This window comes from Patagioenas fasciata, chromosome 3 (assembly GCF_037038585.1).
Source record: "Patagioenas fasciata isolate bPatFas1 chromosome 3, bPatFas1.hap1, whole genome shotgun sequence".
Taxonomy (NCBI): Eukaryota; Metazoa; Chordata; class Aves; order Columbiformes; family Columbidae; genus Patagioenas; species Patagioenas fasciata.
This window is the reverse complement of record NC_092522.1, coordinates 50056495-50128049: the sequence shown is the minus strand read 5'-3', so window position 1 is coordinate 50128049 and position 71555 is coordinate 50056495. Positions and strand designations below refer to the sequence as shown.

Below are 71555 nucleotides of genomic sequence, written 5' to 3'. Positions count from 1 at the left end.
TCTGCCTTTGCACCACGCAAGAATGGCCACTGCATGAAGCACATGAAGGGGTAGGTCAGCAGACCACAACCACACTATTTTGTACCCTTGTCTACAAAAGTCATTGTACCCATAACATCTACAGCAGCACATCACTGAGCTTGTCTTTACAACATACACAACATGACAAACTCGTGCTGTTTGGATTTCAACAGGTACAAATGGCTGTGGCACCATGAAAATAGTGTAGCTGCCCTGGCGTGTGTTAGAGGAGGGTCACCCACTGAGACTTTTCTCTTCTGGTCCAACTGCCAGGCAGTATACTCACCTCAGTTGCTATGATGCACTCATCTTTCTCTTCTGATATGACATACACCGACTGGTACTTTGTGTCCTTTGAAGTGGAATATACTGAATCTGGTCGTTTTCTTTCAGAAGTATCACTGTCAAAGACAAAAAGAAACAACACAGGTCAGATGGATGTTGCTTAATGCTACTTATGGGACACCCCACCCTTCAGAGTCAAGCTACCCACTGCACTCAGATGTGAGAGATACCTCTTTAGTTGTACTGCACTTTTCTCCTCTGCCTCTGAATCATACGTTTCACACTTGGCTTCACATTTGCTGTGCTCCTCTTTAACAGAGTCCTCGTTCTTAAGTTCATGCACCAAATTGTAATCCACTGATGGGTATCTGACTTTGTAGCCATTTTTATCGGAGTTATCGCTGTGAAAGTCTACTTTCTTATTCGTGTTTTTAATCTGAGTGGCACCAATGACACTTATGGAAATGTCTTTCTCACGCTGGCAGTTTGCCAGGTTGTTCATGGTCTCAGTCTCGCTCCTGCAGGCATCAGGCTGGTGGTGCCTCTTCTGCACTCTGAGCCTGACACAGACAACCACAGCAGCACACCCCAGCAGCAGCATCAGGACCAGAATAATCCCGGCGCAGACAGCGATCCAGGGGAACTGGGAGTTCTGGCTTTCTGTGTATTTCTCAGTGAAGTCGACGATGACGGGTCCCTGAGGTGGCTCAGGGAGCAAAAACTGGCAGTTGAGCCCGCCGTACCCCCGGGCACACTCACAGACGTAGCGGTTGTTTCTCTCATGGCAGGTGGCCCCGTTGTGGCAGGGGTTGTGTTCGCATCTGCTCACCGGGGTGCTGCAGTTCTTCCCGTTGTATCCCGGCGGGCAGGTGCAGGAATAGTCATTGATGCCATCCTGGCAAGTCCCTCCATTGACGCAGGGAAAGGAGGCACAGTCGTCCACGTTGTCATCACAGTGTCTCCCAGTGAAGCCAGCCTGGCACTGGCATATGTAGGAGTTCCCCAGATCAACACACTGGGCCCCTGCAAGACATCAAGAGAGACAAGCACTGAGTGGTGGGCAGCCAGACCTGACAGCCTCCCACCTGCTGCTCGCGGGATAACCATCACCACTGGCAGCTGAGAAAAGCTTTCTTTTTGAGAGGTTAGCTCAACCTTTGCCAAGTCTGACACACCATAAAAAGTATGGGGTTTTTTTAAGGAAAATATTTGTTTATCAGATCTACTTTTCATTCCCCATCCTAGTCTCTTTTCGACATTTCACCCAGCTTGGACAACAAAGCTAGTCCAGATCAGGTTAACATCACAATCTTGCTTTCCAGAGTTTGAGTCACAATGAATGAGGAGGACTGAAGTAAAGAAAGTTTCTACTAGTTTAATCAAAACAAGAAGATTACTGTTATCAGATTACAAGTAATAACATTTAGCACTTGTATGGCATTTTGCATCCACGGACCTCAAAGAGTCTTTGCAGAACATTTGCAAGTATAATCCTCCACATTTTTATGCATGAAGCTTCAGGTCAAGTTACCTGGCTGCTGTCACCCCTTGGCAAAAAAAAAAAAAAAAAAAAATGCTATCTGTAGCAGTGTCCCAAGCTACATCACTACTTTTTAAGTACAGTTCTTCCACCAAGTCAACTATTCACATGACATGACATGGACCATGATTGATCCATGGGCCCGGTTATGAACTCTAGACCAGAAGCCATAGTAACTGGATGGTCTCCTTTTAGAAGGTCACCATAGCATGTTTGGCCTTACCATTAGCACAAGGGCTGGAACTGCAGTAATCAATTTTCTTTTCACAGTTGAACCCAGAATAACCCAGTGGGCAGCGGCAGCTGTATCCCCCATCAGGGTTGTCGGTGCATCGCCCACCGTTGAAGCATGGACCGTCAGCACAAGTCATTGCACTCAGCTCACAGTTTTTACCATAGAAGCCTGGGGGGCAGGTACAGGAATAGCTGTTCTCAAGATCCTGTGGGGAAAGAAATCCGAAATGTTCAAAATATTTATCTAAAGCTGCTTTGAAATCCAAAAAGGAATTTTGAAAATCAGTAAAACTGACATTAACTCCTCCCTCGGGGTTTCAGTTGGCACAAGCAACTCAAACTTACAGTGCAGCTTCCACCATTCTTGCAAGGGTTGGCATCACATTCATTGATTTCAGTCTCACAGTTGGAGCCTGTGTACCCAGGTCGGCAAGAACAAGTGTAGCTGCCCTGACCAGTGTTGGTGCATGTGGCACCATTCTTGCAGGGCTTGTGGTGGGTGCAGTAGTTCAGGTCTGTAAAAGATTTTTAAAAAAAAAGAGAGCAGTCAATATACTTGCTACTTTGCAAGGCTAGCACAGGGTGGGTGAGCTGGAAATAGCCACATGCTCTCTGTATTTTAAAACAGATACTCAGGCAAGGACTGAGGACTCACCCTGGTTGCAGAAAAGGCCACCCCAGCCTTCTTGGCAGTTGCACTGCCATGGCTGCTGACATGTACCATGAAGACAGCCTGGGTATCGGATGCACTCATCACAATATCGCCCCTGCCAACCCACTCTGCATCTGAAAATAAATGAATAAATAAATAAACAAAAAAACCCAACAACAAAGTCTTGTCAGATTTAGACTGCTTACAGTTGGAAACCCTATCGCAAACTCTGCAAACACATTGATGCCAGGGATCAAGTTTCCTAAAAGCCCTCAGTGATCCTTCATGTGAGAAAGTCACTGAGTCCAACTGTAGTATCAGCTTTCATCGGGCCCAGCTATTTCTTCCACTTCCTTAGATAGAGCCATGGTTCCAGGTAGTTAATTTGTTTACTCTAATAACAAACAGCTAAGTCGTACACACAGCACTGTAAACTCATTAGGTCAATATTAATAGCACTGATGTTTGACTTGTAGATTAACACTTTGATCTAGCATCACCTGGATTTCTCAAACTACTGTCTAATATGAAGAAAGGCACTTAAACTGACCCTTCAAATGACCAATGGCTTACTTAACACCAGACCATCAACGTTAAAGACAAAGATGAGAGCAGGAGGGAAGTAGAAAACTTACTTGCATTCCCCAGGTTTGTCACAAAAGCCGTGTTGCTCATCGCATCCAGGCAAACAAATCGCTATAAAGAAACCAAGCAGGGAGAGACATCAGCACTGGGGCCAAACACCCGCTTTCACAAAACCGATTCCAAGAGCACCTTGCAGGTGGGGAGTGAGCCCCTTTCACTGGGTCACGGCAGTTAAGCACAGCTGAGTTAATCTCTGGAGTCCACAGGAGTATTGATCTCACCCCGTAACTGGGCACTGCACTTATCGCCGGGGATGAGCATTCTTCTTAATACAGTTGCACACAGACAAAAGAGGGCTCACAATTGCTCCCGTCCCCACAGCCCCTCACCCCCCCTTCCCTTCCCAGTGAGGGTCAGAAGTCCTTTTTTCCAATTCTATGCACACAGCTCCACCTCTTAATATCCCCCAAAAGTGTGTGTGCAGATAAGAGTGGACAGCTGGTGTGCAGGGTGCCAGTGCAAGACAGCTGCTCTATTGTCTATTCTCTCCCAGCAGCTGCCCCACTGCAACAATACCCCGGCCCCGGAGCCAATGGGGCTGGCGGCCGGCGGCCGGGCAGCCTATCCCTGCCCACAGTTAATCTATGGCACGCGCGTGATTTCGCTGCAAAAAAACTTTTTTTTTCTTATTCAAATAAATAAGTCTAAAGTTCTTCCTCCCTCCTCCCCCACCTCCACTCCGCTCCAAAAAGGGGTGGGCGGGTGGGTGCAGCCCTGGTAAAAGAGGTAAGCAGGCCAGCGGGAGGGAGGATGAGGGAAGAGGAAAAAAGGACTTCTGCTCATTACTTTGCCTGGTTATGGAACTCATTAAGCAGGCACTGCAAAGTTTTAATACAACAAAGCCAGCCAGAGACAATGGCATGCAAGGGGAAGGGGGGGGTGAAGAAAAAGAAAGAATCTGCGCTGATAATCAGATTGCCTCCAAGTTGGAAAGAATGGAGCTGGGGGCAAGGCGACGGGAAGCAATCTGCAACTGGCAGCTCCACTTGCTAACAGCAAAACATTCTTTTTGCATGCACACATAAACACATCTCCCCTGCTTAGCAGGTTTGCATTGCTGTTATAATCTGGTTTTTTTCTGAGAGGGAAAACAGAGCAAAGAACGTACATAACAAATCAAGAAAGACAGACAGTCTTCTACTTTACTATGGGAAGAGCAGCAATGCACAGACATCCGAAAGTGCTGACAGCCCTGAAAGAGCTCATTATCAAAATGCTTCCTTTTTCCACACCCATTGACACAACTGCTCTAGGCACTTTTGGCCATGGGAAAGGTTGTAGTTCCTATTTAAAACACTATCAAAGGAAATGCAGGCTCCTCTGCCTGCTGTTTATCATGCAACATTGGACCATGAACTGATGAAAGCATCCTAGCAGTCACTAAGAGTGTGAATAATCAATATGGATAGCAGTTCTGCTGAGACCACAGTGTAGGTGGGCTTTAAGAAAAACAAAAACACAACAAGAAGAAAACCAAGAGGCTGCTTTGCAGCCTGTAACTGTTTTCTCCCTGCCTGGCTGGCCCTTTGATGGCTGGAGTAGAGTACTCACACAGTACATCATCTGCCAGTGTACTTTAGATCCATGTATACACACAAACAGAGAATGCCATCACATGCTGCAGCAGGAGCTCAGTCTGCGTGTTTGGGTGTACACCACTATATATCTACAAAAGGACCCCAATCTAATACAAAGCTGGAGGTATCTGACATCTCTGACTATCCTCTCTGTGATCTGCTTACTCTCCCAGGTTTCCTACTGTATCAACACACCACATTCCCCAACAACTTCAAGATCAGGTGTACTTTAAAATTCATGTCCCTCACTACTTAATTAGTAGTAATGATTGTGGCAATAGTACAGTCTTCTGTGCCATTTTGAGATGAGGAAGAAGTTGAATGTTCTTATGGAACAATCTCTGCTAATGGCAGTTTTTGAGTACCCCAAATGAGAAATGTAGGGTCTAGAGGATGCAGATAATATCTTGGACTTCCCAATACTTTTCTCAATACAAGGTGGCAAGATCAGGCCATAACAAGCCTATCAATAGGCCTGCTGCACAGATATTGCCAAAACCTAGCTCCCTCTCCTGAAGCCATGTACCCTGTAGATAATGGTATCAATGTACCATGTTTGAAGAGATGGCTAGATATAAAAAGTAGTCCTGATATCTTTTAATAAATCTTCAAACAACTGCTGAACATTTTGCTATCAGACTTGATGTCTATAGCAAATGAGCAAGAGTGTAACATTGACATTATATTAGCTTGAGAAGGGGCTGAGTTAACTTTCTGCGGTAATTCTGAGGACCTCCTGTCCCCTGCACCAGTAAAGCTTGTACACAGCACCAGACCTCCACATGTCATTGCTTGGTTCCCCCTCTCCCACGGGACCTGATGTCAGAGAAACACCCCCCGCCAAGAGCTCAGGGGACACAGCTGCAACTGACGCCCAGGGAGACAAGAAGGTGGACACTCACGCTCAGTGCAGTACTGGCCTTTCCAGCCCGGGTTGCAGACTTTCTCGCCACGCTCTCCGCAAGTGAAGTGACCAAAGGCATCATCCCGGGGGCGGCAGAAGACGGAGCAGCCTTCTCCGTAGTAGTGCTCATCACACACAAAGCGATAGGAGTACTTGAGGTCAGTGCGGCCGCTGCTGTGCAGGTCCTGGGACCACTCTTCACCCACCGCCAAGTGCCTCTGGGTGGCCAGGCGGCTGATGAGGCGCTCGGGGTTTTCTGTGTGAAAGTGGAGAGGTGTGATTAGGGAGCCCGAAGTGAGCAGAGGAAGACGCTCAACAGGGGGTATCTGGTGAGAGGGGAACTGCAAAAGCAGTATGATAGGGCTATGTGCCAGCAGGTTGGCCTCTCTTCCCATGGTCTCCCACAAAGGAGCAGGGATGGGGTGAGGGAATGTGCTACACATCACAGAGAGAGGGGCTGAATGGGGCCGCAGTGCTGGGATTGTTCCGATGAGAGGTCTATTTCAGGACAGTTACCTGTGGTGAGGTCGTCAGGCGAATCCGTATGCAGAGCCTCAATAATGAGCGAAAAGGTACCCTGAGGAAAGAAGGAGCAGAGACAACACGCCGGGAGAGCGTGAGAGAGGGCAGGGCCAGGAGGCAGCTACCCCAGCCTCCCAGGGTTTACTCAGGGGATCGGCGACACCTCGGGTGGCAGTTCACGTGCCTGGGGCGGCCGGGGTTGTGGGGTGGGATGGGACGGGACGGGACGGGATGTGGGCTGCCCCCTCCCGCGCCGCTCCCCACTTACGGGCCAGGTGAAGCCGAAGGGGAAGCGGATGGGGTTGCTGAAGGCGGGGTCGGCGCCGCCCGCACCGTCGGGGACGCTGAAGGAGTTGGCGCCGAGGACGGGGGTGATGGCGCTCCCGTAGGTGCAGGGCGGCTCGGGGGAGACGCTGGCCTGGTAGTGCTTGAGGCAGACGCGGAAGAAGGTCTTGCAGTCGCACTGCTGTAGCCCGCCAGCGCCGGGGCCGCCCCCGCGGCAGCAGTTGCGGTTGCTGAGCAGCCCCTTCTTATTGACAAACTCCTGCAGCTTCAGCTCGAAGACCCCGGAGCAGCCGACCTGCAGGGTGGGGACCGCGGCCGTCAGCCCGCCGAACAGCCCGCTATCCCGGCCCGACCTCAACCCCGCCGGGGATCAGCGGGACTGAGGCCCCACTCCCCGCCACCCCTCCCCGCTTCTCCCTGCTGCCACAGGCAGTGACTGTGCCCGACAGTCCCGCGGGACCCCCCGGCGCAGGGACCACCGCAGGCATTTGAGCTCCTCCCCAGGCACTTACCTGGCAGCGGCCGAGCAGCACCGAGAGAAGGGCAAGCGTCAGCAGGAACCGACCTCCCATTTTGGAGGGGCAGCTCTGGTGCCCTCGCTTTCCTCCCTCTCGTCTTCTCGTCAGAGGGGAAAGGGGAAAGTGTTTCTCGGAGAAAGGGAAATATAGAGCGGCCAAAGCCGCTCGCTCCAGCAGAGCTGGAAGAGTTAGTGTCACGGTCTCCTTCTTTCAGGAGTGTCTCTGACTTTTTTTTCCCCCTCTGTCGATACCTCTAGGTGTAGCCTGTCAGCGACTGACAGCTCTTACGGATGGCAAAAGAAAAAAAAAGGAGCGGGGGGGGGAATAATAAAAAAGAAAGGTTAAGATTAATCTGCTAAATACTTTTTCTTTCCCAATCCACGGTGCTCCTCCTTTTCTCCAGGAAAAAAAAAAAAAAAAAAAATAAAAGGCAACTTAATTCCCAACAGAGGCAGAGAAGAGGCTTCCCAAGGAAGATTAAAAATCGGCGATCTGGAAATCCCTGCAGAGGCAGCGGCGGACACGGCGGCAACGGCGATAATTCCCGGTGCAGTGAGATGCGGGAGCAGCTCTGCGCGGCTGCGCTCGCCCTGCGCACGTCAGGGCTGGTGGGTGTCAAACAGCAGCGGCGGCGGGCAGGTCACCTCGGAGCCTTGATCTCCCTCTTTCCTTTTCCTTTTTCCTTTTTTTTTTCTTTTTTTTTTTTTTTCCCTCTTCAAAAGAAGCGAAGCTCTCTTTCCTTGTTGTGGGCTTACTTTTGTTTTTAGAGGAATCCCAGCCAACAAAAATAAGCTCGTGTCAATAGCGGCGCACGGAGCGTGTCCGGGTGTGCTCCTACGAGGGATGGGGGGGGGGGGGGGGGGTGCCTGCTCCGCGCCGCGGCTCGGCGGCTCTCTCCGAGGGTGAAGCGCTAAGGATCTGCCTCTTCTTGGGCGCCTGCCTCCCTTATATCCCGCCGGCCGCCTGCATGCCTAATGAGATGCAAATGAGCAGCCCCCCAATCTGGCTAGAGCTGTCACAAAGGAGCCACTTTTCCAAACCCTCCTCTCAATGGATCGCCAAATGGTCAGTGAGCTGTAAAATGTGCAACCCTCCTCCCCCTCCCCTCCGTGCTCACAAAACGTGCTCATTTACATTCCTGCAAATTTGGTAACCGCAAGAATCCCCCTTCTGCTCCGGGGAGAGAGTAACACCCCCTCTGCACCGAAGAGAGGCAGCGCAATATACTCCGGCGAGAAAACAACTCCGCGGACGGCGGATTGTAATTACTTCTTGAAACGTGCAAAGCAGCCGCCGTGCCCCCAAAAAGTAATTCGGTGATCATGACCACTTCCAAGGGGCATCTTCGACTTTAAAGGGACGAGGGAGGTGGGACCCAGCGGTCCGCACCAAGGGGAAGCTGATCCCTTGAAATTCACACCGCATTTCCCATGGCATAACCAGGATAACTGGGGAGGGGGGCTATGATTTTGCGGGAACCGAGCTGGGGATCGTCTTCCTTCGGCTCCGCTCAGAGCGCTCATCCCGCCGGCGGAGGGAAGGGGGGTCTACGGGGGTCCCGGTGGCGGGGGAGGTCGCGGGCGGGTTCGTGGAGGGGACCCGCGGAGGAGCTCCGCAAGCCCGTCCCCGACGCGGCCGAAGAGAGCTTTCCGCCCGGGTCCTGCACCCCTGTATGATTATTATCATCATCACCAGCAACCTCTCCCTCTCTCTCTTTTTTCCTCCTTCAGCTTAGTAAAAAGTGAGTTTGGTGTGTGTCGTTCGCGTGGCTGTCATTAAGGCCGTTTGTTATTGTGTGAGGGCTGAATCAGTTAGCTCTTTGTGCTCTCAGCTGTATGGTAATGTAGGCAGCACCTGCTCCCCGCACAATGCGAGGGAGAGAAAGAGCTCCCCTCGGCGCACGCTACTGCCTCTACAACAATGTCCGCACATTTTTTAAAGAAATCCCTTGCAGCACTTACCCCCTCCGTAAAAAAACAAAAAAAAAAAAACCACACAACTTTACACCAACCGTCATCTTTTTTTTTTTTTTTAATATCCATCAGACACTAGAACTTTTGTTTTTATCTTAAAAACATGGAAAGGAATTTACTGGTGCGGTGAAAGGGGGATAGAGATGATTACCATTTGAGCACTTTCTTAATGATGGATGGATGGGTGGAAGCAGAGGATAAAAGTTGGAGGGCGACTCTGGCATGTCACTCGAAGCGGGGTTTTCCACTTTGTTTGGGCCCTCTGTTTAAACACCTTCGGTAGGCACAGGCAGATTCATTAGGATGCAAGGTGTAACTGTCTCTGTAAATGTCATTTTAATTGTAACAGATCATTTCAGCACAGATTAAGCTTGTGTGCAAAAGGAGAGGATTTGGCTACAATAACCTCACTGTAGGTATGCCGTGCTAAAAGCCTTATTATGGCGACTTTATTGGGTGAAACGTGCATTTGCATGGCAAAATGTGACTTTCATTGAAGCAGATGTCTTGATCACAAATTATCTTACAATGCGCTAGAAAAAAAAAATCTCAAAGACTTCTTAAAGTAAAAGCATTGGGTAATACCAATTAAAAGAAAATCACTAATGAGTTCATTCATCCCAGCTCTTCTTGACTGTTCTAGGACTGTAGCTGCCCTCGTTCATTTACCCGCCGTTTGTGGCACCTATCCCAAACCCAGGCAGGTACTCGCAGTACATAAACACGCATCCAGACACTTGCAACGTTTCGCCACTCAACGTGTGTGTCCTTTACATTTGATTTTGGTCGAACGAGCCATCCACATCCAGGTACTCGTCTTCTACGCTCTCCCTGCCCCTCAACGCTTAAGCGAAAGCTTAAATGTACAGGAATGTTTGGTTGCTTTTTTTTTCTTTTTTTTTTTTTTTAGCCCGGAGTTATACCTGGGTAGGGAAGGGAGCAGCAATCCCGCGGGCAGCGTGCGAGGGCGCAGAGAAGGCGGCCCTGTAGGGAGCGGAGCGGGCGGTGGGTGCGCGGAGGACGGGCCACCCGCCCGGAGTGCGCAGCCCGTGCAGCGGGGAGCGGGACGGGGGCGCGCCCCGCAGCAACGCCGGACTTAACTGCACATTACTTTTGCCACCTAGCGTCAACATCTTTTCAAGTGGCTTGCCGCTGCTTCGCGAACTTTGCTGCGGCGTTATCCGCAGGACAGGGAGAGAGAGAAAAAAAAAAAAAACTAAATCGTTTCGTATGGGGTTTACTAAACGAGTGGGGCAAGTAGGGAGGACAATATTTGTCTTGAAATTTGGGGATAGCTCATCGGTGAAGGCGAGAAGTGACATATCACCGCGGATCTTTTAATCTGTGAGAGATAGAAAGTTGGTCCATTAGCATCCCCTTGCTTAAAAAACTGGAAATAAAAAGTTACACGCGCGAGGGCTTTAAACTAGTGAAAGAAAAAAAAAAAAAAAGACCCGAAAAAAACTTGCCCTCAAATCCTTAACAACCCCCCTTCGGTACCGGGTATTTGTTAAATTGACGTGGCACAGATTTCTCGATTACCGCTGCTGAGCGTGACTGAAAGGCGCCGTGAGAGCCGGCAGGATCCTGCCCACGGCGCTCATTCTTCTCCGGCTTAATTTATGCCACGCGATTCTGTATTGGGGAAATCAAGCAGAAAGCTCCTTTTTCTGCTTTTTTCCCCCCTCTCCCTCTCTCTTTCAGATGCTGGGCTAACGGGGAGACTGTTTAACTTAAGTGTTTCTATAGGAGGCTGTTGTAGTTTAACTCCTGCCCACCAGTAGCTGAGGCGAACAAAGGAGGGACTCGAGGTCTAACTATTCATCCATTCTCTGCACTTTAATTTTCATTGATTTCGAAGACAAGGGGAGCCCTTAGGGATTCTCGCTGAAGGGGGATGACACGCCTTTAGACGCGATCAGCCCCCCAGCCAGCCATCTGCTCCCAACCAAATGGCGCTTTTTCGCTCCCAACCGCGTGTCTCCGCACCGCGCTCGCCCGCCGCCCTTCGCGCCGCCCCCGTGGTGTTAACCGCGCCCGCGCACCGCCGCCGGCCCCCGCTGCCGGGGATGAGCCGCCGGTCCCGCCTGACGCCTTGCCCGGCCGCGCCCGCCCTGGAGGGGCGAGCCGGCGGTGGGACCCCCCGGAGGCGGGCGCGGTGCCCGGGGCCCCGCCGGGACGCGGTGACCCCGCACGGCCGGGACGCGGCGGGCCCGGCCCCGCCTGCCAGAGGCTCGCTGGGGCTGGTGGGGTATTGTGCTCTCCCTCCCCGCCCCTAATTGGTACCCTTCCCGCAACGCCGGCCCCCCTTTCCTGCCCCGGCGAGGATTTACGGTCCCGCCGCGCAGCAGCGCGGCCGAGAGCTCCCCATCGGCCACAGCTTTTATTTCTCAGCGAGCCAGATTATGGGAAAAGTCACTTCAAAAGCGGGGGACGGACTGTTAATTAGGGCGAAGCGCTGCCATCGCTGGCGCGCAACTCTGATTTTTCCTGGGATGAAGGGCTCCGGGCATATGGCGAACGGTGTGTCGGCGGAGGGACGTGTACGTGTGGAGCTATGTGTAGCCGAGTGTTCATAATATTTTAATTAGGTCTATAGTCCCTATGGAGGTATGTGTGCGCGGCTGCTCCTCCGCCGCAGCTCTCTGTGCACGACCCCTTCACCTGTCCCCCCGGACCGAGCCGGCCGGGATAAGGAAAGCACGGGATGTCAGGCGCGGCGCCGTCGGGCCGGGTCTTCGTCTCCCCGGCTGGCCCTCGGCTCGGCGGCGTTACCGGGGTGCCGGCGCTGCCTGGGGCTCCGCCGCGGGGCGCCTAGACCCGAGGCGGGTGGGCGGCGGGCGCGGAGGTACCGCGGTGCCGGAGGGGCGCTCCGCCGCCCTTGCCGTGTGCGGGGAGAGGGATTAAGAAGTTCAGCGTGTAGGTTAGCCCAAAGTTGCAAAGGCATGTGCTGATTAGAATAAGAAAGAGCAGTCGCGTGGCTCAGCTGGCACACAGCGAGGCCAGATGATAGATAAGCAGCTCTGGGCCTTCCCTCCCCCCCAGCCCCCTTTTTCAAATCGCAAATCATCTGCTCCGGCCCTATCCTAGCCCCTTATTTTCATGACAATGGTTGTGTGTTTACCTGTGATCCTGGGACCGACAGGGCATTCCTTTGTCTCCCGAGGAGATTACCGCAGCCAGCTGCTCTCCAACCCTTCCCCGGGCAAATCCTGCAATGGCCCCTGTATGTGTCTTACTGATCGCACACGAGGAAAAAGCGAGCCCACCCCCGCCCCACTCCCCTGCGCTACTTGAGTTTGCTTCCTGGTTTGCTTCCGACGGGATTTTGCTTGTGGGAAACTACGAGGGGCAAAAATTGGTCACTCGTGTGCATGAGCTGTTGTTGCTCCAAAAGTAGGAAGGGTGAAGGGCTACAGACCCCTCCGAGGGTTAAGCGCTGACCACCCGGGGGGCAGAGCCGTCGGGCCTCCCGGGGATGAGGGCACATCAGGAGCCCAGATGAAGGAGGCCTCCGCTGCTTGCCATCCTCCGGGCCCTCAGCCTCCCCCCGGTCCGGAACAGCATCTTCTTCCGAAACTTCCAGCAGGTGCCCCGCGCATGGTGGGTCCTGCTGCCTCCCCCGGTCTCTGATTTGGGACACAGCGATTCCAACACTCTCACTGCCCATGCCCCTCCCGGGGCATTTGAAGAACTGGCCTCTTTGCCCCCCTTTAACTCCAAGGACACTCACAATCTTCAGCATCCTAGAAACCACAGATCGCATTTGCACTAGATGACCTTCTGAGATCCCTTCCAACCCGAGATATCCCACGATCCTGGGATTTACCGTGTGCTCCAACACCTTATCCACCCCATCAGGCAAGCCTAGCGTAACTCCGAGCAGCACTGACGCCTGGCTTGTCTTGACGGGGTGTCACAGAGCACGGAGAGGGAACAATCAGGCTCAGATCATGTATTTGGGATACAAACCATGACAGCATTTCTCAGAAAAATGTTTTGCATTCCAGCTATGAGATTTCATTGGATGGCTGGAAATAATTCCTTTTTGATAGCCACTTCAGTAGCAATATTCACTGCATTCACCAGTTCTCACAGGGAAACCCACTATTCTCTTTTCCCTGGTTTTATTACCATCACCACAGGCCAGAACTTTAAATAGGAGCTAAAAACTACCACTCCAGACAGTAGCTGCACAGATCACTCTTCCCCTATGACAGCCAGCACAGCGTGCCACTGTGCTGTACTGCATTTTGTGCATGAAGGGGTTTTTCTGTTCCCCTGTGGCCTGCAAACCCCCCCCCGCCTTGCATGGTGCACACATCTTGTGCATTGTGCACAGGCTGTAGCACAAAACCTGATGCTAAGAAACTTTGGAGGGGGAGCAGTTTGATCATATGTTTCCAGGGCTTTCTGAGCCACTTCCAATTTGTGTCGTTTTTATTTCCTTCCACATCTCTCCATATGCAGAGAAGGTGGGGGAGGAGGGAGAAGGAGGGAGCAGAAACTCCTCTGCAGAAGGTGATTATGAGAAAGAGGATGGGTATGGATGGGGCAGGCCAGAGCTTTTGGAAATGCTCTCCCATTTTCTGAGAGCATCTGCCTGGAGACGAACAGATGTGGGCACCTGCGGTGACAGGCCACATATGCTCCATCCTATTCACAGGCATTCAGCCACAGCTACAATGGTGAGGCTTTGTGCACACGGAGTCACCCAATATATTAATCTGTGCTCCCCAGAGCATCGCTCTGTTTAGTTTTTCACCGGCAATAACATCTGATCTAATCCTCCCACCGGCTCCCCCATGGCCCTCTTCCCCCCCTGGAAAGATGTGAAGTTATTCAGGTCCCCACCTGTTGCTGGCGGTGTGGGAGCGGGCTGTGCTCCCGGCACGCCTGCAGCCAGGCCGTTATCCCGCGCTGTGCCCCGAGATCCACCCGAGGAACCGGGGGCTCCCCTGCACTGGCGACTGCCGGGCAAAGCGAAGCACACCCTCCCGCTCCGCGCCGCGGGCCGGGGTCCCGCCGGAGCCGCCCGCCAGGCTGCCCCGGGCCGCTTTGTTCACCCCCAGCGCCGCTCAGCAGGCCGCGCAGCCAAGGGGCGACATAAATCTCCCATCTACGACTCGGGAGTTTTCAAGCCATTTCGGTGCGCGACGCTTTCATCTCGCCACGTCCCCCCTCCCGTCCCGGCTGGGTTTGCTCGGGGGCACAATGGCCCCTCCGGCCCCATTGTGGCCGTACAAAGCCGAGGGACACCAGGCCGCGAGCGGGGACAACCGCGGTTCAGACCAGTCCGCTTCCCGCCCCCCCCCCCTCCCCGCCGCTGTCATGCGAAGGGGCCCGCTGCAGCCGGCTGTCCCCAGCCGCGCGGGAGGCGGGAAGGGGAGGCGGGGGACGACACAGGGACAGCGACCGCAGCTACAGCCTTGGGCCCAGGCCAGCGCCGCGCGCATGCGCGAACCCGCCCCCGCGGGAAGCGGAAGCGCAAGCTCCGGTCAGTGCCGCGGTGCCGTTGGGAGGGGGCAGGAGGTTGTTTAACGGACACAGTGCGCGGGGTGAGGGGAGGTACCGGTGGTGAGACTGAGCGGAGCCCAACTCGGAGCACGGTCCGGGTGCCGCACGGCCTCCTGACGGAGGGGCTCGGCTCTTCAGGGGCTGGTCGCAGAGGCCCTTCCCTCAGCCGCGGGCAGATACCGTCCGCCCTTCACCCGCCCGCGGCCTCCCGCTCTCGTCTATGGGACGGACTCCGGCCCTCCAAGGCGGTGGGGAGCTGTGGGCCAGTCTGTACGCTGGTGCCCTTCGGGAGTGGAGGACTTTGCTCCACGTCCCTTGTGCTGTGGGCCTCGGCCAGAGGGCTGTTGTGAGGGCAGGAGTGGTTATTTTGAACGTTTCTGCTATCAACTCTGCAACACTGTGCGTTACTATCTATGGGCATAATAAAATTTGTGTCGTGGTAGTTACTTGCTGATAAGATCAAGTTTAGTGGTATCATCAGCTCTTGTAGGGGTCATGTCTCTGAATTTTTATGTCTGTATAAAATGGTGCAGGGAGGACGACATGGAATGTTTTTGATTGTTTCAGTTTATGGAGAAATTCCCCCTGTGGTTTCATACTCTTGATAGTAGTGCTGTTGAGATGCCATGGTAACTTGAGATCTCCATTTTACCCAAGTAACGTTAAAAATAAGCGTCCAGTCTTAAACTGTTCATCTGTTACACAGAATGTGTATGTTTCTACTCTTGGGAAACTTAGCACTGCAATGTAAAGCATTTTAGTCCTGATTCTGCCAACTTTATTGAGGTGCCTCTGATGAAAGTGCCTCTGAAGTCAGTAGATTTTATTTATTCTCTTTTCTGCTACTTTGATGGATTAAAGAGTGACATGACTGTTACTGTTCAGTAGCAAAACAGGATGGTTGACAGAACGTAAACTTTATTATACTTTCAGTGAATGTGATAATATTAAAATGCTAGTCGTGGCCAAGGTGCTTGCTTATGTGTTTGGATGTCCACTTTCTATTGATTAAGCTAAACTGTACTGGTAATGGAATTTTTTTCTGATAATCTCTGTATCACAGACTTGCTTAAGTTGTTAAGTAAGAGGAGTGCTTCAAATACAGGTGTGAGGAGGTAGGAAAATGTTTCCATTCATTACAGTACAGTGTAGCAAGTAAGTTGCTTACCACATTTCTTGCTCTAAGTGCATGGCCACTAAGAACACGGTACTGAATCATAACTGAAACTTGCTTGGATGTAATGCATTTTTGCAGAAGACCTGCCATGGCACATGGTATCTGTGTAGTGACCTTAGAACATTTAGTCTGACCACGTGTGTTAGTGACTGAAAGATTAAGACCTTCACACCCATTGCTAGGTCTTTGTGGAAGATAATAAAAACCAATAACCTACCAGTGCTCAAACTGTTTGGAATCAGAGGTGCAGCTTTCCTGAAAGAGCAAATGGCTGGAGTCTGAAGGGCACCCAGATGACGCTGGAAGTAGCATCACTGAGAAAGCTGTGCCCTACCTTGTGTCCATATGTGGCACTGGAGCAGATTCATACACATTTATTTCTGGTTTGATAACAACAAGGTCTGCTGTCTGCTCTCAGCTTTATTTTGTATGTATTTCATATTGCATGATATAAGGAAGAAATGGTTTGTGATGAGGTTGCCCAGAGAGGTGGTGGATGCCCCATCCCTGGAGACGTTCAAGGCCAGGCCGAACGGGGCTCTAAGCAACCTGATCTAGTTGAAAATGTCCCTGCTCATGGCAGGATATTGGACTAGATGACCTTTAAAGGTCCCTTCCAACCCCAGCCATTCTATTATTAAAGAGGATGATAATGAAAAAACAACTGTATCTGAAGGCTATTAGATATTTAAACTCCAAAGACTCAGGAATACCTTTAAAAGCTGTCAATTCACAATACCCTTCTGAATTCTACTCTTTTTTTTTTTTTTTTTTTTTGTAAGCATGTATATTGTAATGTAACATTCTGGAGACAGTCTGTAATTGGAATGTCAGAAATCAGCAGTGTGAAGAGCAGGAAAAATGGTATCCGTTTAATTAAAACATTGTGAATTTCTTCATTGTTTAACTGGGAAAGGATTTGACTTTCAGGTAAAATCAAAATGAAAACAAAACAGGTTTTCTGAGAATAAAGAAGAAAGCAAAGCTTGATGGAGCTTGCTAGCTCCATTTTTCATTGGAAGGTCCTTTAAAATAAAATGTTGCTGTGGTAGAGGAAACTGATGCTGTGGTAAAGAGCACATCTGACATAGAAGCTGTGACAAACTTCTTTGCATTGAGATTTCTGGAAATAAAGATGAGGCCATCAACAGTTTTAATTTTATCCCACGGCTTTCTATGGAACATGTAAATTGGTTTACTTGGCATGCTATTAAGTTCTAACACAGAATTTGGAAACTTTGTTCTTCAATATTTTGGTATTTCCTAAACCAAAAATAACCTTATTCAATGTTGAATTATTTAATTCCTAGCTAATGTTTGCATGTGTGTCTTCTAAAATAGATTGGGTCAAAATTGCTGTGTGTGTTAGAAATCCCATTTGATATATAAACTTCACTATTAATGGTAGTCAGATTCACAAAATATAGGTAAACCTCTCATTCTTTAAAGAGGTCTTGAAAATTATGTCTTCAAATGACAGGATGGTAAAATAGATTGAATTTCTTCTTCAAAGCAGAAATGATACTACCAAAACTGTTCCAGAAGTAGAAGTATTGCAGCTGGTGCCACATCAATGAACTGTTGTCTGTAAACTCAGCTGGTAACAGCCATTTGCACAGTCAAGGTTCAAGACTGATTTCCCAAGTTCAGTATTTTTTTCCACTGACTTCAATTAAAGATGTTTGTATACTTTTGGTGTGAAAATCAAGCTATTAATTCCAGTGTTATACCCTTGTCAGCTAAGAAGTTACAAAGCTTTTAATTATGTTTATACCGGTTTTCTAGCAATGCACACTTTTCTATATTTTACACTATTAATCTGAAATTGTTAAGATATTTACAGTTTTCACTGATACAAAAAGTGGAAGTGGAAGGCAAAGTGAATGGGTGCTTATGTCCAGTTTGTTCGTGGGAAAAAAACTGGTTCAAACAGTTTAAAAGTCAGGACAACACAACAGGATATGAGCAAAAGCAGAAAAATAACAGTTTAGTTTCCAAGCTGTTTTGATTGAATAATTTAATTGCATTTCTCAGTATTGCATTTTAGAATATTGTTTTTATTTTTCCTCTTTCAGACTGCTGTGAATTTTGGAGATCAGTGATGGGCATTAAAGGTTTGCAGGGATTTGTGGCAAAAGTTTGCCCTGAGGCATGCAGAACGGTTGATCTGAGAGAGATGGCAGAAAAACATCGCATCGATCATCCTGATTCCCCCCCTGTTATCGTCGTAGATGCCATGAGTTGTGTTAAACACTGGTACACACCAGAATCCTGGGTGTGTGGTGGCCAGTGGAGAGAGTATCTTGCCATTTTAGAGGATTTTATTAAAGCTTTTATGGCAGCTGGAATCAAGTTGGTGTTTTACTTTGACGGAGTGGTAGAAGAGAAAAAGAGAGATGAGTGGATCAAACGGAGGTTTCAGAATAACAAGGAAATAGCCAGAATATTTCAGTTTATCAAGACTCACAGGAAACAACCAGGGAGAGAAATGTTCACTATTCCTTCTGCTTTGCCTACTTTTACACGTTTTGCCCTGAAGTCACTTGGCCAAAAAACAGTATGCACATTGCAAGAGGCAGACTTTGAGGTGGCTGCATATGGTTTGCAACATAACTGCATGGGGATTCTTGGGCAAGATAGTGACTATCTCATCTATAACACATGCCCCTACTTTTCCATTGAGAAGCTTCATTTGGACAGGCTGGTCACTGTTATGTACTCTCGAGAAGATCTTTGCCGTGCGTTGGGTCTTAGTTTGACACACCTCCCTCTTTTTGCTAGCTTACTTGGCAATGATGTTGTTCCAGAAAGCTTGTTGGAAGGTTTTTGGCAAAAATGTTTAGTCACCAGTCCCTGCAGGAATAATGGTTACAACAGAAGAACAAACATACTTCTAGCTGTAGCAAATTACATCTCAAAACTTCCGTGCTCGTACAGCAGCCTGAAACACTTGGAAGAGATGCTACCTTTGGGATCAGACAAGACATTACTTTCCCAAGGAGTGGAGACATATATTTTGCCTGGACAGCGTTCTCCATGGATTCTTCCCAACATAACAAATTGTCAAATGTTCCCCCTTCAACAACAAACAGCCATGTGTCAAGATAAGGAAATTTTTCAGGTACCTTGTTTTTTAAAACCTAATGGTCACTTTATCGCCGTGACTACTTAGTGGAAGTTGGCAATGATTACACTGAATCCGCTGATTTAAATTTGCAAGAGCAAAATCTTTTGTCAAGTACAGCCATGGTTAGGACTATTGGGTGCATCAAGGTGAGGGCAGATGCAGCACATTTAATTAAAAGTGGTTTCTCCCTTTTTGAAGCATCAGGTAGGTCAAATAACGGGGAGCAGCTCCTGTGTAGGACTACAGCTGGGTGTAAAGATGTACTTCTCATGTATTGCATGATGTAATGACTTGCTTTTTGCTTCATCAGCAACAGCTGGTTAGTGGTCTTTTTGGCTGTGCCTGGCACATGCAGTCAAGGTACTAAAGGGAGTTCTGCTAAGAATGCAGAAGCTGAAGTTGCTTTTGTGGAGGACATGAAGCAACTTTCTATAAATCTGTATTTTGTGATTTTTGGGTCAGGTTAATTATCCTTCAGATTCATTGTCCCTGAATGAACCAAAAGCTCTTTGAGTGGCTTGTTAATCCTTTAAAGGCAGGACTGTACTAGCAAGCTTCCCTTGCGGCTTCCCAGAAGGGCAGAGATGTGCTGATGTTGGGGTGAGAAACAATGCAGTCAGATTGGGTCATTCTGAGAGCTTGGATATATTAGCTAGGGTAGCCTACCTGGCTAATAGAAACTGAGCTACCTTGCATCAGAGTTTATGCAATAGTCGTAAGTCTATTACAATTCTGTAAATTCATGGCAGTTGAGATAACATACTGAGATTTAATTTACAAAAAACTATATGAGGTAGTGTATTTTAGAACACATATTAGACATCCGTTGCTCTGTAATTTGTGTACTTACAGACTTCAAATAGAGAATCTTTATTTTGTCTCTTACTTATCTTGAGCATTTTCTTTAAAACGATTTTTCTCTTTCCTCATATTATTCTAAAGTAATCCTATGATTTCCATTTTCCTTTTCTAAAAGGACTCTAAAACATTTTAAAGCTACCATGTAACCTATGCAATGCTCATTTCAGCTAAACTGCATATATGTATGTATATGTAAATCACACTTGGATACAGTACATGTCACTTCTGACTGTAGTAGGTAAATAGAATACATTATTTTAAAAAACCAACAACCCTACGTCCTAATAAAGTGTTGAAAAATACGGTTTATGCTTGAAGTGCAAGGAAAAATTAGCTAGAATGTAATTAACTAGGTTGGATTATGGCCTGGACAATAGTAATGAAATCCTTACTCCTTAAGAGACTGTACCATGTGGTCTTTATGACAAGTTATCATTATTTCTTGGCTTGCTCTTTCATTTGAAAGGTTGCAGTTCTCTAGTGTCATGCTGAGCTACTGCTGTAATAAAATAATAATGTTTAGAAACGCTGCTAAAGAATGCCTCATGGTTGCTGCATAAATCCTATCTTGAGCCAGTTTCTGGGCCAAGTCAAAGTTGTAGATGTGTTAACTTGTATTTTGGTTTTGTTACAGGTGTTTAAATATTTGTATATGTACTGCGTGTGCTTTGCATCGTATTTAGAAACCCATATGTAGTTCTGCTTACCTTGCATATAACCTGAACTGCACATAAATTACATACACAGCTCAATTCCAACCTTGAGGACATAACCTCATGTTGTTGCTTCTAGCTGCTGTCAAGCTGATTGTAGGTGTAAATCAGAAATATTTTTCAAGATACAGCACTGAATAAAGCAATACTTTTGAAATCAGCTTGTATTTTTTTCAGTACCTAATTTAGATTATTCTGAAGTTGCAAGAAACTGATTTTTTCTAATGATCTCCTATCTGTGACAGTGATTTGTATGAAATAGTTCAATGATTCTTTCAAATCATGCTTAGAAATACTGAACTCTTTGGGATTTTTTTAATACAAAAATAGATTTTGGGGATGACATAGTTTTTATATATTAGAAATACTGACATATTTCTTCCAGGGTAACCATTTGTTGCTATAAGAAAATGCTTTCTTGAATGACTTTGTACACAGAAGCCTATCACTGATTTTATGCTCACATGAGAGTATCTCTTGAAAGTAAGACGTTTCAATAGCATTAGTTTTGATCAGTAATGACTCGGTGATTGACTGCAGCCTTGACGTGCTGAGTTCCCAGATTTGCAGATACTGGAATTCTGCAGAAATGGTGAATTTGGCTCTGGCCAGTGGTCTGGTAATTTCCAGTGAAAGAGGCTGAGATGGCCGTATGGAGGGCACAAAACCCAACTAATACAGATAGCGTGACACATGCAGGGAATACAGAGCAGAGACACTTCAGTGGCTGCTCACCATCTGGCATGAGTTCAGGAGAATTGATTAGTGGCCCCCCATGGAAATCACTGGCTCTGCTCAGCTGTTTGAGCACTCCCATAGTTTGGGTCTGAGGTTGTGAAGTAGAAAGTCTGTCTGGGTCTGCGCTTGGCCAGTCCAGGTTACAGGTGTTACTGGTTGAAAATCTGCACTGCCTGAGAGCAGCTTTGTTGCTTCTGCATCTAAGCTGCTCCAGACCAGCGGTCCCTGTTGGTGCTGAGGCTGCTGTAGGCAGATGTATCTGCACCCAGATGGGTGGTTCATGGTTAATATGCAGCCTTGGCAATGCTGTGATTCTGCTTTTCAACAAAAAACAGCCTGTAGACCTGGGTTTCCTCATTAGAGCAGATTGTATTTATTTTCTTGGGGAAGAGCTATTGCAAAGTAAAAAGTGTGGTGACGTTACACAAAGTCAACTCAGGAAAGAAATGGAGCTGTCTTATGTAGTTCATCTTGCAATAAAATTAAAGTTTGGGTTTTGTCATGCCTTCACTCGCTATTTAAAGAGGGAAGATATGCTTTCAGGTGACTAAAGGAAGGCAGCTAATTTTTCCATGTCTGAATTCAGAAATAATTTTAAGAATAATTACTCTTTAAAAAACTGTCATTAAAAACCCAAAGTTTTAAGAATTCAAGGAGGAGCTAAGAAAAGCAATGATGGGTTTCTCAGGGATTCTTGTCCGCCTAAAGATAGATCTCTGAAAATATACTATGCTGGTGTTATTCGAAAAAGTACTTGTTCCCTCCCTAGACATTTCCTCTATTTCCACTAATAAAGAAATCACTACTTCCTTGAACAGTGAATACATTTTGTTGCTTTTTGATCCTTCTTAATTTTGGAGATAATGCCTTCTTCCTTTTTTGAACAAACAGTTAGCTAAAGAACAGCATATCCGATCTGAAAATTACACAATCTTCAATATCCTGAGTAATGGAGAGATTAAGTGCAGCAACTCTTTGGAAGATGAATGTGATAGAGAGATTCCTGGACAGGCACTTATCTACCGCCCTGCTCGTCAGCATATTTATTCTGTCTTGTTGGAATCTGGAAAAGGTAAGGATTAAACTACTTACAGTTATTCACATATACTTTCAATTTTTAAATATAAAACCTCGAATTCATTGTTTCAGTGGCTACATCAGCATCGCATTTAGGATAAAAACTGTGGGCAGCTGAAGTGTACTGCTTAAGGAATCAAGATAAAATGTGACAATGAAATTGCAGTTTTTCTGCATGTTTTTCAGTTTCAGTGCTTTTAAAGAGATTTTTTAAAATTGGCTTGTGGGGTATTTTTTTGTTGTGTTTTATTTTTTCCTTGTTAAATGGGAAGTTGTGAAAGTTGTTAATGATCAAAAGGTTGAGCAAAACAGTGGCGTTTAGAAGATTATAGAAGTTTGAGAAGTATGAAATCTTAAGTTGCTTTGATAAGTAGCTCCTGATGAAACAGTGAGTTGTAATACATTTCTGCAAAACAGTCATGCACTGTTACAGTTTTTACCTTCTGTTAATTTTAAGTCTGCAATTTTAAGAACAGTAGAAAGTCAAATATAGTTACTATAGTAATACAAATGCAAGTAGTCATGCCAGTGTTTATTAGTTCTTTCACCGAAGTGCAAAAAAAAAAGATTTCTTTATCTAGTGGTATAAACAGATTCTGTAGCAGGTATATATATCTCTTCTTCCATTCTTCTGCTTTAAGACAGATAATTCTTTATTCTCATCTTTAGACAAATGTTATGTTCTTAAGACTTCCATTCATTAAATGTTATCTTTACAGTGTCTCTTAGTTAGTGAGTTGAAAATCTAAAATGTACTGAACTCTTATTCTTTTTAATATGTTGATTTCTCCTTGGTAATCACTTTACATTTTATTGATGAAAGTGCACCACCATCAAACCTAATAATCAGACAATGTGTTTAGAAAGGCACAGAAAGGTGTTTAAGTACTTGACTTCCTTCAGCAACTAGAAGTTGAAGTTGTGCCATAATAGGAAACAAAAAAATAGGAAAAACTGAATCAGAGTTTACATAGTCATTTGGAGAGAGTAACAAAAAATCTCAGCAGTAATCATGCACATCTGTCATTTTTCATTTTTTGGCCTACTGCCTCTAAATTTTGTAGACAATGGTAACTTGGTTGGGTTTTGTTTATTCCTCTAAGCAGCAGGATATTCATTGATGTTTTCAGAAACACCGAGACCAAAAGTTCTAATTAACAGTTGTTGCTGTGAGATGGCAGGGTAGTAGGCAGATTTGCATTTTGTGTTACAGTGTTTGTAGTACTCAGATTAAGATTAGAACTGAAGTACAGAAACATTAATTTAGAATCTTATAGAAACTGAAATTCAAACGTGAAAGAGGTCTTCTTTTGAGAAAGTGATTTTGGCATAAACCCACAGATAACATGCATTATTTGTTCTCAGTTCCTGCTTCAAATTCCAGAGATAATTTTCTTAAGTGAACGATAGTGCACCTGAATCCTTAACCTTTCCAGTTTCAGACTGTGTCTGCATGGGCACCCCTATTAAATCTGCGTTTTTAGTGCGTATATCTACCCCCAACTGCTTTAACCAGGTCACTTCCTACTAGTTTGTGGGTTGTTTTTTTATTCCAGTGTAAAGCTACTTCAAAGTAAAGCGTGTAGATCATTACTCAGAGTCTGAATGGGAATTCATAGTAAATGTCAGCATTATTTTTTTATTAATTTGCTGCTAGACCTACAAGGAAGTTTTGTTCTTTACAAAGCAAGTAGAATCCTTTTCCAGTTTCCCTCAGATGAGGCCAAATTGACTGTTTGTTGTAATTTGATGAAGGGTAGGATGGGAAGAAGTAACCTCCACTGTATATAGATTGTAGTATGATGTAGAATTACTTTGGATTAGCATTAAAGAGGAGTTTATTGGAAAGAGTCAACCTATTAAATTAGTTCATGTCAAGTCTGCTGCCACTGGCATACAGTTGCTGATGTAGCTCCTTTGAAGCTAACTTGGCTAACTCTACACAATGTTCCAGTTTGCAGGGGAGATACATGCATTAATGATCCTGGTTTTAATTCCTCAAGATCCCTCAGTTACAAAATTCCTGTGTTGGAAACTGACCTCTTTGCAGTTTGCAAATCTGCCTATTTACTAAGTAAGTTGGCTGGCAAAGCAACCAACATTTAGAAAAAGCAGTGGTTACAGTTTTAGTAAGAACAAGTTAAAAATAACGTAAACTGTTTCCCCTACCCTGAAACAAGAAACTGTTGATTTTGAATGTTTAGGTTGAGATTTCCAAGGGTGCCTAAGAGAGCCAAAAATCCATAGGAGCTGGAAACTGTCATATCCTTTGAAATCACTCACATAGACTATGCCACATTACCCGAAGCCATCATGTGATAAGCATTTCTTTCGCTGTCAGTGCCAGTGTAATCCTCTTGCACAGCCACTCCTTTTAGTCCCTGTGCAAGCTCTCTGTTGTGTTGGTGCAGCTGTTTGTGCAGCTGTGTGTTGGCCTAGTTTGAGAAACTGAAAATAGACCGTCTCTCCTCCCTCTCTTTCTTGTAGTCAGGTAACTAACCTGCTGTTTCACCATCTGACTCTGTGTGTAGCCACAAACAGCTGGAGTGAAACAGCCCAAAGGAATGGCAGGGAGTGGGAATGAACCCAAGAGTGGTTGCCTGAAAAAGCAGCACTGCTGAAAGAATTGCTTATCAAGCTCTGACTTTGGCATAGTTTGGTCTGTGGTAAGGCTGTGTATACTTTTACTCACAGAAACGTTACTAGAATCACAGGCTTATTTTTGATCCTAACATAATAAATAGGGGTTGATGATGATCCTGATAACATGGCATTTGTTGACAGTGTATTTTAAAGATATCTTTATAATTAAGCTATTTCTCATCATTAAGTGTAATACTGCATATAGTGATGTATTGTCAACTTTTAGCAACTTTCCTAGAAAAACCGGCACTATTAGAAAAAATCAAGGAGGAGGGGAAAATAACAGTAAATAATGCATCTTGGTAGGCCAGCCAAGCCCTTTCTTTTGTGTGGGAAGAGTCCAGAACAAAGCAGGCAGGTTTTGGCACTAGTGCAGTTCATGGAAATACCCACACCTGCGTGACTCTTGCCAATTAGGAGATTGTATAATACAGCCTACACCTGTGGCCAGCTCCTGGAAGTCCTGGCATCCCTCCCAGTTCTAACATTAGCAGGCCAGACTGACCCTTGCTTTGACACTGTCAGAACCACTCCGTTAGCAGAATTTTTGCCAGTTATCACCAGTGACCACTTAGGATGGCTGGCATTGTTGCAGGTGTAGAGGGGCACACAACCCCTTTCCAGCTGTCTCGTGTTTCAGTGTTTTGCACGTAGTGGAAGTTTTCCTTAGGCTGCCTAAGCAGTGCTTCTACTGGTCATTCAAAATCTATTTAAAGAAAGGAACTGTTGTTATTTAAATTTCACTGATGAAATTCTGTATATGCACTGTGGGGGATGAAGTTTGAAAAAAAAATTACTTTTTTTTTTTTTTTCCCCAGAGGTATTTCCATGCAAGGAGGGTTGGCATTTAGTAATCATGTCTTCATTTTGTTCTTGGTATGTTAATGTGCTGTCAGTTTGCAGGATCTTACTTTCAGCTATATTTGTTTGGCTACTTGTGTTAATAGTCATACGCTTTTGTTTCTAATGGATTATAATACTGAAAAGTACTCGGCCGATGTGTGCTACATCCTGTACCAACATTCACATAGATTAAAAGAACAAAACTAGAGGTTTCCTGTTGACTTCTCTCTTTACTGTTCTTGAGATCGATGTGTGACGTAAAAATAGTATCTCACTGGCATTTGGAATCAAGTGCCATTTTGATAAGTTGTTCTGTGAGTCGTGGAACTTGTAAAGAATGACTCTCCCCAGCAACTTCCTCTCAGCAAAGCTTTTATCTTTCCATGCTCCTTTCTAGCATCCTCTTAACTTCTCCCTGTGTTATTGACAACTCCCTCCTACAATATGTAGTGTTGACAAGTAGGTTCCCTATTGCCTTCTGCTCTCCCTAAATAGCATCTACCTTTTTATTCCACTCCAGCTCTTCCATAGTTACCTGTGTATTGATTTGCCATCCAGTGCATTGAGATGCAACAGGTAACTTGACTTTCCTGCCTTTCAGTTGGTGTCCAGCTGAATCACCAGGTTCACAAAAAGTTTAGGAATTTAATTCATTTGCAATCTCTTCTTCTCTGTCAGGTTGAGTTGAAACAGAGCATTGCATCCATGAATTAGCTATAAGACAGATGTCCTAATTGAATTAGGTTTGCTTCTTTAAGAAGACAGGCTAAAATTTGGGAGACTGAGCGAGCTGAATAGATTGAATAAAGCAGAGTAATTTACGTAATAAATCCTAAACCAGAATGCAAAAACATCAGAATGTTTCTGAAAGTGACTTTGGGATATTAAATTGCAGGGTTTTGTTCATGAAATAGCACTATCGTAGGCAGTGATTTATAGTCAGGATGGGAGACTATTCAGCTACAGGAATATGCAGTTTAAGGCTTTTTTCCCCCCCCTCAGTTTAGACATTTTTTGTTTTATTCTTAATGTCATCAGGTTTTGAACAGTGAAGTACAGCAAGCCAGGTGCAATGCTGTACCTCATGGTCCAGCTGTTGGTTCTTCAGTCCCTCACCTTTGTTAGGAGTTTGTGCTGCAGGTCCGCAGTAAGGAAGGAAGAAGCAGATTTTATCATGTTCTTTTACCCCTCTCTTACCCCTGACACTAGAACTCTGTCTGGGCAATTTCTGCTCTTGCACCATAGCACACTACTTGTTCATTCATGCCAGCAGCCATTTGCAGTGTTGAGCTATGAACGAGATCAGGAAATTAATGTGACCATACACTTTGGAGTGGTGGAAGGAAGGGAAAGAGAGTGTTGGGAGAAATTTCTTTGGTTTGTTTTAAGCTAGGTGAAGTTTTTGATTAGGGTTCATAATGTGGCATCAGAAATACTTGTGCAGTAAAGTGCAGGGTGGTTGGCATTGATGATAAAAGGCCAGAATTTTTAAGAACAGTGGCTTTAGCACTGGCTGAGAGCTAGGAATTAGAGAAGCTATTCTCTGAATCTCTAAAGAGTCAAGGGAAGGAGGAAAAAAGCTTTGAGATTTGCCTGGAAAAGATGTGAAAACACTGTTCTGCATGCCCAGGACTGGCTAAATCTGTTTACTTCTTGCTGTTTACCAAATTACAGAGGGTGGAAATTAGGGCATTATGACATGGTTGCCATAAGCAAAATGTGGACAAAAGGCAGAAGCAACATTTGTAACAACAGTCATGTTTCTAGATAATTTTATGAATACTTGCCTTGGAATGATTACAAGCTGACTATTGAAAATTGGATAGATTGCATTTCAAAAATTCTTAAATGCTTGAGTTTTTTTCTGATCGTGTTTTTTTCTGAGTTGGTTTTTTTTTTTTTTAAGCATTAAGTAGTTAGATGCACAACTCAAGTAGTGAAATTTCTCATTTAAGTGGCACCCTACTTTTTACAGGGGGTGGGCAGGCAGGGCAGAGTAGAGGTTAGAGGGGTGAAAGCTGCTTGAGCTATTATGCATAAGCAATCTCTTTATACTAGATAAAAGATCTGGAACAATGGGCTGTAAAAGCTCTGCATCTGACAGTGGGATGACTCCATTGCTGTCAGCTTTCAAATTGCCATCAAAGCTCCTTATAAAGATTTTGTCTCAGACCCTGACACAGGAAATGTCAGGGCAAGTTGGGAGGAGAATCATATTAAGGGCTGCATATGTGGCAGTGTGGCAGCTCTGAGAGACTGAGGTAGCTCATGTAGATCCCTAAGCTATGCCAGATGCCTCCACAGCTTCCTGAACTGCCTTGGAATTGGAAGGCCTAAAACTGGCTGAAAGCTGTTTTAGAATGCTTTCCATCCACACTCTTGTACTTACATTTTTGGCTGCAATTACCAGCACCAGACTCATGTTTCTAGTACATAATTCAAACTCTCTTCTTTTGTTCTGATGATTTGTCGTAAAGATACTAAAACTCATTTTTCTTGGTTTGTTTTTAAAGAAGCTGAGCAAGCAAGTCATTAAGAAGTGCCTTCTATTATGATACTTGAGAATCCTGATCACCACTGCTTCCAACTTTTACACAAGTGTTAATACTTGCATTTGACTTACTGATGCAATTCTGTCTTTTTTAGATGGAGACTATCCTGTGGTAAAAGAGTGGTTTGTCTATTTTGGAAATCCTCTCCGGCAGCCAGAGCTGATTCAACCTGTACAACCTTCTATACCAGGTAGAATAAAAATGTGTTTAAATCTGAACTGAAACAACTACATCACTAAAATGAGGTTAGGCAATCCATCATCACATGTTTGAAATGGGATCCAAAGGACTGTGGAGAACAGGGAGCTAAAGTAGAAATGCTGCATGCCTGTCATTGTTTTTAATTACTGTATGTAATTATAATAGGATTCAGCTTGGAGCTATCTGTTATTACTATGTCTTGTTAAAGCCAGTGCTAATTCAAACATCAGTTTTAAAATGTGAACAATTTATTTGACGTTCTAAATACTGTTCTGAGGCCAGGGTAAATGGAGTATAGGGCCATATTAAAATTCTCCTGTTAAGCTGTTTGAGAGAATGTGTTAATGAGACTGGCAGAGAATATAAAATAGGGCCATTTTTAGATCACCTGTGACAACCCAAAAAGAGAATACCTCTTTCAATAAAAAAAATGATTAGGCTATCTGTTTCTGTTAAGCTTTTACTACTGTGTTAAGCATCCAGTGTTTTGTGTGCTTTTATCTTCTTTCCTTTGGTAAAGGACACATTTGTGAACACTCTTAGTGAAATTAGTGTTATGAGGAATGTGTAGTATTTACAAGGAAGTAAGAAAGAAATGAGCTATACAGACAAAGTACAAACAAGATTTCATTTGATATACGGTAGTTTCACTGTCCAGTACCCTGGTACAGTATTAGGACAGTGATTATCTAATTGATTTGATGATAGCATGAAATTGCTGTGAAATTTTCAAAATGGATATGAATATGCAGGGTAAAAATTGATAAGTCTGTCCTGTACAACTGTTCTATTGCAGCATACAGTGATCTGGGAACATGCATTTGTAAAACAAGCAAACAAAAGCTCAACAAAGCATAAACCATACCTGTGTAGTTACATTTCAGTTTGCGTGGCAAATATATTGTATTTATGGTTGTGAAATTTGCCTTCCCTGATAGCATAGTACCTTCTTCCATTTCTGGAGAAGAATCCACTTAATCTAATGTACTCTGGTTCTACTGCTCTGCAAACATGCTCCACGTAGAACCCACCTTCATGTTGACAATAAGCAGAATTTAAAATCACTGTCTGTGTTTGTTTATAGCAACCACATAGGAGGAGTTTATAAAAACATCTTCTCAGACATAATCTTTACTAAGTAATGAAAGGCTGTTCAAGCAGACTATTAAAAAGGGGGAGGAAGACTACCAGTGTTTATTTTTAGTGCTCTGTTGTCATTCCTTCAGTGAACAAATATTTTTCTAAAATTTTTGCAGTCCATATTTGTATGCCTTACATTCGCTCATGCATCTTTTAGTTTCCACAGCATGACTTTCTAATTCACCAAATAAGGTTCTCAACAGCGCATCACATTTTTCAGACAGAGATCATATTTAGAGCTAAATTTAAAGAAGTTGTTATAGGAAGTTAGAGTTCAAAGCTGTCAAACAAGATCAGGTTACTCAAAAATGAGAAGAAACCTTACCAGAAACTATTTGAAAAATCACAGGTGCATTTAATCTGGGAAGGGTCTTTGTTTTATCATTTTTGCTAAAAATGGTAATTTCATAATCGTGACTTCTTTAGAAGTGTACAGAGAATATATGGGAAATCTCGACTGTTGGATTTGATTTAGATTAAAAAATCTGAAGAAAGAATATTTGATATGAACTTTGAACTGTAATGTGCATAACCAGAAATATTTAAACTTCACATTGATCGTCAAAAAACAGTAGAATTCCCACTGTTTTTTTGTGTGTGTATCAAACAGCAAAACTGTCTTGCATGTGAAAAAACTTTCAGGTGAGAGACTGAATGTTAGCTTTCTTTAAAAAAATGAAATATTGAATCCTAAAGGCTCTAAGATTATAGCTTGAAATATATTTAAAATATAGTCTGTTTTGTGAATATGTATTTTTCTTGAGAGACCGTCTTCTGAATTAGCATCTGCTTTTGCTGTCATTCTCTGTCTCTCTCCCTTCTGGAATGTTTCCTTTCAGTTGAATGAATGTGATCATGATGTTTCCCACACATTGGCAGAGTAGCACTTAAATTCGTAGAAAGAAGTCTCTGAGAAATTAATTTTTCCAGAAGATCTGTGATCCAAGAAAATACTGGTTAATATCCATATGTTGTGAACATAGCTGATCTATTTGACATGTGTGCGGTTTAAATGGAATGGAGGAAGTTTTAAAGTCTTTACTGGAAATGTATGAATTCTGGTTTTCATTTTATTTTTGAAAATGTGTAGGATATTGTAGCTTCATACCACAGGAGCTTGGATGTTCTTTCGTTATTCTAATCATTGCATCTTACAGGAATATATCCTGAATATACTGATTTTCAAAATGCCATCTCTGGAATGCTTCTTTAATGGTCAGATTTAATTGACTTTTGGGTTTATGGCATCTTTAAAATTGGCCACAGTTGTTGACAAGGTCATGTTGAGTGTTCCCAGCAAGTACGTTTTTATAAATGATTGTGAGTATCACCTTTATGTAAGCCTTGACTTCTACAATAACATAGCATTCCACAACTTTTGCATGCATTGCATATTCATGAATCAGTTATTGACATTCAAACAAATTAAATAATATATATTATCTTGAAGTGTTCATTTATCACGATGCTTTCTATATCACAGTGTCTTTAAACGTGAGTCAAAAAGGAAAAAGGAAAAAAATAATTCCATCAATACTTTTTCTGTTAACTGAATACAGTTTTCACACAATTTTGTGCGTGTTGAGAATAACCATAAGCATATGAAGTGTTTGAGTATCTCTTTGTAATTCATAGGAACTTGTGGTTTCTACGACCCCAGCAGGACAGATAATTTTCTCATGACTAATCTTTACAGTAAAGAAGTATCAATTATGTATATTTAAGTATGTTTTGCTCTGTTTCCATTTTGTTACTCAGTTGTTTGTTATTATTTTGTTTGGTTTTTTTTAATGTTAATTTAGTAAATATTTGAATGTGTTCAGAAAGCAAAATATATCTCCTCCCTGCCCAAGTAAATTTCTCTCTTTCAGCAATGTTTTCTAATGCTGTAAAGTATGTAGTGAGGATGTAAGAGTTTCGAGAGTCTATTGTAAGTGAATCTTGGCTCTATTGTTGACTGCGCATGATGGGAGAGTCATTAAACTTCAGTGTCTTTGTTTCTTTGTTTTACTTTCATTTAAGGGTTAATATAATGGCTTGCTCTTTGGTATTACATGGAATGTAATTACTTGCAGAAGAGATCTTTTCTGAAAAATAATGCTGTTGGTTGATATGTTCCAAAAGGAGATAGCGTCGAGTTTTCTTTCCCAGAGTGAATAACTCATAATTCATCAGTACCTCTTTTTCCCAGGCGCAAGTAGATGTTGTTTCTGAAAGTATAAGAAACTATTTATGGAAGAGATGTCTTGAATTTTTTGTTAAGCTCTCTCAATATAGATATGAAATCTTGATTATTGATGTAGTTTCATGGTTTTAGTCTGAAGAAAGAGGGATTTCTATTAATAGGTATACCCCTGGATGCAATTAATTAAAAAAAAAAAGTACAGATGGAAGGAGTACTTTCCTTTAACAGATTCTTGGCGTATTTCTTCGTATGCAGCTGATTTGGAACCTTCTGGAAAGCAGAAACCATCAAAACGATTTGAGTAAAATCGTTTTTCTATAAAAATTAAAGTTGCACATTAAAGTTGCTTAGCCTTGGTAGGAAATGTTGGCTTTGTTTTGGTTTTATGCATGTTATATTTGCTTTTCTTAGAAAAGTCTCTGCTGACTTTTCTTAAGGCAGCAATTACCAGTATCAAAACCAGTAATCTGAGCCCTGTTGTGCTCTCCATACTGGCCCTCTTGCTGCCAGTATTTGTGTTATCACTAACGTGCTTTCCTACCTCCAAATAAGCAACTGGTATTTTTTTCTTAATATATATATATATTTCCCTACAAAATCAGGTTAAAAACTTACAGATTGTATGATGGTAGATCTTTACATGGTTAAAGTGTTTGATGAGAGACTTAGGCTTAAAAATAGTAAAAGAAGCATCCATCAGGGAGATGAAGAAAGAAAATACCAGCTTCTCTTCCCCCTCTCTAATGAATTAGTACCATTTGGTTAATGGGCTTTCCTGACTAAATAAATATTGTCTATGTAGATTTCAGCACCTTGTCACTTTAACCATTTATTACCACCAAGTGTTTCTAACTGGACTGCAGTTGCTGCATGTCACACAAAAAAGAAAAGGTGTTACCAAATGTAGTTTAATTAGTACACACTTATAATTCACACCTCGTTTTATTTAACTACAGAAGCAGCAGTACTTTATGGAAGAGTTCTGTCTTTAATTTGGATTCTCAAGCATAACCATTTAGCTGTGCTGTTATTTCATTAGTGTTTATTTTGATAATGGATTGAATGTAATTTAAATGGGGAACGAATTTTACATTAGTTCACGTGTCACAAGTTGGGAGGTAAGTATTAAGGCTTTAGAGACCAGGGTGAATGATACTATAGAAAGCCTGGAAAGATATATTATACATAACTGATGACAGGTGTGTGTGTGTTTGTGTGTGTGCAGCAGTGTTTCATACAGTAGCCAAGGAACTGCAAAATACCAGATAGCCTTGATTTTTGTTCCCAGACTTGCTGGTGGACCTGCTGCGGAGGAGTCATACCAGCACAGTGTTTTGTGGAGAATGTGTGTTTGCCAGCCAATAGCAGAGGTGACCAGTTTGTTCATTAGACCAGGTGATGCAAGGATCCCTCAAGGAACCCTGGTACACCAGCTCTAGGAGAGAGAAAGCAGAAACAAATATAGTTGTTTTCTGCGGGTTAACTATTTTATGATGAACTAGACCTCACTCAATGCTATGGATCCCCACGGGAAAGGACGTACTTGTAGGCAAACTACTCCTGCAGAGGTTAAAAGCCTGACGTCTGAAAGTTGTCTGTGGTGGTGTAACAATTGAATTTAGGCCACTGTGCTTAAATGTGCCTCTATTCAACACAATTTGTTTAAATTACAGGCCTTAATTTATTTTTTTTCAAATGCCAGATTTTATCAAATACACTTCATTTTCAACTCTGTGGTTCTTGCAGGCGCCAAGAGCAGATCAGTTGTTTCTTTTTGGATTGTAATGAGGAAGGCACATTTTATGTCATTGCTGCCAAGATAAAATAATGGGTTGCTTTTGCAGGTGGAACACCTAGTTTGAAAACCCTGTGGTTTGCCAAAGGACCTGATGTGGAAAAGCAACGGTATAGAACATTTCTGGCATGTTTTCACCTTCAGGATGAAATGGAAGAGCTTCAAGCTCTAGAAGCACCTGTTGCAGCATTCTGCTGCTTGTTGGCCTATCTTATGATGCAGGTAACTGGGACACTTGCGTTTTCTTCAGCTGCCAGCCATGATAGATGTGATTGACTAATAAACTGTTTATTTCTAGCCTATGCTGGAATTTTCTCTTAATCTTTACGGTAGGCATAGTTGAGCAAATATGATAGTGCTGCATTACAGTATTTTTAATTACACCGTTTAATGTGTGTCATCCTGTTCAAGAAACATTTGCATAATTTTCAGTGGTTCATCATAACTCTCCCGTGCCCATGACAAAGCCCCGTGAGCATTTTAATAGGGACAGTGTAAACTAAGGGATTTCCACCACTTTTTGTGGCCTGTTTGGAAATTAAAGCTTCTCTTTTTGTGTTTCCTTTGTGTTGTCAAAAGAAGACATTCCCTCAGGTGACTATGCAGGCTGTGCAAACACGCAATATAAATATTTAGTCAGCTCTCCTACTTTTTCACAGCATTTTGTCAATCTACTCAGTTTCCAGGCAGAATTGAGGATATGGCTCTACTCATTGAATTCTGAGTTATAGGTGATCATTAGGTAGCAGTTCTTTTATAATTCCAAACATTTGGCAGCCTTCTTTTTCCTTCATATGTGTTTGCTCAAATTTAAATGATGCATTGAGGAAGGACATATGGGAATTATACAAATGATCCATATAGTTCTTTATTTTTCTTTAATTTCTGTACAGCAGAATATAAATGGAAAGCTTTTTGGAGATGAAACTCACTGAACATAATTTCATACTTTGTGGTTTCAGTTCAGGAAGATACATATCATGTATTTAGCTTTAAATGTATTTTGAGTGTTTTTTGTGTTTGCATATGAAAACACTGGTTCATTTATTTATCTATTTGCACTATTTTGTGTATTTATTGTGCTATCCTGTACACCCTTTCATAGCACGATTACTGAATTATTTGAGAAGTGTTTCTTTAGTGGCATTAAGCAGAGGAATAATGGGACACAACACCTACAGAAATGTGAATTTACTGAGCATATTTATAAATATTAATTTTGAAAAAAATAAAGCTTGTTAAGGATATGGTTTTCAGAACTTGGTAATCAATGGCTAATGCAAAAAAACAGACATGAAAACAGTTTTGCAGGCCGTGTTTTCAATGCGAATAATATATTGAGAGATCATGCAAAGGGCTTAGTTTGAGTTAAGATTTTTCATGGCAGTACCAGTTTTTCAACACCTGTCCCATTTTCCCATTTTCTTGATTCTCTGAGTTGCAGTGATACGGTCTACTCTGTGAAAGACTAGGAAATTGATTTGGATTAAAATGTTTTTTACTGCTGAGTTGTTTTAAACTTTGGTTAGTTCTCTGATATTGTCCATTTGTTTCTTGGGGTGTTTGAGAAGAAAACATGAGAGTGTCAGCAGTCATGCTTTGAGCTGGCTGTACTGCTTCCATTTGTTTTATAGTTGAGAAAACAATGCTTGTCTCACTGTGGCCTAATTCTTCACTTTACACTTCAGTCTTATATTTGCATTAGAGAGGGAAGGTGGATTGTTAACCCAAAGGTGGTTTAAGTTGAGTGATTGTAAGTTGCCTTGAAGCACGCTAACATCTTTTTCTTCAGCTCATATGAGGGAAAAATAAACGTCTTAAAAATGTCATTACTTATCATTTAATCTAATGGTTTTTGCAGGAACCAGCATACTGGCCAACCCACCTGGCTTCCTCAACATTTATGTGCAAGTGTTTAATGAAAACTTCAGATGCTTTTTTTTAACCTTTTTTTTTTTAAATCCAGTAAGCAAATCTGAACTATATAAAGCAAGTGTCACTTTGAAGAGTAATTTTTTTCAGTGAGGGTACTTTTCAAATATTCTCCAAATTAAGAACAAAAATAGTCAAAAAATACAAAATAATAGAAGTGTCTTTAAAGTTAGGGAAAGGAGCGAATGAGTTTGTGTATCAAACTTTGGAGCCTCCAACGAAAAGGGAAATTCCTCTTTCAAACTCTTACAGTTTTGGAAGAAATGTGGCAATGGAAGTGTGATAACTCACCAAGTTTGATTACTGAATAACATTTGTCTAAAGAAATGTTTTGACATTGACATTCATCAGCCTTTTGACTGATTCCCTCTGTTGGGGAGATTTCTTTGCTGTTGCACTTGCAAGCAATCTTTGACTTTTCTTAAGACAAAATTTGCAAGTATCAAGAATTGTTTTGTGGATGAAGTTAACTTTTTCTGTTACTGTAATGTGTAAAATGTCCAGGTTTAGTAAACCTCTCTTGTTGCCATCTGTACAAAGGTGACGCAGGGTAAAGTAGGGCCTTTATCAGATCTTAGCAGCCAGGTGGAGTTAATGAATACCAAGGAGCATTTTGAAAGCTTAAAACTTTTCTGATCCCCCTAACATACTTGTGTTATGCAAGTTTTAATAGTGTCATGGAGGGCAAAGTATTTTACAGTGGGATAAGCAGCAAGGCCTGATTAAAAAAAATCTCAGTTGTGGTTGAATAATTTTTTATCTTGAGGACGAAAGAATGGGTTAGTCGTTCTGACCAAATAAATGAATGAAGTAATTGTAGATGGCTTCTTGGTGGTTTTTTTTTTTTTCAGTTTCTATTGATTTACATCAATACTTTTTTTGTTAATTTTTCTGTGCTTCATTTTTTCTGTCACTTTTTGATTTGCAATAGTCTTAATAGAAACTCTTAAGAGATTGAAATGGGATATACACAACATTCCCTTTCTTTTAACAACTTGATTTTCAGCGCATGTGGAGTTTTAGGCAGCCTTTTAACTGTACTGTAAGCCCACAACGCGCATTTCCACACTTAGCAAGAGAAACCTTCCCTGGAGTTCGCACTGATAAAGAATTGTAATGCTTTATGAATCTCACTTAGAGCCCTCTTTATAACCTCAATATTTGTAACAGATATTTGGTCTTGGTGCACATGTATTATCTGTAGTGTTCTTGTAAGAGGAAGCAAGTGGACTGGTACTGTCAGTGAAGCACCCAGCTGGTGTAGAGGCTCTGTCTTGCTCCTGAGCTGACCATGTTCCTCTATAGAATCTCAGAATACTTTTTCACAAGAGTAAATGCCCCCATTCTCCCTTTTCTGATAGAAGTATTAGAGTGAACTGTGACATTAATTTAGATTTTTCCTTTATGTTTTCCCACTTGAACATTTTAGTTTCAGTTTTCTTATAGTTTTGAGTTCTTCCCACTTTAACATGTAATGTCAAATACTAAAAGAATCCAAACATGTTTTATAAAATCCTGAAATTTAGCTTATAATAGGACATTGAAATATTTTCGATTATTTTTAAAGTTTCCAACAGATAACCATGTCAGCATTTGAAGGTCATCCTAATGATCATCACACTTGTGGCTCATTGTGGTTGGTTTTGTTCTGGGTCTTGGTTATAAAGCAATTTATATTTTATTTAAATCTCAATTTTTTTGCTATGCTTGGTGTTACAGAGTTGAAGAAATTTCCTATTATTAAGAAACTCCAAGGGAGAGGAGACAGGAATACATGAAGGGTGGGCATTTTGTTTGGTGTGTGGAAATCCATGTATACATACTATATACGGGTATAGGCTATGCACTAAAGTTGTGAAAGTAAGTATTTTGTTCCCTGCAAGTGTCTTTTCCTAAACGATGCATTCATGGTGGTCATAATTTTATGAGGTCATTGATTTAAGGTTGATGTGCTTCAGCAAGAGGAACCAATTTTCAGGAAGTTTCTCTTCAGAACCTTCAGATAATGTGTTATTTTTTTCATCTATTTTAGGTCAGTAGCCTCTCTCTGGAGGACTTAAATGCATTTGTGGCACTCATTCTCTGCCTCAAAGGGAAGTCAGCTGCTCAACTGGCAGGTTTGCAGGTATGGACTGGAATAATTGAGTAACATACAATGTTCATGGTAACTTTGGGATAAATGTTTTTCAAGAAAATTATTCTACATAAAGCTTTTTCAGATATAGGAACCAAGGGTCATGGTAAATATATAAGCTTTTGATGTGCTACAGTTCATGTGAATACTTACATTTGTTAATGGCATAAAAAACCATAAAATAGGAAGGACATTTTCTAGTGATTGCAGTCCTAGGGTGAGCAAATTAGTCTCAGATTTCTTCCTGATTTGGCTTCTAGGCTTCAGCTGATGGAAAATTTGTAATGGTGAATCCTGTCTTGCAAAATTGCTTCGTTCTTTTTACCTGAGGAGGATAGTGTTCTGGGACATAAATTGTATGAAAATAACTACATTAAGTAAAGTTTGGTATTACTACTTGTGGGAGAATATGAACATAACATAAACCTAACCAAAAAAATGTCTTGTTACCTAACATGGTCCACTGGAGTGAAGACCTTTTGGATCACTCTATTCTGTAATTATTCAGGAGTTTTTGATGCAAATCTGTTTTGTGTGTTTTGTTTTTTTTTTTCCTTTTCTATCTTCTTTAATCCGTTTGGAAAAGCAAGTTCCTAGATGTTATTACAGCAGAACCATCTAAATGGTTCTTCTTGAATATCTAATTATACAAGAGTATTTTCAATCTCATAGGTTGGGATTCTGTTCCAAGTATTAGCAGTGTACAGCACCAGCTGCACATCAATGCCTATTTGAGTTGTGGCTTTACTTAAGAGGGAAAGAGTTAGAAATGGTTGGAACCTTAACGTATCTTCATTCTGAAAATCTTGCTTGTATTTCCAGTAAATTCTTTGTTGCTTTGAACAGTCCATGCTGGGGTTATGAAAGTACTTTTTGTTGATAGCAACATAAATCAACCACTTGTGGTACTATCCATTGGTTTCTAGTGCACAGGGACCAAAATAACAAAACCTGTGTGATTCCAGTTTCATGATTTGATTAATTATAACAGATAAAGTCACGTCTCCTGTCAGTTTTTTCCAAAATCATCACAAATTTGCTTTGCAGCTGATCAAGTGTTAGATCTGTGTAACAAAAAGAAGCAATGAGGTGAAGGCAGTATGGAAAACAGCAAAAATGTGGGATTTATTTTTGTGTTGAAGAAATTATTGCGCATAGTGAGTATTGAGAGCATTGTTATTTTATCAAGTCTGTTGTGGAAGCCATTGAGTAAAAGCATAAAGGAGCCAAGCATAAGCAGGAAGTGGTGAAACAATTTGTTTATAAGTGCACTTGCAGGTATTATTCAAGTTTCTAAAGTGCTTGGAGATTCATTCTGTTTGAATTAGATGACTTTATGTGATTCATTTATGTTGTGATTCTATGAAATTATAAATCTGAGTGTTGCATCCAAATGCTTAATATTAATCAATGCACACTGCTTACCAGCAGTCATTCTACTAATTCCAAGTAGTTCACAACATTTTGTAACTTTCTCACAAAGCTTATGGCAGAACAGATACTGTCGGCTCTTACATTGTTGATATAGAAGTATATGAAGGATGAAGCTGATCTGACACTGTGTCATACATCCCTGTGTCACTTTGTGAAGCCAACAGTGTGATGTTTGAATTGACTTACCCAGGCTATTGGCAGGTACCTTCCAAAGTTACATCACCCTGCTGCTTATGTAAGCACTTCTTACACTGACACAGAATGCCTTCTGCTCTGCTAAAAACCAACAAAAGATTCATATAATGCAGTTGAAATTGTTGTATCAGGCTATTTTGTAGGACACTTGGTTGTCTTATTCTATTGAAATTCACAGTAGTGCCTTTGGTAGTAGTTTGAGCCAGAACAAATCCCTCTGAAGAGGGATTTATACATGAAGATTTAATTATTTTTCAAGATTGATGATTTCAAAATATCAAAATGTACTCACGATAGAGAAAAGAGATTTTATATGTTCTTTTTCTCTAAGTTTTTTCTAGTTTTCTTCTACCCTCCCTTATATTATAGATTAACATTCTGCTTTGCTCAGGCCTCCCATAGAACTTATACATAAGGTCAGAATTAAATTTTGGACCCCAGGTTGCATGCTTCCCTGCTTTCTATTTTAATCCAGTCTGCGGTTTTGGCAAAGAGCCCAGAAAGCCCTCAGTCTGACTTGGAGGCCATTGTAGAGAAAAAGAGGCACCAGCAGTCAGGCTTGCAGTCTTGCTTCTTATGTTGTGCTGGCCCTGATTGTTTACAAGTGCAATTAGAGATCATTTCTCACCTGTAATACGTACAAAATACTGCCCAAACAGGAAAGGCCCTAGTGAATTATAGACAGAAATACATTTCTTCTAAGATTGCTCTCAATATACAAATATATGAAAAAATTGTATTGCAGGTGGAAAGTTGTGAACTGCATCATTTCTGAACAGTGCAGCCAGAGATGAGACAGAAAAAAATGGTTAAAAAGGAAATACACCTAGAATTTGGTAGATTGAATTTCGGTCCTGCTAAATGCTTTTTAAAATGAAATGTATGTCAGAAAACATGAACTCCAAGTTAGTAGCAGATGCATGGGTGGACAAACACATCCCTTAACTACTGGAATTCATGGCATTCTCAAGCTCTTTATAGCTTTGCCATAAAATATCCAGTTATGCCAGAATATCTGCTTTGGAGTTAATTACATCTTTTGTGCCACTTGTAAAAGGAACAGTTTGGCTGTAGATGAGGTAGAAGAAAGTCAAGCACTGAAGTGTATTCCTGCAATTTTTAAGTGCTTTCAGTTATTTTAAAAGTATTATGGATACAAAATGAGCACAGTCATTTTAGATCTTAAATTATAAGCTCCAGAGAGTCGTTGCAATTTGATTGCAAATGAACTTTCACAAAATACATATAAAGTATTCCTTAATTAGCTTTTGGAATAATAATGAAAAAAATACTCAGCAAACTAGTTAACTAGTTTGACAGGCAGAAGTAGCTTTAGCAAGAATATTTTCTTTTGTACAGTGTCATGGGAAAAGAATTAGCTTGGTAATAGTATTATAACAATTTTACACATATATTTACACATATTTTCCTGAGGGATACTTAGCCACATGCATGCAAAAAAGCAGTATGTTTTAGAGTAGTGTGTAGGTATCTCGGTTAAGGTCCCGCAAATTTCAGAAGGATGTTGCTTAATCTGTTCTGTATTTTTCAACTCAGTATTCTTTCTCCCTTGCTATGCGGACAGAAAAGCATAAATAATACCCAGATTCTGAACATTCCAGGATTTCAATCTTCTGACCTATTTGGCAAGCCAAGCTACATTAGTCAACACCATTAGATGCAATACTTTTTAGACAGACTCCAAACAGACTTTATGAGCTTTCTATGTTTTTCAAAATATAATTGTTTACAAAAAATCCTTTCTCTCCCAGGGAGTGTATGTTTGTTGTGCCTCTGTGACTGTTTCCTAATATGTACTTGCTTGAAGTCTAATTGGATTGAGGAAAACATAGAATTACAAGTAAGAATATTGTAAAGATCTCAAAGATAAACCTCTCTTACATACTTAGGACCTGCTTCTGTGATGTACGTTGGTGTCAACTAAAGTGGAATTTGAGTGCATTCCCAAATGCTTTACTGAATTGGGGCTTTATATTCCCACAAAATTTGAATCTGTCAAAAGTGGTTTTAAAATGACAGATGAGAGTGTAACTGGCAGGGAATCGGGAATGGGGGGATTGAGGTGGTTTACTGATCTTGGCATTGCTTCCTAGTCTGTTCTCTCATTTGCAGACTTCAGGTTTTCTCAGTGTATTGGGCTAATCTGGAACAAAAAGCAGCAGTATGTGATGTGATTGCAAGCTGAGATTGGTTCGGTCCCTGTTCAACCTCAGAAAGATGTTCTTCTGATTTCCTTAAGATAGCCTTCAGTGAACTAATCCAAATAGCAACAGTTCAAGTCTTCCGGCAAATAAATTAGTTTTGGTTTCAAGTATTAAAAAAAAGTTTACATGATTAATCAAGAGAAAGTTGCATCCAATGAACCTGCGTGTATTAAATCTGTATATTAAGGGTGAATATATTCAGGTTTCTATACTCACTTTTCTTTAATATCTGTCTTTTTACCTCCCAGGCCTGCCTGCCTGGGTCAGTACCACAGAGTCTATTTATTTTCTCTAAGGACTTTGAAGTGGTGGGCGTGGCTCCCCCATTCTGTTACCAAGAGTGAAGTGTTGCATTTGCATGGATCAAGCATTAGTGCAAATACAATTCTATCTCAGGAGCTGAAGTCACTGTTTACAGTGGTTTTTGAAAGTCTCATCTCTAAATCCACTACTATTTTCATAATCATCTTTTGAAGTTCTGAATAAATTCAAGTTTCTTGGTCCTGTTGCATGGACAACTGGCCTTACCTTTCTTTGCTTCTGTTTGTTCATAAACATATAAAAAAACCCTTTGCTTAGGCTAACATATTCAACTTCCAGACAAGACTGCTCTTCTGCCCTGCTCTTCCTTATTTTCTTTTTTGCCGAATTTGGTATATTTATTAGTATTATTAGAGTCATAGAATCATAGAATGTCACAAGTTGGAAGGGACCCACAAAGATCATTGAGTCTGTTTCCCTGGACATTTTTTTACATTTGACATAAACTCAAGTATAAGAATTCACATAACTGCGAATTCTGTGATGTGTCAGGGGCACAAATACAAACCCCAGCATGACTAGATCAACTCTTCTACCTTCTGAGAAAAATGCATTCATTTAGTTGGACATACTTTGCTTACAGATAAAATCTTGAGCAAGATTTTGAGCAAGGGCCTTAAACTAGAGGATGCAAATTCCTTTTTGTGGAAAACGATCTTGCATTTTTCTCCATAATTGTATGAGTTCGTTCTGCTTTTTTGTGAGTTTTCACCTTTACTGCCATGCAGCTTATTAGCAAGGTTTCAACGGCAAGGAAATAGGAGCAATATTTCAGATATAAATTGCTTTTGGGCTTTGTATAGCGTAAAGAATTTTCAGTGATGTTTAAGGTAAAAGACACTCAGATAACAAAATTACTGTTAATTTTTAATCCACACTCAATAAGTCTGCAGAAGTTGAAACGTAATTACTGGTAGTGAGAGTAATAAACCTCTCCCAAAATATTAAACAAACGGACAGCTTTGAAAAAGTCAGAGATAACTTATTACAGACAAGGAGAAGAATAATTTCTAGTATCAACTGACATTTTCCTGCCAAGCTCGTGTTGGTCAAAGTGTACGTTTACTCATGAGATAACCAGTTTTCACTTCCTGGTGTTTGCCTGGCATAGGTGGGTTCGCTCTCTGTAGCCTCTAAGGGCTGAGCTGTGTGGGGCAGGTGACCCGCAGGGGCTGGAGCCAAGACAGGCAGGGATGGTCCCGTCAGGAGATGCTGGCACCCACGCACCTGCCTGTGGTCTGCTCGGGGCTGCCTGTTCCTGCCCACCTGGCCCTGGCGTGCCCAAGCAGGAATGCAAGCTGCACATCTGCCTGGGCTCTCCCCGGAGAAGCAGGTGGCCGTGTGTAACTTTGGAGGAGCAAAAATGTTTTCTGAAATGACCTAACGAGCCATTTATAGTTGGATGGAGAAAGAAGATAAAACAAGCCTTTAGGCATATGGGTACCATGCTTTGTAGGAGGTACTGGAATTTTTCAAATAACTAGTAGAAATGTTTGTCTTGAAGATATCAGAAACAGCCAGGCTAACCAAGAACTGATTTGTTCTCTTTCTTTTTAGGAGTATTCTTGATCAGTGTTATCATTGTCCAGGGGTTAAAAGTCAAGATGGTGTCCAGGTGCTTCCTCTATGACTTCGGTCAAATTGTTTAGTTCTTTCTCATATTTTAGTTCTTACTTATAACACTCCTGCATCAGTAGTCTCAATAATAGAAGTTCCTTAGCCAAAAGTTATGTATAAGTGTGAATTTTTAATATATTCTTAACGTTAATATTGATGGTGCATATATATTCTGCTTCCCTTCACCTTTATTTTTGGGATGATTTAATTTGATGTTCACTGAACAACAGCTGAGACATGGTTAAAGGATCTTTTTATAAAGAAGTGGAGCTGTGTTAAGAGAAAAATAGTGTGTGTACATTATAACGTCCCTTACCAGCATTATATCTTAGCACCTCAAGATATCATCACTCATTAAGACAATTCTATCCCAGTATTACAAGTGAGGAAACCACACACACGAACAATAAACACCAGATGTGTTACAGTGATTGTGTGTTACCTCCAAACAAAACTAATGATTTTTGGTGAGATTTAGTTAATTGTTTAGGAATCTAACCCACATGTCTAGTGTCACTCCAGCACTAGTAGGAAGCATTTGCACATTAACTGAAAAGGTATATTACATTCATCTAGGCTGCTATCTATTCCCCTGATGGATTTAAAAGAAGAGGCAATTCAGTTCCTTGTCAAATACAAAATAATGTATGTATTGGTTTTAACACGGGCAGTCAATGCATACCCAGGTATCGTTTCCTATTTAGCAATAGTTTTCTATTTCCTTTTTGTGTATAGGATACAGAAATACATCTTTGTGGAAAATATTTCTATGCTAGGACTGAAGTTCCCTAAGTTTCTACTAAAGTCAGTGAGAGCTTTACTACTGAATTTAATAAAAAGAAAGTTATGCCAATACAGTATTGAAAAAAAAAAATCCCTTAATTTTCTCAGTGTTATTTACTTTTTAGCAAAATTATACAGTTGTATTTTGTATTTGTATGCTGAGACTTCAATACAAGAGGCAGACTTCAGTCCAGCAACAACGGCAAGTAATATTTTGCAGTTATAGGAGGCTTAAAACATGGTGGGTTCTACAGGAAGTTTATTTTGCCACAACACCTTGTGCCAAAAAAAATAGGTACCTTTTGTTTTCAAATGGCTGTGGATCAGTTCCTGAGACTGGAATGTCAGTGAATACTGATTTCATCAGCAAAGTGCCTGCAAAGTCCAATACTGGCTGAAATGCTGAGATCCCAAAGTTTGACTTGTTACAGAGTTTGCGTTATCTTTTAAATGGTGCTCTTCTCCATGTTAAATACACCTCTTTAAATGGCCAAGTTACTCTCACATTAACTGTTTCCCTATTTATATTGAATTTGCTCTGACACAGTGCTGATACATGAAATTGTAGAATATTACACGTAAGTGATGTTATTTTCTTTAAAACCATTATTTGTAGTCAGTTCTTGAGTAGCTCAGAAGACCATCTTTGTGCAATAGCTCTGTACACCAAACAAGGATTCTCTGATTTCACTGTGTGTGTTCATCTAAACTACAGGATGGTGTTGATGTTCTTGTGCCAAAAGGTAGCAGCTTTCAAGCTGTGTATGGCAGTTTAACATCCCAAAATAAATAGGTATTCTAGAAGTGGATACTCTATTGCAGCTTAATTACAAATCAGTTCCTAGTACTTGAAAATACCTGATCACCAGCTGCAGGTTGGCAGTTCCTTTCATAGGTCATCTGAGATACTGCTGTGTTGATTTATGGTTCAATGTGTCTTGGGCTTCAGGATGGTTGTGAATTAAAAGTAGACTAGATCTTCTTTTCTTTCTCAACCTGTGGACTTAACACTTGGAAAATTCCTTAGCCAGAACTGTTTACCTTAGACCATATCACTGTAGAAGGTAAACCATAGTATCAACATTCTTCTTGTGCAACTGCTTTGCAATACAACGAAACCCTATGAGAAAAAACACAACTATATTGCACTGGCAAAAAAGTATTTGTTCTCCTGGAATTTTCTATACTAGGTTCAATGACAGTTTTATTTTAAGAGCTTGTATACCAAACATGACATTAGTAACAGTTGTAGTAATGTTTCTGGAAGCTGTACAGCTTCAAATGTACTCTATTTTGCCTAGTCTAATTCTGCTGAAGTTTACTAGTCTTTCTGTTGGTTTCAGTGGCAAATAGGTCAGTGCCTTATGAAGTATATACTCTAAACAGCTTGAGAGGGAATGGTCATGCATTAGGACAATTAAATATATCTTCAACTTCTACTTTGCCTCTGGGGAGAGAAAAAAACTGATTTTTAAGCTTGGCTAGTAAGCCTTAGATAGTTTTAGCAGTGAACTCCCACCTATCAAAATTTCTTTGTAGTCACAATGATTATCTTAATCCGTGGCAATGGTTTCAGAGTATGCTACAAAATGTCCACAAGAGAGACCACCACCCAGTGGCACCCTGAGAAGCCATCGTTTGCCAGCATGGCCTGCTGCTGTGCAGGGACACGCTGCATCAACAAAGGCAGCCAAGCACGCTCTGCCGAGCAGTTGCGCTGGTGACAGAATTTTTACTTCTAAAGCTTTGTTCTGTGGACCAGTCCTACGATAAAACAAAGGGAGAGGGCTGGGGTATGGTATGGATAAGGATTTTAGATGGGGACTGTAGTCAAGATGCGGGTAGTGGCACATGAAGCCACGGTAAAGGAGCTAGTCAGTGTATAGTAGAATACGGAAGTACATAATGAGTGTCAGAAAGTAAGAGACTGGAAGAAGTCTGGTCCTTGAAGGCTTACAATGGAAAGTTACTGGAACTAAGAGAGTGAAGTGACCTTTTGTACATTTTTAAAAATCTTTTCTCTTTGTGTCCTAATAACTTTGAATATGTTGGGTAGTTTCAGCTGTGTTTGACAGGGATGTAGGGGTCTTTTAGAAAAGTTACTGTTGATTGTTTTAAATAGACAGCTGGGGAGAAGGGGAAGGCAATCTCAGTTGTCCAACAGGAGGAAGCTTTGATGCGAGATCACTTTACTAGGGCATTCAGGTGAGAGGGAGACATTACTACAAGTATGGGAAAAAATTTCAGATAGTTACTGAACCCTTTCAGGTGCCAGTGACAGCACATACAGGTGGTAGTGGCTGACACCCTGAGAGCTCATCAGTTCCTGGTGCAGACGTACCAGGAGCACCTCAGCAGTTTGTCCACCATCAGGGACAAACTTCATTAGTTGCAAGGCAGATGGAGCCACCAATAGATCCCCTTCTCATAATTCCACACTTGACTAATGTATGGAGAAAAAAAAAAAAAAGAAAAAAAAAGAAAGAAAATGTGGTCAGAAGAGTTTTCAGAGTCCCAAACAAGTAACGTATATTTTAATACCAAAGAAAGCCAATATTATCTACATGAGAGAAAGGTGAGGAAGCTCAAAGAGAAGTATGTCACCAAAAACTCGAGTATGTATTTAAGACAGTAAAAATGAAAACCCTCATGAATCCATTCAGTTTTACAGAAAGGATGTGGCTGCTGGATGGGCTACAGTCAGATGGTTAGCCTGGTGACTGTAACTCAAAAGTTTATGTAAATGTTCTGTAACTGTCACATGTATTATGGACTGTCATTAGCCCTGTAATTGTTTAGCTCAGAGTCAAGCAATTGTGGCCAAAATAAGAAAAGTAATGTTATTTTAATCTCTTTTGCAGGTGCTAGTGTGCTAACCATTACATAACTGTGTGCAAGTAACCTGAAGGGGCTAAGCTTTTTAAATGGTGTTATTAATCATTACAGAAATGTCATTTGTGTTAGGTTTTCTTGTAGAAAGGATTAAGAGCTCTGTTGAACACTGATATTTTTGAAAATGAAACAAGAAATGAAAAGCAATCTTTTTGGAACTGAATGAGATTATCTGGTTGCAGACTGGTTAGCAGTATTACTTTGTTGTTGTTATTTCATAGGGTGCTTAGAGGTAAAAGTAACTTTGAAGCTTTTTGTAGATTGACTTCATTGGAGTTTTTTGCTTAATGTAAATAACAATGTTGTTCCCCAGAGAGGTATCATTTTACATCAAACTCCTGATAAAACACAGTAAGTAAACTTTCCTTAATATATAAACACTAAACAATTGGATTGTTTACTGCTAAATATTTACCATGAAGCCTTAGAAGTATTTAAAAACTGGTTTTTCTAGTTTCTGTCCTAGCAGATGCCCTCATAGGATCTCTTCAATCCCTATTTTCCTCTGCACACACCTTGTTTAAGCAGGAAGAGCTTAATTTAAGCTGTAATCTTTTATCAGAATAAACTTTAGTCGTGTTTTCAAAATACTGGTGCTCCTCTCCCCTCTCCATTTGACAGGTCAAGGAAGCAGGTGAGGTATGACACTCCCAGCAGCCTATCACTTAAAGTTGACTGTAAATGCACTTTTTGACCAGCCCAGCTCTGTAGGATAACACTCCTTTAATATACGACCATTGCACCAGTTTATCTTTGCTCAAGAACAGAGCATATCATTCTAGTACACAGGGTTTACAATGTCTTTTGACAACTCCCACTGAAAATTTATAATAATGGCAGAAGGCAGGAAGATCTGGAATTCAGGAAAGGACTCCTGTCTTTTGGTTGAAATATTTTGTTAAGTGATACTTTGCATTGCAGAGAATTTAACTTTAGTGAAGTTATCATCACTTGACAGTTCATCTGTTTCTATTTGGAACACCATGTGCCTTACCTCTCCCTGGCAAAGCTAAGCCTTACTGTTTTAATGACAAGTTCCTGAGATAGGATCTACCAGCTACCTTTATTGCTCAGGCACAAATTGCCTATGGTTAAATATTTGATTATTTAAGAGACAGGTGGGTTTGAAGAAGGTAATGTAAGTAGTATACAGACAATATCCTGACTGACTTCAAATAGACCTAAAAAGAACCAGTTAAACTAGGAAAGTACTCAGATTTTAATCACCTTCACTTGAACTCTAGCAGTGTATTGCTTGGATCAAATTTCACTGAGTTTTAGTTATTATTCTCCAGTTGATTAATTTTAACTAGAAATTAGCAAATACTGACCTATCTTTGTGTGTTGAGTTTTCTCTTTATAACAGAAGCAAGTATGTTGCTTTGAGGGGAGGGAGAAGAGGGGAGGAAAAAAAAACCAACTGTGTAATTTTGAAGTTATTTATTTTTAAATTCGTATTTTAAAATGTTAGCCATAGTCATATCTTCTACATTCAGCTCAACCACAGGAAGAAGGCAACATACTAGAAAAAGTAATAAAATGTGTAAGAACAACACTAACCTAAGTTTCAATGAAAAAAACTTGTATCGATGGTTGTCAAAGTGTGTTACCAGAACATTATTAAAAATCCTACTAAAGGAACCAGTTCTTAATTCAATTGTAGTATTTAGTTGATTGAGATACAGATGACATGTAAAGTAGCACAAGTAAAGAAATGTAAAATTATTATCATATCCTCCTCTTTCTCCTTGGTTTCCAGAAATGAAGATAGTGAGGTAGTTTTGCTGATGGGTATGATTCTGGCCTTCATTTATGTGTGCTGACATCTGGCATGTTCAGATGCTTGCCCTCACAGTTCACATGTGGCAGGACCTATTAATCCTTTTAACAGAATTCGAACCCTCTAAACTCCATAGAGTAGAGTGGTGAAGGAGTCATGGCGGTTTTTAGTATGTTCCTGAAAATACAGTGTGCAGCTTTCCAAGTACACAAGATAGAGTTTACACCTCTGTCAAAAAATAACTTGTGAATCCACAAAGAAGACTCAGAGGACTAGTTGTATTTCCTTAAAACATAAAGGTAATTTTACATCCTGGCTATTTTTTACTATTATTATTTAATCAGGTGTAATTTGAACTGGAAATTTGCATTTCATTTATGAGATCCATGTATTTTTCTTCCTGTAAGAAAGAACTCCTCAGCAGGATATGCAGTCTCTGGGTCTGGATTGCAAACTGCCTCTGTGAGCAAAGACTTTCCTTCTTGCACAGCCTCTTTCTGCGGTCAGTGAGGATGCACATGAGCACAGAGATCAGCCCGAACTTGTGGTCCACAGACTAAAGCCATGTGTTTCTAGAGAAGAAAAAGGCATGGTATGAGAGAAGTCTGTGGTGATGGCTCTTCTAGCAAACACATATCTCACATTGCTGGGAAAAAACATTATGCATTAGTGGTGTGGGTACGGTGGCACTTCTCTCGCTCCTTTCAAGTGGGCTTCCCCAGTTCAGCTCAGGCCTTCTAAGCACGATATCAGTAATGTCTGCTGCAGTGATACTAGAGGACTGTGAGCTTTGAGTTCTCGGTCTTCAGTTAATGTTCGCAAATGAGAAAGGTAATCTTTTTCCCCAAAGGCTGAGTGGGTGGGGAGCTGCGTGGGCAGGAGCAGCAGCGGGGGCACAGTGCAGGCAGCTGGTGCAGGAGGAGCTGTTCTCACGCACACCCCAGCTCTCTCACAACAAATCTCATCAGCTGGTGGTAGGAGTAGCAGCAGCGGGTGTATCTCGCATGATTCACTGGGTCCTGAGTTTATAAAAATAGTAAAAAGAACAGGCATAATTTCCAATAAGAAGTAATCTCTAGGGTGTAATGCCCTGGAAGGCAGACCTTCTTTTCTTTTGGAATTTTCCACTTCTCCTCATCATGACGTCTTTGCATTGCAGACACCAAGCAGTTGTGAGCATTCCCATGGCAAAGCAAGTCTGTGGTTTGCCATGTGCAGGGGCTCATTGTTATAGAGTTACTGTGCTTTCATTTTCTTTGTTTTTCATCACAAGATATGGAAAATAGAAACTACCCTATAGTGAATATATTTCCTGTCTTATTGAAATAAAGGAATCACTGTTGATAGTTCTTGCCTCGATTTTCCCAATCTTGATTTCCATTAAAAAAAGACAAGCGTTACCCTCATTTGCCCCTATTACATTAGTGCTTCAGGAAAGTTCTGGTTTGATATCCTGAGACAGTGAACTATTCCACCTGTAAAACCTGTCACCGGCAACATTATTTTATCCTTTTATTTCAGTTGTAGTTGAAAAGAGCAGAACTAGGATTGTGTTGATGGCTCAGACTTCGTACTCACTTAGGTGGAAGGAAGGGTTAGCATCAATGACTGTACTACACTGATCTCCACCTTGAGACAGCACTCAGAGTCCTCTTCTATATTTTACTATTTTGTACATCACCATCAAAAGCATTTTTTTTTCAAATTATCCTGTAGACATTTGTTCTGCAAATACGTATGCGTTTGTTTTGCACTAACTTGAATAACATCACTGGAGAAAGTTGATTTAATCACATATTTGTGTTGGGTATGTACTTAGTGTTTTCAGAGTAAAACAAACGATAATGGCCCAGATGGCATCCAACATCCACATATAGTATTTGTAATCTGTTCTAACAGCTGTTTTACATCCTTGGTACCAGTGGCATTAAAATAGAAAGTAAAAGCATCTTTGTCAATAAATGACAGAAAGGTATGAATTAATAGTCATACAGTACACAGCTGTTAAATGAGAAGATAGGAAATTGCTTGTTGCAAATGACAGCATTTACTGTTTTCTTTCCAGCAGCTTAAATACTTGTTTTCATCCTTCTTCATGAAAGTTTGTTTTCAGCAATGAAATCTTTTGACATTATCAGTATTCACTGTTAATTCAGTGACAAGATACTGATTTGTATGGCATGAAATTTCAGTCTGGTTTTGTACAGATCTGTAATAAAGTGACTATTGATGGCATAAATCATGTTGATACAAATTTGGCCAAGTTTGATTCATCTGGTTGGTGCGCTTCTATCACTCTTGGCTTCTGCTGCTAATTGTAGCTTGACATGTCCCTCTCCTTATAGCTTAAGAGCAATACTTTACCTATATTAAGTGCCTGCCAAAGTATTTTACTGAAGTTATTTCTAGTTCCATTTATTGCTGTGTTGTAAGGGAGACCAGGGTGCATAAATTCTGAAAGAATTCCCCAGCTGGATTAGTTCACAAAAAAAAAGGGAGTTCTGATTCCAAGCAGTTCTTACTCTTTGTAGTTCCCACTCGTGAAGTCTTTCTTTGTGGTCACAAACCAAGCAGGTTCCATTTTAAAGCTTGTAATGATGTGGACTCATTTCTCTCAGCGTGTCTCAAGATTTGATCAGGTGATCAGAAACAATTTGTTTAGGGCATTGTAAGAATCTCTCATAACACCTGGTTGTGTGCACGCTCACAATCTACTTTAGTACAAACAACACCAGTTCATTTAAATGATGTTTCTCTTTCAAGTACCTTTTGGCATTGGTAAGTGCTTTGTGAAAACCTGCTTTACTTGCCAGAGCAAGAGGGCTATGAGTGTGCATGTAGTTATGAGTCTCAGCTGGCAAAATGATAGCTTACATCTGCAGGCAATAACTTCCTGAAACTACATAGCTTGATCTCATGCTGAAGATACTTTTATTTTAAAGGGAGGGGAGAAGAAGGTCTCTTTTACTCAAGTATGAAGTGTCATGGTCAGGGGAGGATGGGCCTTTCATTTTCTGAATGACTGCTCAACTTAGTGTTGTCTGCATTTGCCTGTGCATCAGTGGTTGTCTTCAGCTGTCTGTTGGGTGAATTTCAAATACTGAGTGTCATGTTGGGTCAGTGCCCTGAGGGCCAGCTTGGTGCCTTTCCAGGAATCACTGGAGGCAGAAGCTGCTCTTCCAGGAGAGCTCTGGACCATCCTGCCTGGTATCTTTTGATTGCATCATCATCTCTAGGTCATCTTTTCTTCTGCATGCTAGAAAAAACAGCCACTGGAGGTACACCTACTACCTTCAAGTCAGGTTAACAGAACTCTCCTGCACCTTGTCTGTGGTTCAGTCTCACATAATAAAATTATACAACAAACTTCAGCTTGCTGCATAATAATACAGAAAACCTAAGCCCTTGACCAAATTCTAGCTGTATTCTCCAAATGATTTATTGGGTTTGTCTCTTTTGGAAGAAGCTTTGTTGCTAGTAAAGGTTTCCTTGTTTTGTTATATGGGCCTTAGGGGTGAAAAAGTTCTGATCTAGTAGTACAACATTTCATGCTGTCTGCTGTTACTTGTCATTTTTTTAAATAGGACATTTGTGGCATATATGCATACTTATAAGTCTTTTGGGGATCTTTCAACATGTAAGATGTTGTTACTGTTAGTGAAAACAGGCTGACCCTTTTCGTTGCATTTCCAACAAACAATTCACAGCTCTTCAGAACTTGGGCTGAGACAAATTTGAACCACATTTTCATCCTTTCTGTTCTGGACTATTTGGGATGCTATTCCATTCCTGGTATAACTCACACTGTAAGGAAAACTGTACTGTAAGGGTATATCAGCTGCCACAGATTTACAGTATCGATGGCTGCTCTGTTATGAATCCCTCCTGGTCCTGCCCGACTGCTTCGATACAGCATGTGGAAAAGGTATTCCCCACTGAGGAGCTCTGTACTGTTTACACAATACTTAAAATCATGGTTTTCCCCATATTGGACTCAAGTCTTTTATAGTTTGCTATGCCTTGCTGCAGCAGGATGTTAAATTGACCGATCAAGTTTATTTTGACAGTGAGTTTTAATTGTCTTGTTGAGTTTCTCATTTTGCATTTTCTGGATGTTGTCATAACATTCCAGTATTTCTTCTGGAGACATCCATGTTGAAGTGAAGTAATTTGACTTTCAAACTGCAGTCAGAGGAAATTTTAATGTGTTTAAAATAAAAGCTTGGGCTCAATAAACTTTGTTCTGTCAAATCTTATAATTTAACTGATCTCTAAGTGCTGTATCATTTCCCAGTTGATCAAACTGTGGAAGGTTAATGGATCACTGTATGCATCATTTTTTACTCCCAGTTCATGTTTTGCATTCCACTAATAGACTTCTTTCTGGGGAACTGCTAATGCTTGAGAAATACTGTGGAGATTAGCCATTTATTTTGTCTTTCCATTTTCATTTTGAATGCATCAATCTTAAAAACTTGAGTGAGATGCTGTATTTGTTTAAAAAAACTTCACTTCTTTTACTTTATTGAATAAAACTAGATACAGAATCCTTTGATTAATTTGCTGTGCAATAGAGGACCATCATTGTCACAACTTTGGGACTGTTTAGCATGTGCTCTGCTGTTTGCATTGTTATATGGCATGGTAAGCTTGCTTATATTCTCTGATTTGTGAGGCCTACATTGTTTTTTTGTTTGGTGTTAACAGCTTGCACAAGTGGACTCCAGAGCTGTACATCTTGGTGCTGTCATTGTTCGTGGCCTTACAACTTTGCTTATGGCCAATAGTGCCTGTGGGTTTCCATTCAGAATGGACGATTTGATGCCTTGGGAAGTGTTTGATGGAAAACTTTTTCAAGAAAAATACCAGCGGTCGCACCAAGGTTGCTCTATGGAAGAACTTTTGGAAGGCAATGTGAGTAAAAACATCCTCTTGGGCAGTTCTATATGCTTTGAAAAATGTGTCTGTCCATGTTTGTTGCTTGTTTTAATATACTTGTTTACACTGGACCCCTTTATTTTTATTTTTCCTCTCTTATTCCTTTTCCATCCCCTCCAAAATTTAAAGAAAAAAAAACAGAAAAAGAAAAAAAAAAAAGTAGAAATACTGGGACTATGAAGGAAGCTATAATTTTACCTTTATTTTTGTTTACATTACTCAGAAAATAATGTAAGGAAGTGTCAGAATAGTTGTCAATTTAAAAAAATGAAAATGTAATGGTTTTCTGGTGCTAAGATATGGATGAGATCTTTTTCCTGTAAGATTTTAAGCAATATATTAAGAATGTCTTTAAGTAAGCATACTGGTTATAATTTCTGAAGTGTTTAAGAATGATATTTTTAAAGGTATTAAGGAACCTAAACTTTAAGATGAAGGTTTGGTGAACTCAAAGAGAAATTGGAAATCAGAGGAAAGTATATATCTAGGTATTTTTTTAGAATCTCACCAAGTACCTTCCTGTGCCTTTAAGTCCTTGTTTAGCTCTCAATCCCGCTTTTCAGAAGCTGGGAATTTGTACGTTTTCCATGCTATGTTGCCAAAAAAACAATATGACTTAAAGCATGTCTGCCCAGGCGAGGACAGGGAGATACCAGCAGAGTCCTGCTGGGTGTGGGCTCTGTGTGATGTGTGAGGGTGGCACCGTGGCCGAGCCAGGGTCTCCTAGGCCGGTGCAAGGCTCTGCTAATGCACTGGTGAAGCCTCAGACCAGACCTGGCTCATACCCCAGCACCACAGACTATGTGGAGAGATGCTTGGTTATGTCTGCTCTCATCTGTACTCGGCTGTGTAGACAGCTCTTAAGACCTTTGATTTATGTGTCTCCTTTCAATGTGGGACTGAAAACCCTATGTTTGTTTAATTACTTTTGAAAATTTTACCTTTGGAATATTTTTACCTGCTGTTATGTATATCACTTGAGGTTAACATATATAAAAGTGATTACAGAGAAGAAAGTTTTCGGTTTTGAATTATTTTAATCTCCTGCATTCAGTATCAGTTGTTGTATAATGTTTTCTGTTCCAGTTTTGTGTCCAGTTACACACCATCCTGATCTGGAGTGATGAGTGGAACGCGTGTGGGTGGGTGGAATGTGTGTGTTTTCAGCATGGAGGAGTGGGATAAGCCTTTCCATATGGAATCAATCATATGATTAAGACTATAACCTCTATCCAAATCCTGTGGTTTTTATCAATTGGTCTGTTGATTTCAGTAGATTTTAGATTGGGCCAGTGGTTCATCCAGATTTTCATGTAGGACTTTTGCAGAACAATAGAGGGTCTAAAGAATAAATGGGAAAATGTAAAACTGTACGAATCTATGTTAAACTGATACCTCTTTTCCATTTGGGTAGAATTCAGGTTAGAGAATAACTTTTACAGCATGTATCTAAATCTGAATAAAATTGATATTGCCTAAGAGGACTTTTTAGATGTGTTAGCTAGTATGTTTTAGCTTACATTTGAAAATCCCAATGTGGTCAGGTTAAAGTTATATTTTAACCTGCCTTAGAAGAAAGATAAATGAAGACACTTAGATCCCTAGAAGAAAGATGGAAATTTGCTTGATCAATTTAAATATCTAGGTTAGTTTGTTTTTTTTTTTTTTTTAAAGTCTGATACTCTAGTTTAAATAAACCCCAGATAAATTATTCTGTTGTGGGGAAAAAATAGTCTATCCCCGTGAATTTTTAGAGTAGTTTAAATACCTTTTTCCTGTTTAGGTACGATTTTGTGGTACATATATGGCAGAGATTGCTCCCAGAATAATAAAATAGCTTTCCAGCTTATCAGTTTGAGGCAAGAATCTGTTTTTGGGAGAATTGCCAAGAGATGCCAGTTTAGCTGGGGACACTGGCAAGGCAACAAGCATGTGTGACTGGTTTTTCCTATTATTATAAGTTCAACTTTAATAAATAAAACTGGTACTTATTTCCTGGCAGAGCTTAGTGTACCATTGGAAGCCAAGATCTTTCAGCACTTGTTTGCTAACAATCTACCCCTGAGCACCATAAATCAAATATGATGATAGCTACAGCATTGTATTAAGAGAAAAAGTTATACTGCATGGCATGTTTGGTTATAGAAAAGATAAGTAATAGGAAAAAATGACTTCTTTTGGTGTTCCATACTTGTCTCTTAACTCCTCAGGTCCCTTCTCCATGATCTGGACAATTACTTCAGGGTGTTCAGGAGAACTCAGAATCAGTGTTTTTTTTATTATGATGGACTTAAATACAGTTAATAAGTTTATGAAAATCACAGTAGAAATACAATCTTGGTTAAATATTTACACATATTCCAGAATTTTTCAACATTTTGTGGTTTGATTCCCACAGATTCTTGTACTAAAATAAAATGTTTAAACTAAGTGCAGTTGATGCATTTGTGGGCAAGATTTTGCGTAGCTCAGCTCTTTGTACCCCTAGCAGCTGCTAAAGATAAAAAATTGAAAGCTTCTGATAAGAATCAAAAATAGAGCCATCTTTCTTTAAAAAAACAAATTATAAGCTCATATTATGCTAGTTCTCTGGTTTTCATAACAGTAATCATATTAGTTTGTTTATCCACACAGAAAATTGGATATAATTGTCTCACGAAACAGTGAGGCAATTATATTATCACTTTATTAGCCTTTTTATTGTGCTTCTCACTAATGAGTGTGTTCATGATCAATTTTTTAAAATTAAAACCAAATTACCTAATGGGGTCAACCTAAGTGATATGTTTTGTCATATCTTTCATCCAACCTTCATAAACACATTCTGAATTTGTTCTCCCAGTAATATAATGAAAGGTTTTTCCCGTTAGTGGGTGTTCTTCACAGACAGTACTCTGTGTGGGGAAAAATATCTGTGGGTTTTGCTTAAGGGTCTATAAAGAAGATGATTAACTCAAAAAATGTGATAGGAAAGTTCACGGATTCAGGCTCTACCTCTAATTTAAGAAACTTCTCTAGTTGCTGCTATCTTGACACCTGTTGGATTTTTATCTTATGCTGTAATTCTGTCCCCTCCTTCCTGCTCCCCCCTCTGCCTTGTTGGTAGTTACAAAAAGTAACTATAATCCTGTAAAAATCAGTTCCATTTTATGAAAATCATAAATTCTGCTATTGCTCTAAAAATCTATCTTTTCATAGTTCTTTTCAATGTGTACTACTGCCCACATGCCCAGTACAAATCAATAAAAAGGTTATTAGATCTGACACTTCTTCAGAGCTCCCTGAAGTCAGTGAAAGTTAAGAATATATCACATCTCTTAGTATTGTGTCTTTAAGTAGCTTCAGCTTGTCATTTTGACAGTAGAACTTTTCATCACATCACAAGGTATACATTTTTATTTAATTCCCTTGTTTCTCTTTAGACATGGTAGTATTTTATCAGTCAAGAGTTGAGGCTGATGTGTTACTACTCTGTTAAATTTTGCTTGTAATATCTGAAATTAAGACACTTTGTTTTTCGTTGGTGTGTTTTCCATAAGTTAATCAGTCCTTATCTGGAGGCTTTAACCATCTGCCGATGGAAGTCAAGTGAAGTTTATCTACAGATGCAAGGTAATAGAATAGGGAAGCAAGTGATTTACAATGTGAGTAGGAAGAAAAACAAACTTCACTGAGAAAGGGGAAAATGCTCCTTCTGCATCTCTACTCATCCCTCCAAGGATCAACTTTTAATATGAAATGTTTGAACTTTGTTTCCTGAAAAAATGCAAACCAGATCTACCACCTTCATATATGTATGAGGGTAAGACAAATTTTTTAGTTGTTGTGTACATGATTGATTTGTGCTGTACCTGAAGTGAGAAAAGCAGAACAGTCATCATTTCTAATCCTGTTGTCTGCAGGAGTCTTTATATACACCCTTCCAGAATCTGAAGTCTTTCATTTGCAAGGTTTGCATGGCGAAGAAAAGAACAATACAGAGCAGACCAAGGGGGAATGGATTTTTCACAGGTTGGCATTGTGTTAATTTTCCCAGTAAACTGATAATTATCCTTTAATAGCAGCAGCAATTACGTAGGTAGCCCATCAAGCTAAATTGTAGTCTTTCTCTAAGAAACTAAAGGAGAGATCTAAGAGAGATCCGTTTTTTAGGAATTCATGTGAATTTGATTACTCAAGTTCGGCTTAAAAACCACTTCCATCTAGCTACATAGTTAGTGAGATACTGGCAGTAAATATCATTCATGGCCAAATTCAGTGACAAATTATTTTTATAGGAGGAACTAGATGACTCAAAGTTTTTTCTTCCTTTCCTGTAGGGGCCCTCTTTTAACATTGGTAGTTGAAGGTCTGAGTGATGCATTGAAGAGAGAATACTCTTTATGGGACTGACAGTTCAAAATACAAGAAAGCTTTTGGGCAACCTAGAGAATGACTTTTTTTTTTTTTTGTCCCTAACTCTGTGGTTCAGTTTACTAAACACATTTGTTTTCCCCACCTGATCTTCCTGACTTTCAGGGGAAAAAAAAAAAAAAAAAGAAAACATCTAAAGGATTTTCAGCATCGTTCACAAATCAGCCTGAATGTTGAGCCTTTTGAGGTTTCAAAATAATTCACACTGAATCTCAGTGTTTATGCTGGTACCTGCTTAATACCTGATTAATTATAATGCCTGTGAGGATGAAAATGACCCCTTCAAAAATCCTTGAGCAAATTACAACAGATGAATTATTTGCTGCTAGTTCAGTACTGTGCATTACGTGACAGCAATACTTCTGATGTGGTACTACACCACACTGGTGCTGGACATTCAAAACTGAGGGTATCTCATGGTGATTTATGATACCAGACCCTGTTAGCATCTGCTATTGCTTGAGAGCTGTACTTAAACATTTTAATTATGATTTGTGATTCCAGTTTGGACAGAGATTTCTGTTTTGTTTTAATGACTGCCATCTTCAAATCTGTGTCATAAAATTTTGGTCTGGTTTCTAAATACACTTGTTAACAGCTTGTAATCATGATGTGCATAGATGGAAATAAGGACAAGAACCATGCTTATTAGGCTGGCTTTGGTTTGCAAAAAACATAGTTGTGTATAATTATTCTGGCATAAAACTAAGAAATATTGTTTCCCAAAAAAAAAAAAAAATGCTGTCTTTTTCTTCATTTAATCTTGTATATAGTCAGAGTTGCTTAGTAAATACTGTTTTTCAGGAACACGACAAAGAGAATATAATCCCAGGTTCCAGCAAACACACAGAAGTTCTTTTGTTCCTCCATACCATAACCAGATGAGGGGCTTTCCACGGAGAAATCGTCAACCACAAGGTAAAAAAATATGTTCGTGTGTGTGTATTTGAAATCATCTCCATCAACAGTATAACAACTCTATGGCTATCTGCAATTTGTGTGTACGCAGTTACTCCTGTGACCACAGGAGTCAGTAACAAAACTTTTATCAGTTGTGGTTGTGTACTACCATTAGCAAAAACTAACTCTGCAAGGTTAAGTAGCACGTAGCATTATAATCTGGAGTCTTCTTTTACTCGCAGTATTCTGAGAAAAAAGCTTTCATGTGGTATTGAAACTTTCCATGCTTGGTCTCAGCTGATGACTGTATTTGAAATCGTAATAGTTCTCAAACAAATTGGCGCAGATGCACAGAAGTGTGTATGTGTCTGTCTGAAGTCTTTAGCTGCAGATCTTGGTTCATACTTCAAGAAAATACTTAAGCACATGAATAAAGTTAAGCATATTCTTAAGTGGTTTTCTACATCAGTCTCAGCATCCAGATCATCACCTAAGTAATACAAATATTAGTTTTGTTTTGTCTCAGCAGAAGTTTATCTTAAGTCATTCACCAATCTCACTTATTGGACAGAACAGACATTTCAGTGAAGCATCACTGTGGATAATACTGTTGAGCTGACATGAGTTCGGTTTTACTTCCTCATCGTTATGACTCGAAGCATATACATGTAGATTAAATAAAATAAGCAAAAGGAAGAGAAGTGTCTGAGAAAGGTCAGTTATTAAGTTTGCAGAGTCTAAATTTCTTCTGTTTCCAGGTGATTTTTTCAAAGAAGATTGATGTAATGATGTGATTAGGGAGGACAAATAATAAATAAATACAGTAAAGTGTGGTATGTGACCATCTCAAAAAGCCTGCTATTCAGAGGTCGTGTCATCTCTAACCAGCTCCAGAGATCTCATGAATTCCACAAAGTTCCACTGTGCTGAATTGTGTTATAAACGTGTTTCAGTACCATTATTAAAACAAATACACTTCTTATACACTAGCCCTCTTTACTAGCCTCAGGATGCTCTTTAAAACACGATCCCATTAATGTGGTTAAATTGTGTCTGTTTTAAGTAAAATAGACTTATTGGAAAATATATACCTTACAAAAGAGTCCTGTAATATTTTAGATCTGATCTGCCAAAATGTCTCATTTTTACAAAGTTTCTTTTTCCTGAGTTGGCTAATATTAAAACAGGTATTTGATTTGCTTCATTATGTAGCTGTTGTCTCTGCTATATGTGTGTATCTCACCAAGAGGAGAGAAAAAAGAACAAAAGAGTAGTAATTTTGTGTTCCATTATAGCTTACATGATAAAACTTCCTAGTAATATTACTGTTATCTATCTGTCTCACCATTTATAAACCTTCCCATGGTATATGTTATGGTTCCTGCTGTTGTATATTATATATAAATCATTGGATAAAATGCATTAAAAAGTAATGGAACAGTAAGCACAGGACCCAAATCTTCTGTGTCAGGAGTGTACTCAACAATTAGGCAGCCTTCACGCTCTCTGATCAGTTAACATTTAAGAATCCCATGACAATGTGATTGTCAGCAGTGGAGGACAGGGTGCTTCCACCTAGAAAGCATAAACCTCAGAAGCACTGATATTTCTTTGAAATGATTGTTAGAATCTTTTCAGGCAGAACAAGAATTCAACTTGGGCATCCCTCGTTTTTTAATTACAACTGATCTGTTGTAATTAACATCTCGTCCTCTAGCTGTATTTTGAGAGGAGGGAATTCAGCTGTGTGTTTTTTGGGTTTTCAGGGACTTGTGGGTTTGTTGGGTTTTTTTGTCTGGTTGGTTTGATTTTATTTGTTTAATATTCTCTTCATAAATTTCTTGGCTTCATGTCACAAATGAAGAGTGCATCCCTGTACCTCAGAGCAGGACAACTAAGCCTCACAGGGAGGTAGAATTTTCCTTGATGTTTCTTGTTTGTTAATTTAGAAGACTTCCTGTTTAGCACGCTGACTTTTGTGTATCCCATTGTGAGTGTCTGTTCCTTCTGATGCTTATTAAACAGATTGTAGGTATCTCATGTAAAGCTAAGGGTAGGTTTCCAATATTGAGGTATAAAACTTTGCATTGCAACACTTCATAATCTGTGTACTTTGTGTTTAAAGTAATCTTGCCTGAGGTAGCATAGATGTCTGTAATAAAGCATGACTTTCCAGATTCTAGGTTCGTGGCTGAAACAGCACACCACATGCCATATAGCCTATTGGTAGACAAAACCTCATTAACTAGCAGTTAAGACCACTGATATGTTGTTTGGGGTCACATTGTTACCTTGTTCTACAAATAGCTAAAAGTAAACTGAGCCCTAAGAACTATGGAAAACACTACTGAGTATGTTTGTCAATCTCTTCATCAGTCCAATGGATACACACAAGATTGTCATAGCATACAAATTACCACCTAGATCTGAATCAATGTACAAAAGCTAGAAAGAAAAGAAAATTAGAAAGTCTAACCCTACCTGTGCACTGTCTTATATACTTCTATAGCTGTATTTAAAAATATTGGTGATTTGGACAATGGTTCTCATGCTAGTATTTGAGAACCTGTTTGAAAAATGAACTGAAGATGAGGGAAGGCGATAGGGGAGAAAGTGTCTGTGGGACTGGTTGTAACAGCAACATGAATGGTTGAAATCAAGGATACACTAATACATTAGAAATAGTGAAAGGTATTGGCAAGGATATAGAATTCCTGATGGTGATAAGGTAAACATCAGAATGCCCTGTATAGTGGACCCAGAATTATTAACAGTGAGATGAGGAAATAGGGGAGCATTTTGACAATTTCATACTTGGATTTAGAGGGTTTTGGATTTGGAGGCCAACTATATTCTGCCTAAGAAAAGTATGTTATCTCAAAAAAAATAGGTTAGTTTTCTTTGTTTCCATCCACCTTTGCCTTGTTTTTCTTACATCTCTCTATTTTACAAGAATAAGAAAAGGGAGATGGGCAGCTTTTGTTTTTTAAAGAATTCAACTTAGAAAATATCACATTTTCAAAAGTGTTTTGTTTTTCTTTAAAAACAAGGTATTGGAGAAAACCTTTTATGGAAAAGTGAAAGCAGTTTTTTCAGAGGAAAGGAAAGATTAATGTCAAGGACTTAAGATATGATAAAATAGAATCACTGGAAGTATGTCTCACTCAAAAGAAACTCTTTTGTCCAAGGCAAAAGGGAATTATCCAGAGTCCCATTTCTTCATGGAATGCAGTTGCACCAAAAGGGTACAGCCACTTGAGTTGTAGCACACCGTTAACCATGTAGTTGAACATAATACAACTATACTGAAGGATCTGAGTTTGTAGCAAGTTTTTGTTTGGTAAGTGTTTAATCAAGACTTCCACACTTGCGTTGCATGCTCTATGTTCAAGCCTGTTTCTCATAAATAGGATTTTGATAGAACTGTAATGTAAATGGGACTTGGTAGAACTTTGGTGCTGAAGAAAACATTTCATTTACAGTTTGAGTAGTACTTTTCTTATAGAAATCTATAACTAAAGCAGTATTGTACAGAGGCACACTTAAACCAGGATGAAAATATTTGTTAATATAGCTTATGTCTGCTTCTGAATAGTGTACTTTCCTTTCCTGAATTCACACAGTCTGATCTACCAACCACAGTGTATATAACATGTATGATTCATTGTCCCAACACATTAATTGAACTAGATTTTTAAGTTACAGTGGTCTAACAGTTTTAAGAAGACCAACATCGCCATTGACTTTATCCTCCAACATCTCAAATTACTAGCCATAATTATACACCAACTGGAGAGAGATGTGTTCATTTTTCAAAATATGTGCAAGTGTAATTTTTCTTGCAGGCTATCTGAATAAGATCTTGTTTTCCTGCTTTTATGTTAATTAAAAATATTTAATTCCTCTCCTGCTCCCTCCAGGTAGAGAATATGGATCGGGACATCCAGACTGCAGGAGAAGGTTCCACCTTCCTCCTTGGTAAGGACAACATATGTGCAAGTAGCAAACTGACATGATGGGATAGTTACCACTGAGATAAGTTTTGTCTGTGAGAGCCTCTTTTTATGAACTTTACAGAGTAACAGAACCATGTGACTGTGGAGGAAATCACTCAAACCTGAGGCTATTCAGCTTGTTAATCACTTGTCATGTTAGGTCTAAGCTTGCTGTGAGATCGGGATCACTAAAACTTAAGTTAAAGGTACCAGCCGAAGCCCAGTGGCATCCCAGTATAGCTACATTGTTCTGTCCCTTTGATGCTGGAAACTTTCAAGTGTTTTTACAACATCATTAGATATTCCTGAGTATAGGTTTTAAGACTTAGACTGTAAGTTTTGCATACTTTCATTATAGTTGTGTACATTACAAGAGTTTGCTCACCATGCATAATGCGGCATACCCATGCTGATTGTGGTTTGTGTCTTAATTTTGGATTATACCTTTATTTTTCAGGTTATACCATTGTTACTGAAACCTTTTGAAAAGTTTGAAACATGGCATCACTGATGTAAACATCATCTGCCACTGAAACACAATAACCTTTCTTTAAAATGCAGAGCTTTCTTAGACAAGCCAAAAATTGCTCTTACTTTTGGCACTTGTAGTTAAGCAACTTTTTCTGTCTCAGCTGGCTGTGTGGAGTGAACCACATCACAGCTGAGGAGAGAAAATCTGTCATGCTTTACATCTGTACTGAATAATAGTTATGAGAAATAAGTATTTTTTCCTGTCCAGAATTCTAATTTAAACACACATTTTCAGAATTATTTCTTAAAAATTGATATATTTTACTTTGTGATTCAATTTCAGTGACATATGTATTTAATTATAAAATTAATTCATTTTAAATGTAGTTAATATGAATAATACTAAAGAAATATAAAATAACAGAGCACATGCATTTTTAACAGCATCATAGGAACATACATTGGTAAATTGGTGCCACAAAAGCCCTTCGTCATTACTTGTGTTTCTTAAGAAACTGTTTTAGAGATTACAGCAACTTTCTTATGTCTTCCATTTGCATGTCCATTCAGTTAAAAATAATCATGGGTACTTTACTTAATTTCTGTCTTCAGGAAACAAAAATGAATCAGTTATGTAGAAATCCCATTTTAAATCATGAAGTGTAAAAATTGTACCAGAGGAAAAGAAACGTCAACAACACTTACGTGACTTAGAAAGTGGGTGACACAGTTAGAGCCATGTTTATCTCTTCATCTCAACCTAACTGAAAATTGTCTCCATCTATGTAATCTTCAACAATTTCATGCTTTTCTTTGGTTTCTAGCAATCTTTGAATTGGGTTGGCTCAAGAGGATGTTTATGGAACTGATGGGTTTTCCTTTGTTTATGTGCTTTGGAATCACGGTATCTTTAGTTTTTGCTTCACTATTTTGAGTACATGATGTTATAGAATAATCTCTCTTCTCATACGGAAGGTATATAATTAAAAAAAAATGAAAGCCTGATGTCCTGTTCCTGCTCTCTAGAAAGACTGAGCAGCAAAAAAAGAGGCTGTGCAAAGACAGAGGCAAAATATTAAGAGCAAGTTTTGAAATCTGGTACAGTTTGCGGATTTTCATAAGAGCATGTTTAGTTATGGAGGATGACAACTGTTCCACACAGTGAAGTCAGTGGTGTTGCACATGGGCAAAACTTTGTATTTACACAGAGAACTGTGGCCTTTAATGTTGATCATGTTGGAAAATCCACTCCTTGGATTATTTTTCTTTTTCGTTTTGAATAATATTGATTAGTGTATTGTTATTGTAGTTCTCATAATCATCATTCTAGATTTTACTGATATAGAAACTGTATCTCAGTCTTAGGCTTCTTAGTGTACTACTGTCAGGATTATTTATTTTTATAAGCATTCAAATATTAGATTTATATCTGAAAACTGCCTTATGACCCATACTAACAAAGGAGCAGATGCTATAAAATTTAATGCTTGCCTTAAGACTTAAGGTTCAAAACATAAGTGCTGATCTGAATAATTTATACATAGATCATTAAACCGAGAACACATCATTATGGTAGTTTAATCACCTGCATAATACAGATCGCAAAATCTTACTCTGCAACAGGCTATAACTTTTTAAATTGTTTCAGTGCTGATGTTCACGTGTTTTATTTGGCTCCTCACAACTGTTTGTCTTTTAGATCGCCCAGGTGACCCTGCTCATTACTGAAAGCAGATGAAAATGGATAAGAGAAGAAGCTGTTTTTTTATGAAATTATGTATGCTGAAGATCATAAAACCTTCATCAGTATTTCAAAAATGGTGGTGGGAAGGCTCTAATCAGAAATTTATCATACCTTATTTTAAGTTCCATTTTAGCATATAGCTTAGAGAAGTAAATCATGGAATATTGTGAAACAATTATTATACAATTTAGGTTCCAGATAGTGTTGTTTGGAGGACTTCACACAAACCTTGCTGACACAGTTATGAAAAATGGTCATTAAAAATTATGTTTAAAATGTAAAGGCCAGTCCTGTGTGTTGAAGAAAGCTGTACATTTAATTTCATTAATTAATCTGGTTCTGTTGCAAAACAATTAATGTCTTGGCTGTTAAACTTCTATGCTTATATGAGGCTGAAAGTGGCCATTCTCAGACAAAATGTATACTTTTAAAGTGTTTATAACCATGTCATAGTTGAAAAATGTTACTTTTCTTACTTTCATACTTCCTCAGTCTCAGAGAATGAGAAAACAGTAACTAAAACATTCCAGGAAGTCATAAAATTAGTTTCTATGTACAAAAAGGCTACAGCTTTAATGTCCTGTTATGTGGGGGTGTTTCAGAGCTGAGTTAAATGCATAGTCCTCTTCTGGAATACCTAGAATTCTCCTCTGTATGTAGTGAGTAATTTACAAAACATTTATAGTTTATGCCAGACCTTACATCTCTCTTTAGCCTCAAAGTAAAGGTGTCAGTGTGAGCCTCTGGCCAGTATAATTTTGGAGGAAATTTTAAATCAAGGGGAAACTTAACAGACATTTTACATGCATTCACTGTTTTTTTTTTTTCCTACGACTCAGTTATTTGAAGCACACAAGGTAATTTTTTTTTCCCTGTTAACATCATTGGTGCATCTTTTCCAGATATTAGTGGCACTGTGATTTCACACTATACTGATAAGAGAGTCCTAGGAGATCTGAGTAAATAGACAGAGCACAGGTAGGGCAATCAGGTATCTGTGCCCTTGTGGCCAGGAAGGCCAGTGGCATCCTGGGGTGTATTAGAAGGGGGTGGTTAGTAAGTCCAGAGAGGTTCTCCTTCCCCTCTACTCTGCCCTGGTGAGACCACATCTGGAATATTGTGTCCAGTTCAAGAAGGACAGGGAACTGCTGGAGAGAGTCCAGTGCAGGGCAACAAAAATGATTAAGGGAGTGGAGCATCTCCCTTATGAGGAAGGGCTGAGGGAGCTGGGGCTCTAAAGAGCTTGGAGAAAAGGAGACTGAGGTGTGACCTCTTTAATGTTTACAAATATATAAAGGGTGAGTGTCGCGAGGATGAAGCCAGGCTCTTCTCAGTGACAACCAATGATGGGACAAAGGGCAATGGGTACAAACTGGAACACAGGAGGTTCCACTTAAACATGAGAAGAAACTTCTCAGTAAGGGTAACAGAACGCTGGAACAGGCTGCCCAGGGAGGTTGTGGAGTCTCCTTCTCTGGAGACATTCGGAACTCGCCTGGACACATTCCTGTGCGACCTCACCTAGGTGTTCCTGCTCCAGCAGGGGGATTGGACTAGATGATCTTCTGAGATCTCTTCCAGTCCCTAACATTCTGTGATTCTGTGATCTCCTGTGTCCATTTTCACTGGTTTATTACTCATCACACAGCATTTATTACTACTTTGAAAATATGTGTATTTTTACAATAGTGTATAAGTGGACTTGAGATTAAATGTCTTCAGAAGTGTTTGGTGTGACGAAAAAGCATTATTTTTATACTCCAAAGAGCAAATTTAGCTCTAATTTTGAAATTTATTTTTAGAAGAAGTAGTATAGCTGTAGTATAATTTACATTGATCTTTATGGTACAGTGATTACTGATTTAAACTCTGTTTTTAGTCCATTATTATTCAGTTAATGTTGTTTCTTAGGCCTTGTGCAGGTAACTCCTTTGAGTCAATTGTCAGTGGAACTTAGTTCCTATTTACTATACATGTTATGTCAAAGTGAACAGTATTGTCAGACATACATAACTCAATACTATAATTTCCTTGCATGAATTTTTCTGTGTGTAACCCAATAAATATATTTTTTCATACTCTGCATATAGCAACAGTCCAGCTAAAAAAATAAATTGACAGCAATACAGGATTTCTAGTTCTATTAAAGGTTTGAACAGACACAATTTTCACACAATGCAGTGTCTGATTTGCATTCCAGGGATCCTGTCGTGGGAGAGACATTCCTGCTTCCTTTTTCTATCGATTTGTCACTGACTGTAATTGTACTACCACCTTTTTTAATTTTTTTTTACCTCCTCAGACATTTTAGAATAATGTGGTCTGAGTTTTATGGAAAGTCCTCTAGTTTCAGAAATCTCATGATGTATAATAGTGTATTTGAAAAGAATGTAACTGTGTGCCAGAATTTTTTGGTAATTCCTTCTTCAGGCTATGATATAAGATTTCTGTTGGCCTCAATAAACAAAGTTAAATACAGTTAGAGTGGGAGTTTTGCTGTGCTAGTTGTATGTTGTGAGTTATTGGTAATAATTACCCTGACTACTGAAGAGTTGGCGGCTTCTCTGTGAGTTTTTTTTTTCTTCCTAATGTTGGACCATAAGCAGAAGCTGCTTATTATTATTTCCAAGCCAAAAGACTTTTTTTTCCCCACCAGGAATCATAGAGTGAAAGCAGAAGCATGAAGTTGAAACAGAGGTGATACTTTCCTCTCTTACTGAACTTTAAATTTGTCAGAGTACAATAAAGCTTGTGAACTGTAGAAGGACATCATATATAAGAACATGACCGTAAAGATTCCAGTCTAGTAGAGTTTCCTTAACATGTGGACTACAGGGTTACTTTGAATGGGTACAGGACAGAGGAAAAACAGACCTGTGGATTTGAAGTGAAGGAACCTATGTTTGTGAAGAAAAACATTTGTATTTCTTGTTTGGCTGTATCGTTTACTGTCTTCTCTAGACTGTACACTGGGTACATGCCTTTCATCAGATGTTCACTGAAATTGTGGATTTATTTATTAGCTTTATTTATTCCCCTTCTGGAAGGGGATTCAGAGAACATTTGTTAACATCAATAACTAAGTCAACTGTGAAATCGTGACAAGGTTATTGTAAGAGAGTGGCTGACAAGAAGAGATTTGTCAACTTTCCTCTTTATTCTGTATCCTTTATCTTACATTACTTTGCTCATTTGTGACACCATCACACTGGGACTCTGAATCAGAAAACACTGAAACACTGAGTTAATCTTAGGATGACTGTGTCACTGTAAGTATCAAAACATATAGATTATGCCTGTTGCATAAAACAGGAAAATACAGTTTTAATTCCTTTGCTACCTTAGCAAGCGCTGCACTGAGGCAGAGGGGAACAGAAGTGCTAAACCTCTACAAATCTAGCACCATGCTGTCTGGGCAAAGTTATAAGGATAATCAAACACATGGTATTGTTTTGCAAAGGTGGTCTTTAATTAGAAGTTGGGGAAGAAGATCAAAAGTTTACATGTTCACATTTACACATTGACTCCCTCCTGTCAACCAAGCTGGGAGGCAGGCTAATGCTGGAAGGTGGATGGGCGATTCCTCTGTGATGCAGGGCCTCCTTCTTAGAGTTTCTTTTGGTGGTACAGAAGCATGATCAGCCCAGTAAATAAGCAGAAACCTTGGCTTGTTTGTACCACATAGGTGCATCGTGCTTGAAAGCGTAGCGATACCATGACATTTTGTGAGGCTGCCCTCATAGGTGCATTTTGATGACCTGATAAGGTTGTTCCTGGACATAGGTTGTTCAGAGTTGCTGAGGTTGCTCAGGACAGGACTTGGGGATGGTGAGTATACAAGCTCTGGTGTTTCCTTATGTCCCAGGTGCAGAGGTGCCTGCCAGCCACTTGACTTTCTGCACCCTGAATGCTCTACCAGGCTCTTCTGTCCCCCAAGGGATTTGGCTGACTGCAGCTGGATAATCTTGGATCCAGCAAGTGTGTGAGAAAGACTGGTGTGGGAGAGCTGTGAAAAGTCTCATGGGAGGCCCCTTGGCTCAAGAGTGGATTTATAGCCCTTGGTCCTTGCCTCATCTACTTTGCAGGTACACCTGTGTCCAGCCTGGCACCTTGTTGATTCTGCCCTCACCTTGCTGATCTGACTTTCTGGTTTAACCTGGGACATCCCTCATCACTGTGGACTTGTCCAGTGATCACAGGACTGTTGTGTGAACCTGGTTACAATCCTCACACCTGCTCTGCCCTTGTTCAGGTATGGTGGATCTGCACCCTCACTGGTGAGGTCACCTGTGTTGCTGCTCTGCTGCTGGCTTACCTTCCCTTGTGAAGCAGCCCACCCTTGCTGCTCCATGGCAGTGGGCTTTAAGGCCCTGACAGCACAGGTGGTCAGGAAGTTTGACTGTAGCTACCATAGGAATTGGACAGTGTCAAAACAATAGATATGGCCTGTGGGATTACTTGCTGCTGAAAACAGCTTGAAAAACTGAAAATAGCTACAACCAGCAAAGTGTCTTTGTGTATCTCTGTACAGTTAGGACCTTGCATTCCTTGCTTTCCTAGACCTTGCAGCTGACATCCAGATCATTCTCACTCAGCATCAGGCTACTGACTACACTGTGTTTCAAAGTTACACACCACAAATGTGATGCTGCTTCAGAACATGAAAGGTCAGTTGCTAAAGAATATGTTCTTGCTACTGATACTCCTAGAGCTCTACTGGCTTGTGCTGCTTTTGAAATCCTAGGTAGGACATCAGGTGTTAAGCTTCAGATAAGTGTCTTCAGATTTTCTACCTGGAAGTATTTGGTTGTCTTAGGGCTTTGTAGTTGAGATAACACGTGATGAGTTGAAGAGTTGTCTGTTAAAAAGAGGCAGCTGACAGGTTATTTTGTCTGAGCACTCACCAGCCTAAATGTGTTATTTAATCTTACTACAAAAGGACTAATGCTTGATTTTGCTTGTGCCAACTGGGAAAATATATCTTTATTGTATTAAAAAAATACCAACCCTACAGTCTTGAATATTTGTTTGTTCAGGTGAGGAACCAAAACCCATTACTGGCCCTGATCATCTATTGAGCGCTGTTCATTGCACGGGTAAGATTTATGGTAGAGCACAACTGAAAAATCTCTGACACGCTTGAAACTGGAGTGCAGGCGGGACTTCAACTGTAGTAATTTCAAGCTCTCTCTCCTGCATCTCTACATATTACAAATAGGGAGGCAGACATCTGAGGCCAAAGAACCACTCTGACTGCAGAATTTCAATCACAGTGTTGCATTCTGCACTGACTGCCCATGTTTTATTTCAAAATTGTATTTCACCAATAAGCATCACCAAAAGACTCTCCTCACTGATTGTTTTTGCAGCTGCTGCTCACGAGTCCTTCAGAGATTAAGGACCTGATTTGCTAATCTGAGAAAGTCACAAACCTGAAAATTATGCAGTCTAGTGAAGCAAGGAAGAGACATAGAATACATGGGATGCATACAGCATTTAATATTTTTAGGCTTTTTGTGTTTGTTCTTTTTATTCTCCCGCAGTTAGTCATTAGATCACTTATTGAATGACCTGTTATTAGTAGTGGTCACATTGATAAAAAGGGATATATTCAATGTTGATATACTTAATCTAGGCATGAATTTTGATGTGAAATACATTGATATTTCAAATGTATGAATCTTCTCTTTTTCATGCCAGAAGACACAAGAAATACTAGGCACAGGAATCAATCTTGAATATAAGTCCCCTGAAAATGCTTGATAGCTGAAGGCTTTTTAATAGAGAATGGTGCCCCTCTCTCAAAACTAAGGTAGCCAAGTTTGCAGCTGGCCTTTGGACTCTTAGTAGAGAGCAAAACTGTACTGTAAGAACTGTTTTGATCTCAATGTGATTTCAAAATATGCTGTAGGTAGCCCAAAAAGTCGTTGTTCAATGAATGCAATCATAATTTTTAGAAAAGTGATGAGAAATTTGCATGTCATTTATAGCATTTGGAAAATTTAAGTCAAGGCAACCATTCAGTAGTTAGCTTTATCAGATCCAGCTTTATTTTA

The 71555-nt window shown here is 40.5% G+C and overlaps 2 protein-coding genes across 4 annotated transcripts in view; one reads left to right on the top strand and one right to left on the bottom strand.

Annotated features, from left to right (window-relative positions):
* Nucleotides 1-8169, bottom strand: part of DLL1 (delta like canonical Notch ligand 1) — an 8860-nt gene extending 691 nt beyond the window's left edge. The window contains exons 1-10 of the mRNA XM_065833999.2: nucleotides 7178-8169; nucleotides 6649-6960; nucleotides 6375-6435; nucleotides 5857-6114; nucleotides 3368-3428; nucleotides 2736-2866; nucleotides 2426-2595; nucleotides 2070-2286; nucleotides 537-1329; nucleotides 308-422 (exon numbers count right to left, since the gene is read on the bottom strand). Coding sequence (XP_065690071.1) covers nucleotides 308-422; nucleotides 537-1329; nucleotides 2070-2286; nucleotides 2426-2595; nucleotides 2736-2866; nucleotides 3368-3428; nucleotides 5857-6114; nucleotides 6375-6435; nucleotides 6649-6960; nucleotides 7178-7237 — 2178 coding nt within the window. The 5' untranslated portion in view covers nucleotides 7238-8169. The remainder of the gene's footprint in view (nucleotides 1-307; nucleotides 423-536; nucleotides 1330-2069; nucleotides 2287-2425; nucleotides 2596-2735; nucleotides 2867-3367; nucleotides 3429-5856; nucleotides 6115-6374; nucleotides 6436-6648; nucleotides 6961-7177) is intronic.
* A 6409-nt stretch (nucleotides 8170-14578) lies between these two features.
* FAM120B (family with sequence similarity 120 member B) lies at nucleotides 14579-67977 on the top strand. 3 transcript variants are annotated; one of them, XM_071806331.1, is made up of 11 exons: nucleotides 14579-14653; nucleotides 17926-18971; nucleotides 22181-22361; nucleotides 28499-28594; nucleotides 33775-33947; nucleotides 37690-37782; nucleotides 53746-53952; nucleotides 57879-57987; nucleotides 59194-59307; nucleotides 63210-63267; nucleotides 65455-67977. In XM_071806331.1, coding segments are annotated over exons 1-11 (2121 nt in total). In that variant the 5' UTR covers nucleotides 14579-14610; the 3' UTR covers nucleotides 65456-67977. The 3 variants fall into 3 exon arrangements, with proteins under 3 accessions (XP_071662432.1, XP_071662431.1, XP_071662433.1); XM_071806330.1 differs by having other exon boundaries at nucleotides 64580-67977; XM_071806332.1 differs by lacking the exon at nucleotides 14579-14653 and adding an exon at nucleotides 14683-15072 and having other exon boundaries at nucleotides 64580-67977.
* Nucleotides 67978-71555: the final 3578 nt, after the last annotated feature.

Excerpts from the sequence above, each read along its gene's own strand:
- FAM120B (XM_071806330.1), top strand. The coding sequence starts at position 14,611 with ATGCGCGAACCCGCCCCCGCGGGAAGCGGAAGCGCAAGCTCCG. Across the intron at positions 37,783-53,745 it reads CTCAACTGGCAGGTTTGCAG|CTTGCACAAGTGGACTCCAG; the intron begins GTATGGACTGGA and ends TGGTGTTAACAG. Across the intron at positions 59,308-63,209 it reads GAGAAATCGTCAACCACAAG|GTAGAGAATATGGATCGGGA; the intron begins GTAAAAAAATAT and ends TGCTCCCTCCAG.